Raw genomic sequence first — 72089 nt, 5'->3', positions numbered from 1 at the left:
CCTTCCTGGGGTTTACTGCTCTTAGCAGCCTTCTCACTTCCTGCTCCTGTACATAGTGATGGTGCTGTGTGCTGGTGGGGGCTGGGATGGTGTGCACATATTTCTCAAACCTTGTGAAGAAGCAGTTCAGAGCCTCCTCCAACCAGGCGTCGGATTTCCCAGGTGTGATGTTACAGCCCCTGAAGTTTGTGATGTGCTGTATGCCTTGTCATACCTGTCGAGGAGTGTTATATATATATATATATATATATATATATATATATATATATATATATATATATATATATATATATATATATATATATATATATATATATATATATATATATATGCAAAACCCAAAACAAGTGAAGTTAGCAAGTTGTGTAAATGAAAACAGATTACAATGATTTGCAAATCCTTTTCAACTTATATTCAATTGAATAGACTGCAAAGACAAGATATTTAACGTTCGAACTGGTGAACTTTTGTTATCTTTTGCAAATATTAGCTCATTTGGAATTTGATGCCTACAGCATTTTTCAAAAAAGCTGGCACAAGTGGCAAAAAAGACTGAGAAAGTTGAGGAATGCTCATCAAACACTTATTTGGAACATCCCACAGGTGAACAGGCTAATTGGGAACAGGTGGGTGCCATGATTGGGTATAAAAGCAGCTTCCATGAAATGCTCAGTCATTCACAAACAAGGATGGGGCGAGGGTCACCACTTTGTGAACAAATGCGTGAGCAAATTGTCGAACAGTTTAAGAACAACATTTCTCAACCAGCTATTGCAAGGAATTTCGGGATTTCACCATCTGCGGTCCGTAATATCATCAAAAGATTCAGAGAATCTGGAGATATCACTGCACGTAAGCGGCAAAACCGAAAGCCAACATTGAATGCCTGTGACCTTCGATCCCTCAGGCGGTACTGCATCAAAAAGCGACATCAGTGTGTAAAAGATATCACCACGTGGGCTAAGGAACACTTCAGAAAACCACTGTCAGTAACTACAGTTGGTCGCTACATCTGTAAGTGCAAGTTAAAACTCTACTATGCAAAGCGAAAGACATTCATCAACAACACCCAGAAACGCAGCCGGCCTCGCTGGGCCCGAGCTCATCTAAGATGGACTGATGCAAAGTGGAAAAGTGTTCTGTGGTCCACATTTCAAGTACCCATGGCGTAGTGGGTAGAGCGGCCGTGCCAGAAACCGGAGGGTTGCAGGTTCGCTCCCAGCCTCTTGACGTCCGAATCGCTGCCGTTGTGTCCTTGGGCAGGACACTTCACCCTTGCCCCTGGTGCCGCTCACACTGGTGAATGAATGATGAATGAATGATAGGAGGTGGTTGGAGGGGCCGTAGGCGCAAACTGGCAGCCTCGCTTCTGTCAGTCTACCCCAGGGCAGCTGTGGCTACAAATGTAGCTTACCACCACCAGGTGTGAATGAATTATGGGTTCCCACTTCTCTGTGAGCGCTTTGCGTATCTAATAATACAAAAGTGCGATATAAAATCTAATCCATTGTTATTATTATGTGCAGCTGGAATAGGCTCCGGCACCCCTGCGACCCCATAAGGAACAAGCGGTAGAAAATGGATGGATGAATGGGTCCACATTTAAAATTGTTTTTGGAAACTGTGGACGTCGTGTCCTTTGGACCACAGAGGAAAAGAACCATCCGGACTGTTCTAGGTGCAAAGTTCATAAGCCAGCATATGTGATGGTATGAGGGTGTATTAGTGCCCAAGGCATTGGTAACTTAAACATTAATGCTGAAAGGTACATGCAGGTTTTGGAGCAACATATGTTGCCATCAAAGCAACGTTATCATGGTCGCCCCTGCTTATTTCAGCAAGACAATGCAAATGTAACGGTCCGGGCGCGTGTCAGTGCTCATTCATCTGTGCGCTGCACCGAGCGCGCAATGCGCGTCCTAGACTGGTGGCAGCGAACAGCTGCAATCAATCGCCGGCAATCAGCACACCTGGGACTGATGAGGGCGAGCTGAATAGAGACCAGTGGACCCAAGGATCCTTGCCAGAACGTGAATCTTCTGTCGTGTACAGTAAACCGACTACTCAGCTTTATGCTCTCTCTCTCTCTCTCTCTCTCTCTCTCTCTCTCTCTCTCTCTCTCTCTCTCTCTCTCTCTCTCTCTCTCTCTCTGTTTCCCCTCCGTGTTTCATTGTTCTTCCTTGTCTTCCTCCCCAGCAGTCTGCCTTCGTCCGCGCGTCGACGAGCTGTGCGTCTCGTCAGTCATAGTTTTCTCTGCTTACACTGAATTTTTTTTTCCCTCAGACCCGTCAGCAATACTGTTTTGTCTTCCTGTAATGTTTTTCTGCTGTTGAATGGGATTGTGCTGGAAATCTTAATTTCCCCTCGGGGATTATTAAATTATTTCTGATTCTGATTCTGATTAATTTAGTATTCAGACCCTTTGCTCTGTACTTTGTTGATGCAATTACAGCCTCAAGTCTTTTTGATTACGATGCCACAAACTTGGCACACCTATCCTTGGGCAGTTTCGCCTTGTGAATGCTACCCTCTTAAAATGAATGTGTTGGAAATAACACAATTTGTGTTGTTTTTTTTACACATCTCTATGTCTAGAGGGGGACAACTCAATTTTTGTTAATTTTAACACATTAACTTTGTTACTTATATTAACACAGTAAATGTGTAGGTTTTAGTCACAAATGTTTGTGTTACTTACTCAAAATCAACACATTTAGTGTATATTGGCAGCACGTGTTTGTGTGTGTGCATGCTATGCTATATAAAAAAACAACATAATTGAAATTTTATTGGCATTTAATTCAATAATTCCTTCTATTCATTACATTTACTTACATTCACTTTTACTACAAGTCACAACATTTAGGAAATAAGTCTGTATCTTGTCAGTAAGTGCAATTCAGAATATCTCAGCTCATATACATCAAGTGGCAAAGCATCAGTTGCATCTTTCAGATTAATCACTTGAAATTAATTTGTCTTTTTAATCACATAAGTGGGAAGGTGGTCATCAAAATACTTAACAGTGAGAACTCTCAACAAAATGAACACCTCATCACGGTCAAAAAAGGGAACAATATACACTGTCTCTCCAAAGATATGTTCGTTGTCCAAATCACATTTTAAGGAAACCACACAACCAGGTCTGTAGCAATAACCAAATATACACACACAACTGGCCATACTTATCATACTCAAAATGTTTAAATCATGTCCACAGGCTGCCATTTTTTCAATCAACAACTTATACTTTACCAAACAGGCAAGGTTACAAACCCAATACAACTTGAAGAGTTTGTCCATACTGCAGGTGAGGCCCTCTTCCTGGAGTGGAATGACTACGTAGTCATTGGCAGCCACGATGACATATTGTGGTGATGTTGTGCTGGGATGTCCAATGCTCACCAGACGAGGTTGCATCCCTGGAGCAGGGTCAGTGGTTTGTAGGAGATCATGGAAGCTTGTTCCTGGCTAAAACACACAGTGTATGCAACACATTTTATTACATCATGCACACAGATGATCTTTACAAGTTATGAATAATTTACTTATTATGATATCTCACTTGTTTTATATTCTTATTACAAATTAAGATATTCTTACTTGTGTAATGTCCAACATGTAGGACAGCGCTGATTTGATGCTGCATTTTGTCCATCGCTTAGATCTTCCTGACACAGTAGGGGGCTGATAATGTGTGAGCATCTTCGGTGGAAGTAGGTTGTCCATACCCATCTTGATCGAAGAAAGGTTCTCAGGACCAGGCTTCATCCTTTTGATTACAGTTATCCATTCTTAGACAGACTCATCACTTTCTGTAACTTTTTCAAGTCGAACAGTGACTTCAGATGAGCCCCCCCTTCTGCAATAACGGCGCTGATCATCCCTTAGTTTTCGGCGGATATTCCTCAGCTTATCTTCCAGAAAGCCAGTGTGGCATGTTGGATCATAGAAGTGTTCCTTTACAACACAGAGTACAAGTACAACGCAAATAAAACAGTGATCTAATTCAGTGGTTCTCAACCTTTTTTCAGTGATGTACCCCCTGTGAACATTTTTTTAATTCAAGTACCCCCTACTCCAGGGTTAGGGAACCTATGGCTCTCGAGCCAGATGTGGCTCTTTTGATGACTGCGTCCGGCTCTCAGATAAATCTTAGCTGACATTGCTTAACACGATAAGTAATGAATAATTCCGCTGGTAAACACAGTGTTAAAAATAACGTTCAAAATATAAAACATTTTCATGCATTTTTAATCCATCCATATGTTTTTTTTACCGCACCTGTTCAAGAAGTCGCATTAATGATAAGAAGTATTTTAATTATTATTGGTTAGCTTCAGAATAAAAATGTTATTAAAAAGATTAAGAGACTTATTATACTCAAAAAATGTTGGTCTTACTTAAAAATGCACGCATTTAGTTGTATTCAGACTTAAAAAATATTATATGGCTCTCGCGGATATGCATTTTAAAATATTTGGCTTTCATGGCTCTCTCAGCCAAAAAGGTTCCCGACCCCTGCCCTAATCAGAGCAAAGCATTTTTGGTTGAAAAAAAGAGATAAAGAAGTAAAATACAGCACTATGTCATCAGTTTCTGATTTATTAAATTGTATAACAGTGCAAAATATTGCTCATTTGTAGTGGTCTTTCTTGAACTATTTGGAAAAAGAAGATATACAAATAACTAAAAACGTGTTGAAAAATAAACAAGTGATTCAATTATAAATAAAGATTTCTACACATGGAAGTAATCTTCAACTTAAAGTGCCCTCTTTGGGGATTGTAATAGAGATCCATCTGGATTCATGAACTTAATTCTAAACATTTCTTCACAAAAAAATAAATCTTTAACATCAATATTTATGGAACACGTCCACAAAAAATCTAGCTGTCAACACTGAACATTGCATTGTTGCATTTCTTTTCACTGTTCTTTTTGACAGACATTTTAGTGAGGGTCAAACCATCATGGGATGGGGGAAACTCTGGGTTTATGGTAATGAATGGAATAGCCTACTTGATTTGATGTTCAGTTTATGAACTTACATTCATATTTTGTTGAAGTATTATTCAATAAATATATTTAAATTGTTGCTATTTTTAGAATATTTAAAAAAAATCTCACGTACCCCTTGGCATACCTTCAAGTACCCCCAGGGGTACGCGTACCCCCATTTGAGAACCACTGATCTAATTAGCTACTATCAGAATCAATCGACGTAATGTGTGTTTCACACTCTTAACAACATTCCCTTACATATCCTTCATTTTCGTCCTCCATCTTGTTGTTAAGTGATGGGTAAAGTGTCACAATGGTTCTGGTGAGGAGTTTTTTGTCCGCACTTACTGGATAACTGAGGAAAAACATAATGAACAAGAAAAAGGACACATTAACATTGGGCATAACATTAGACTTCCTGTAGTTCAAAATAAGAGTGACAAATGTCTACTTACAATCCCATTTTTTCAACAAGGAAACTGACGGCAGTTGTTCCCAGTACCCTTCTCCATTTTTAAGGGTCCCATTCTCCTCGTAGAATGCAAAAATCCTGGGATCTTTTTGTTGGAGGTGAGTCTTCACACTCTCAGGATCAAGATCACTGGCTGCTGTTGAAATCTGAAGGAACAGTCCATATATACAGTATTTTATTTTAACCAGTATACTGCTGTAGAGAGATTACCACTTAATCTAAGCACTGGGATAATAATACTACACATAAAAGGCACACAGGCTCACTAAACAGAATATTATGTGTAGTGACCTTCCTTAAATTAACAGACATGAACAAATGAACAAACATACCTGCTGTACTTCCATTTCCTGTGTGGTGACAGCAGTGGCACTGACATCACAAACATCTGATTGAATGGACTTGAATAGAATTTGGAATGTATACATGTTTTCAACAATGCAGTTCACATTAGTGTCAATGTATTTATTAAAATCTGAGCAGAACTTCAGAATTCTGGTCATTTCTGCTTTGCACGACAGTGCAGATGTACACGCCTCTGTAATGTCCTTGACATTACCAAGAGTGTAAGTCTTCTTGAAAATTTCTCTGCCATCCAGGAGGACTGTTGTGAGAGATCTGGGAGAAGCCATTCTTCTACATGTGTATAAACAAAAATGTACAAAGAATTAACACAAATTCAACAAATTCAATACAAGTGGCTGTGCCAGCAATCGGAGGGTTGCTGGTTACTGGGGTTCAATCCCCACCTTCTACCATCCTAGTCACGTCCGTTGTGTCCTTGGGCAAGACACTTCACCCTTTGCCTCTGATGGCTGCTGGTTAGCGCCTTGCATGGCAGCTCCCGCCATCAGTGTGTGAATGTGTGTGTGAATGGGTGAATGTGGAAATACTGTCAAAGGGCTTTGAGTACCTTGAAGGTAGAAAAGCGCTATACAAGTATAACCCATTTGTCATTATAATACCAAGTTGACAACAAAAGGACTTAGTGTAAAAATAGTAAACATGTAATTATAGCCTAACAGAAATTATAATACACATAGTTAGAACAAGCTAAATTTTAAGACATTTTGAACCACTGTGAACCATTATTAGTCCAGTGCAAATATGTTTACATGTCATGAGATGAACTGATCATAGGTGACTTGATTTCTGAGACAACATTGATTATGACTGGAAATGGCCTTTAATACCTATGCAACATATGGACAGATTAAAAACTTCAAAAAGGGAATTTAAAATTGAGATGATAACATACCCAAAAGAAACCATGAATAGTTTTAAAGTCAACCAGTGCAGTTTTGCCAAACAGTTTAATTGATACTGAGGATACCTTCTTACTATCAAGCCTTACTTTAGTAATGTTAGCTAACTTGTGGAAGCAAACCTGCAAAATAAAAAGCCAAAATGAATTTAGTCATTAACCAACATTATGTACACACAGCATAACCAGGCTACTATTTGAAAAAGCCCTAAAAAATAATAATAATCGAGGTTTAGTATAGTTAGCAATATGGCTAGCTGTTCGTCAGCAGTTCATTTGCACATGCAAAACTTTACATCTTGTCAGAAGGTTACAGTCACAAATTCCCAGCAAAACTACCACTATTACACCCTTTAAGATACAAAAATGTGCAAGTAGACTGGAATATGTTTACCTTCATTAAAAAATGTGGACGGATACAGTCGCAGAGGTCCGGTAATGGCCACGTAGATCAACGAAAAGGCGGGACGTTTTTGTTTTTGTTTTTTTCAAACTCTATGGCAACCCAGCTGATTGGTCAAAGCTCATGTCACAATGTTGTGTAGAATGTCTGTGTAACTTTCCCCTCAGGAAAATCCTGTGACTTAAAGGCCTACTGAAATGAGGTTTTCTTATTGAAACAGGGATAGCAGATCCATTCTATGTGTCATACTTGATCATTTCGCGATATTGCCATATTTTTGCTGAAAGGATTTAGTAGAGAACATCGACGATAAAGTTCGCAACTTTTGGTCGCTGATAAAAAAGCCTTGCCTGTACCGGAAGTAGCGTGACGTCACAGGTTGTGGAGCTCCTCACATCTGCACATTGTTTACAATCATGGCCACCAGCAGCGAGAGCGATTCGGACCAAGGAAGCGACGATTTCCCCATTAATTTGAGTGAGGATGAAAGATTTGTGGATGAGGAAAGTGAGAGTGAAGGACTAGAGGGCAGTGGAAGCGATTCAGATAGGGAAGATGCTGTGAGAGGCGGGTGGGACCTGATATTCAGCTGGGAATGACTAAAACAGTAAATAAACACAAGACATATATATACTCTATTAGCCACAACACAACCAGGCTTATATTTAATATGCCACAAATTAATCCCGCATAACAAACACCTCCCCCCTCCCGTCCATATAACCCACCAATACAACTCAAACACCCGCACAACACACTCAATCCCACAGCCCAAAGTACCGTTCACCTCCCCAAAGTTCATACAGCACATACAGTATATTTCCCCAAAGTTACGTACGTGACATGCACATAGCGGCACGCACGTACGGGCAAGCGATCAAATGTTTGGAAGCCGCAGCTGCGTACTCACGGTACCGCGTATCCAACTCAAAGTCCTCCTGGTAAGAGTCTCTTTTGTCCCATCTCCACAAGCATGTGTATCCAACTCAAAGTCCTCCTGGTAAGAGTCTATGTTGTCCCAGTTCTCCACAGGCCAATGGTAAAGCTTGACTGTCATCGTTCGGGAATGTAAACAATGAAACACCGGCTACGACGTAGCCGCTACGTGTTTGTGTTGCTGCAGCCGGCCGCTAATACACCGCTTCCCATCTACAGCTTTCTTCTTTGCTATCTCCATTGTTCATTAAACAAATTGCAAAAAATTCACCAACACAGATGTCCAGAATACTGTGGAATTTTGCGATGAATACAGACGACTTAATAGCTGGTCACAATGGTGTCCCAAAATGTCCGCTACAATCTGTGACGTCACGCGCAAACGTCATCATACCGAGACGTTTTCAGCAGGATATTTCGCGGGAAATTCAAAATTGCACTTTACTAATCTAACCCGGCCGTATTGGCATGTGTCGCAATGTTAAGATTTCATCATTGATATATAAACTATCAGATTGCGTGGTCGGTAGTGGTGGGTTTCAGTAGGCCTTTAACACAACATTTGTTGAAATCATCATTACACAAAACGTGTTGATTTCCAACACATTCGTTTTAAGAGTGTACTGAGCAGATTGGGAAAAAATTCTTACATGAACTCAAATTAGTGCCCAGTCAAACATATCTGAGAGAAATGATGACAGAAAGAGTTAGATTTAATTCTACATTAGTGAAAAAAGAAAAAGTAAGCTCTTTTCTCATGCAGGGCAAAGGGCACCACTATCTGTGTGGGTGCTTGCTACCATGCATTCGCTCCACCTGATTTTTGAACTGGTGCATTGGCTGCATCTCGTGGTAGGCCTACGCTAAAGAATCACTTAATTAAATATTCAAACACGGTGTTACTATTCAAACTGTGTGTAATGTTAGAGTGGAACATTTTTTTTTTAATATATTTGTTTTAAAAAAATCTGTGCCTTGTTTTTAATGAATATTTAGGCCTATGACGCTACTATATTTTCAAGTCTGTCATTACGCTGGTACTTGGAGAGCCAAGTGTTTTCTGAGGTGAAACAAGTTTGAGAAGCACTGCTCTCGGCATCAATGTGTTGTTTCAACTGTTTGTTGGAGCTTTTTAAGAGTTTATTTTTTATTTTTTATCTACATTGTTGTCCCCTTTGTTTGCTGTCGTCCTCTTTGCACAATTAATCATAGCATCTTGATTAACTAATTAGAAAGATATGGAATCAGAGGGTTGGTCTTGAACTGGGTTAGAAGCTACTTAACCAACAGGAAGCAATATGTGAAGATAGGCGAACACATTTCTACAGAGCTGAAAATATGTTGTGGCGTACCTCAGGCATCAATACTTGGACCAAAATTGTTCAATCTCTACATAAACCACATTTGTAAAGTTACAAAGGACTTAAAGTTAGTATTATTTGCAGATGATACAACTGTGTTTCATTCAGGAGAGAACATACAAAAGCAAATAATAACAGAAGAAATGAACAAATTAAAAAGATGGTTTGACAAAAACAGACTATCTTTGAATCTCAGTGTGGAGGGGGGCGTGGTCTGCGAGCCTGCCGCGGAGCGGGGTGTGTAAGCGGCAGGTGAGTAGATTGCCCCAGCTGGGTCTGATTATCTAATCACCTGTCGCCTTTATTAGCAGCAGCCGGTCCGAGACACGAGTGTTGGAGTTGGAACGAGAGAAAGACACACGCTAGAGAGCAGAACAGAGCAGCAAGACAGAGCAGCAAGAGAGACTGGGGCTGAAAAGTCGAGTGCGTTTGCTGAAGAGTGGACTCAATAAAACATTGTTGAATACTGAATACCAGGCTCTCGTGCCAGTGTGTGGTGGTCAGGAGAACCCACTAGAGGGCAACCTCTACACTCAGTAAAACTAAAATAATGCTATTTGGTAACAGTAAAAGAGAAAGTCAAACACAAATACAAATAGACGGAGAAAATATTGAAAGGGTAAAAGAAAACACATTTTTGGGTGTAATAATTGATGATAAAATGAACTGGAAATCTCATGTAAAAAATATACAACAATAAGTAGCAAGACACACGTCAATAATGAATAAAGCAAAACATGTTCTAGACCAAAAATCACTTCATATTCTTTACTGCTCACTAGTGTTACCATATCTGAGTTATTGTGCAGAAATATGGGGAAACAACTACAAATGCCCGCTTCATTCACTAACGGTGTTACAAAAAAGGTCAATTAGAATAATACATAATGTTGGATATAAAGAACATACAAACCCTTTATTTATTGAATCAAAAATATTGAAATTCAACGATTTGGTGCATTTGCAAACAGCTAAAATGATGTACAAAGCAAACTATAACCTGCTACCCAAGAATGTACAACAATTCTTCTCAACAAAAGAGGAGAAATATAACCTTAGAGGAAAATCTCATTTAAAACATGTGTATGCTCGTACAACACTTAAAACCTTTAGCATATCAGTATGTGGAATTAAATTATGGAATGGATTAACCAAATAAATCAAACAAAGCACCAATATGATTCAATTTAAGAGACTGTTCAAACTACTAGTGTTCACAAAGTACACAGAACTTTTTTTTTTTTTTTAGATGAAGATTATTTATGTATTTATTATGTGAGTTTATTTACTATGGTATGTTATTTATTTATTCACTATTCTGTTACAGAGAACACGGACATGGGATAAAATTGCTATGGTATGAAAAGGGGTAGGATTAAATAAGGTCAGCTTCTTCCTACTCCGTTTCGGACGTGCTGTAATGAAACAACTAGAAATATGTGATGCATTACATTGTATCGTATGCATGTTCCAAATAAACTGAAACTGAACTGAACTGAACTTTAATGTCACGTGACCATACAAATGTATGTTGTTTAGAATGTTTAGGACGCAGAAGTGCAAAGGAGAACAGAGAATTATTAAATGTTATGTTCCCTTCCTCTTTAGGTTGGCTTGTGTGTATTTCTTTAAATTGTAATTTGTATCCATCTTGCTTTTGTTCAAACATTCCCACATGCAGTTTTTTTTTAACCGCTAGTCGGCAATGTTTTCTTCTTCATGATGAAACTTGTTGCAACTCAATGTCACGTGACACTAATGCGTCATCGTGTGTATTCTATGTCCATGTGCAAACTGATGAGTGTTCACTGTGGAAGAAGCAGAATGATTGTATTTTGTTTCCCCTTCAGAAAATAAATCCATAAAAAGTCCATTGTCTGATGGTCAGTGTATGTTTTGGTCATTACATTTTTTTTTCAGGTTGTTTTGTTGGGATTTTAAATTGAAATACAAAGAATAAAATTAACAAACAAAGTGCTCTTCCTTTTCAGAGTCTAAGACCACAGCACAACACCTCCCAGTTGTTTCTGAGAAAACATCTGTTTGAGGTCAGTTGCTCTGTTTCAGCTGACTGATTATACATTTTTTTATCATCAAAATATTGATTCAAAATAAACTCTGAAAAATAAGAGCACTTTGTTTTTCAATCTTATGTTTTTGTATTTCAAAATAAAATTCAATGTAAAGCAATGATTCAAGCAACAATTCATGCAATCATCCATCCATCCATCCATCTTCTTCCGCTTATCCGAGGTCGGGTCGCGGGGGCAGCAGCCTAAGTAGGAAAGCCCAGACTTCCCTCTCCCCAGCCATTTCGTCCAGCTCCTCCCGGGGCATCCAGAGGCGTTCCCAGGCCAGCCAGGAGACATAGTCTTCCCAACGTGTCCTGGGTCTTCCCCGTGGTCTCCTACCGGTCAGACGTGCCCGAAACACCTCCCTAGGGAGGCGTTTAGGTGGCATCCTGACCAGATGCCCGAACCACCTCATCTGGCTCCTCTCGATGTGGAGGAGCAGCGGCTTTAGTTTGAGCTCCTCCCGGATGACAGAGCTTCTCACCCTATCACTAAGAGAGAGCCCCGCCACCCGGCGGAGAAAGCTCATTTCGGCCTCTTGTACCCGTGATCTTGACCTTTCGGTCATAACTCAAAGCTCATGACCATAGGTGAGGATGGGAACATAGATCGACCGCTAAATTGAGAGCTTTGCCTTCCGCTCAGCTCCTTCTTCACCACACCGGATCGATATAGCGTCTGCATTACTGAAGACGCCGTACTGATCCGCCTGTCAACTTCACGATCCACTCTTCCCTCACTCATGAACAAGACTCCGAGGTACTTGAACTCCTCCACTTGGGGCAATATCTCCTCCCCAACCCGTAGATGGCACTCCACCCTTTTCCGGGCGAGAACCATGGACTCGGACTTGAAGGTGCTGATTCCCATTCCAGTCGCTTCACACTCGGCTGTGAACCGATCCAGTGAGAGCTGAAGATCTTGGCCAGATGAAGCCATCAGGACCACATCATCTGCAAAAAACAGAGACCTAATCCTGCAGCCACCAAACCAGATACCCTCAACGCCCTGACTGCGCCTAGAAATTCTGTCCATAAAAGTTATGAACAGAATCGGTGACAAAGGGCAGCCTTGGCTGAGTCCAACCCTCACTGGAAACGGGTCCGACTTACTGCCGGCATTGTGGACCAAGCTCTGACACTGATCATACAGGGAGCGGACCGCCACAATCAGACAGTCCGATACCCCATACTCTCTGAGCACTCCCCACAGGACTTCCCAATCAATGCAAATCAATCAAAGTTCATTCACATAGCCCTTAATCACAGGTGCCTCAAAAGGCTGCACAAACCGCAACTTCTTCTTCTGTCGTGTGTCTTTAGATTTTCAGCTCTGTTGAGGCTAGCCAGGTCAACGTGTCATCGTCCAGGTCAATCAGACCTTGTTCGCCATTCGGTGGCCGGTGTTTGGGGCAACTAGTTACTATATGCTCTACTGTCTGGACTGGGTCCCCACACTCGCAGGAGGCATATTCCGCAAGTCCCCACCTCTTCATTGCTGCTCCGTAGCGTCCGACGCCGGTCCTCAAGCGCTTCAGGGTTGTCCACTGCTTCCGGGGCAGTTCCTGGCCGGAGACGTCTGTAGGGTCGTCGATGTAGTGGTGCAGCCTAGATGGTTCTGCTAACTTACACTGTTCTCCCGATATCGTCTTGACCCAGGTGGCCTTGGAAGTATCAGCTGATGTTGTGCTGAGCAGCTCGTGGGCTTGCATGGCAAAGGGGCGCCTTGACTTTAGGCGCACGCGTCGTGGTGTTTCTGTGACGATCTTACGGAGGAGGTGGGATTCGCTGGTCTGTGCCTTTCGGGAGAGGGCCAGTGTGGCTGCTTCTCGTCTGATGTTTGCCGGGACGATGCCAGCGAGGATGGGCAGTTGGTTTACTGGGGTCCCTCGCAGGCACCCGGAGACGGTCCGCAGGGCGCTGTTGAGGGCGACATAAAACTTATTTACATGGGTGCTACGGCACCAAACCGGGGCACAGTACTCGGCGGCTGAGTACACCAGGGCCAGCGTGGACATGTGCAGTGTCTTCGTCGTGGCTCACGACAAAGACACAAACCGCAACGACATCCCCTGATCTGAACCCACATCCGTGCAAGGGAAAAAACCCAAAAGCCCAAAATAGAAAAAAGAAGAAACCTTGGGAAGGGCCCCCGACCTTTATTGTGTGGCTATGATCTTCCTTACTTCGGCGTACATTTCGCTTTGAACATTCTCTCTTCTCCGACTCTCTCATCGTCATTTGCAATGTCTGTTGCCATTAACCTTCTTGGTTCCATGACCCGCCTTATCTTGCCTCTGATTGGCCTGTCCCTAATATTTTGCCGTACTCTTAACCAATAGTGACTCATCATTTTAAACCAACCAACCAATCATGGATTTTCTTATACGTAAACCTACCAATCATTGATCTCTCCCCCATATATGTTGTTCCCTGCCCGTGGAGTTGCACTAGTCCACTTCTCTCTTTCTCTTCTCCCTCTCTCTTCGTTAGTAGCATGTAGCTTAGCTAACCGCTACATGGGTCTAAAATAGCTAAGCTACGGAAATTACTGAAAATGTAATTAAGCTACGTAGCTTCGATTTTTAAGTTAATTAATTTTAATTTGGTCAGCACGGTGGTACAGGGGTTAGTGCATGTGCCTCACAATACGAAGGTCCTGAGTTAAATCCCGGGCTCGGGATCTTTCTGTGTGGAGTTTGCATGTTCTCCCTGTGACTGCGTGGGTTCCCTCCGGGTACTCCGGCTTAATCCCACTTCCAAAGACATGCACCTGGGGATAGGTTGATTGGCAACACTAAATGGGCCTTAGTGTGTGAATGTGAGTGTGAATGTTGTCTGTCTATCTGTGTTGGCCCTGTGATAAGGTGGCGACTTGTCCAGGCCTACCGCCCGAATGCAGCTGAGATAGGCTCCAGCACCCCCCGGGACCCCGAAAGAGACAAGCGGTACAACATGGATAGATGGATTTTTAATTTGAAAACCTTCCGTTTATCTCGAAAATCCTCGAAAAAATTGTCACACAGCAGCTAAATGAACACTTAGCGTCTAACAATCTGTGAACCTTTTCAATCCGGTTTCAGGGCAAATCACTCTACGGAGACAGCCCTCGCAAAAATGACTAATGATCTATTGTTAACGATGGATTCTGATGCGTCATCTATGTTGCTGTTTCTTGATCTTAGCGCCGCTTTCGATACCGTTGATCATAATACTTTATTAGAGCGTATCAAAACACGTATTGGTATGTCAGACTTAGCCTTGTCTTGGTTTAACTCTTATCTTACTGACAGGATGCAGTGTGTCTCCCATAACAATGTGACCTCGGACTATGTTAAGGTAACGTGCGGAGTTCCCCAGGGTTCGGTTCTTGGCCCTGCACTCTTTAGTATTTACATGCTGCCGCTAGGTGACATCATACGCAAATACGGTGTTAGCTTTCACTGTTATGCTGATGACACCTAACTCTACATGCCCCTAAAGCTGACCAACACGCCGGATTGTAGTCAGCTGGAGGCGTGTCTTAATAAAATTAAACAATGGATGTCCGCTAACTTTTTGCAACTCAAGGCTAAGAAAACAGAAATGCTGATTATCGGTCCTGCTCAACACCGACATCTATTTAATAATACCACCTTAACATTTGACAACCAAACAATTAAACAAGGCGACTCGGTGAAGAATCTGGGTATTGTCTTCGACCCAACTCTCTCGTTTGAGTCACACATTAAGAGTGTTACTAAAACGGCCTTCTTTCATCTCCGTAATATCGCTAAAATTCGTTCCATTTTGTCCACAAGCGATGCTGAGATCATTATCCATGCGTTCGTTACATCTCGTCTCGATTACTGTAACGTTTTATTTTCGGGCCTCCCTATGTCTAGCATTAAAAGATTACAGATGGTACAAAATGCGGCTGCTAGACTTTTGACAAAAACAAGAAAGTTTGATCATATTACGCCTATACTGGCTCACTTGCACTGGCTTCCTGTGCACCTAAGATGCGACTTTAAAGTTTTACTACTTACGTATAAAATACTACACGGTCTAGCTCCTGCCTATCTTGCCGATTGTATTGTACCATATGTCCCGGCAAGAAATCTGCGTTCAAAGAACTCCGGCTTATTAGTGATTCCCAGAGCCCAAAATAAGTCTGCGGGCTATAGAGCGTTTTCTATTCGGGCTCCAGTACTATGGAATGCCCTCCCGGTAAAAGTTAGAGGTGCTACCTCAGTAGAAGCATTTAAGTCCCATCTTAAAACTCATTTGTATACTCTAGCCTTTAAATAGACTCCCTTTTTAGACCAGTTGATCTGCCGTTTCTTTTCTTTTCTCCTCTGCTCCCCTCTCCCTTATGGAGGGGGAGTTGCACAGGTCCGGTGGCCACGGATGAAGTGCTGGTTGTCCAGATTCGGGACCCGGGGTGGACCGCTAGCCTGTGCATTGGTTGGAGACATCTCTACGCTGCTGACCCGTCTCCGCTCGGGATGGTTTCCTGCTGGCCCCACTATGGACTGGACTTTCTGTCATGATCCATGGTCCGGATCATGTTTTGTTTAGTTATGCTGTTAGTTTTGGACTTCCTTAGTTCCTGGTTTCACTTCCTGGTTTTGTTTTGTTCCCATGGTTACTCATTAGTTTCACCTGTTCCACGTTTGGACTCACACACACCTGTCTCACGTTTTCACATTTTGAGTCACGCACCTGCTGTCACTATTATTTAAGCTCCCAGTTGCCAGGCTGTCTTCCTGGCAACATCACCTTCTCCACACAAATTGATGCTCTGCACCTGTTTACCATATAGTTCTTGTTTCATCTCATGCCAAGTAAGTTTTGATTTAATGTTTATAGTTTTTATGCCCAAGTGCATGTCTTTTGTTTTTCATAGTCAAGTTTTTACCTCCGCTGGGAGCGCCTTTTGTTTATACCTTTTTTGAGTTTTGTTAGTGTAGAATAAAATCATGTTTTTACCTCCACGCCATGTTTGCTTCAGTTCGTTTGCATCTCGGGAAAGCAACCCACGCAGGAAACTGCATCACAGTCCATGCCCTGACACTTTCGCTGATGTGTTGGATCCGCTGTGGACTGGACTTTCACAATATTATGTCAGACCCACTCAACATCCATTGCTTTCGGTCTCCCCTAGAGGGAGGTTACCCACATATGCGGTCCTCTCCAAGGTTTCTCATAGTCATTAACATTGACGTCCCACTGGGGTGAGTTTTTCCTTGCCCGTATGTGGGCTCTGTACCGAGGATGTCGTTGTGGCTTGTGCAGCCCTTTGAGACACTTGTGATTTAGGGCTATATAAATAAACATTGATTGATTGATTGATTGATATCCCCTTTAGCTGCATTGTTAGTTGCCTCTGACTAAAAGTTTTTCACAATTTAAAATGCAGAGAAAAGGGAGACATGTGTGTTCATGTCTCAAACAAGGATTGTGAATGACGGGCAAAATTCCCCCCAAAAACGTGCAGTTCTCTTTCAGGGTTCATGAAAATGTATCAAAATAATACGGTTTACATTTGGCTGTGGTAAAAATCTGTCATGAAAATGCTTTGTTTTGTCTTTGAAGGTGATGGGTCACCTTCTAATGTGCATTGTTTACTGAAAATACTTTTTTTTTTTTAATCAAAATGTGCGTGTTTTATGTAAAATAAAGTGCATTATTTTATGAAAAGCTCTTTTATAATGACCTTCAGTGTGATGTGTCTCCTGAGAGTCTGCATGTTGGAAAGTGAAGCGTTACGGCTTTTTGCTCTTTGTCAAAGAAGAAGGTGTTTACAGCTGAAGGAGAAGCCAAAAAAATGATCCAGAGGAAACTTGAAGCTCGCCGCTGGCATTGCTGCACCAATTCCTCCAACAAAGGGGCCCCTCTTTTTCTCTTTTATTGCCAAAAAATGGACGTGTGTGTCACATGCAGTCCATACAGTCATTCTTTATGTATAGTTAAGTGAAATTATGTGAAGTTATCCATCAGAAATGTGCTGAATGGACAAAATGTGCCGAATGACATAGTGTAACGTATACCACTCGAATTTTACAGCGTTAACTTTCTCACTACATTCATCATATCGATATTAGATATTGTCAGGACAATGTTCATTTATTTTCCATGTTATAAAATCCAAAAAATGCCCGATTGTTAATGTTGTGTTTCATTGCCCTGTGACACAACTACACAGGAACCAAATAGTCAAAGTATCGTGAATGCTGTGTGACATGCCTATTCAATTAATTGCAAACTACTACCAACATTTAGTATCTAATTTTTTAAATTATTATTTGTCACAGAAAAATTCGGATTAAAAAAAGCAACATTATTATTATTATACAAAACCCAAAACCAGTGAAGTTGGTACGTTGTGTATATCGTAAATAAAAACAAAATACAATGATTTTAAAATCTTTTTCAACCTATATTAAATTGAATAGACTGCAAAAACAAGATATTTAATGTTCAAACTGGAAAAGCTCATTTGGAATTTGATGCCTGCAACATGTTTAAAAAAAGCTGGCACAAGGGGCATATGTTGCCATCCAAGCAACGTTATCATGGACGCCCCTGCTTATTTTAGCAAGACAATGCCAAGCCACGCGTTACAACAGTGTGGCTTCATAGTAAAAGAGTGCGGGTACTAAACTGGCCTGCCTGTAGTCCAGACCTGTCCAGACATGTACATCAAGCAAGAATGGGAAATAGTTCCACCTGAAAATCTTCAAAAATTGGTCTCCTCAGTTCCCAAACGTTTACTGTGTTGTTAAAAGGAAAGGCCATGTAACACAGTGGTAAAAATGCCCCTGTGCCAACTTTTTTGCAATGTGTTGCTGCCATTGAATTCTAAGTTAATGATTACGGTATTTGCAAAAAAAAAAAAAAAAAAAAGTTTCTCAGTTCGAACATTAAATATCTTGTCTTGTCTTTTGTTTTTTGAATATAAGTTGAAAAGGATTTGCAAATTATTGTATTCTGTTTTTATTTACGAATTACACAATGTGCCAACTTCACTGGTTTTGGGTTTTGTATATGTATATTTGTATATATTTTGTATGTAGATTATTTATTATTTATTTATTACTAATTTTTAGTTTTTCATTACGTTTTACTTCAAAATCAGCACTGCAACCACATAATTTCCCAATTGTTGGGATATCCTATCTTATCCTATCTGGAATCATTTGACTCATTAGGGCTGCTTGATTGGCTCAAAACCAGGAAGTGAATGAATTGAACAGGAAGTGGGGAAGGAAGGAGATAAAGTAGGCACACTTGGATGCTGTCAATAAATTTTCTAATTGGCTTAATGGTTTATCAATCAAATCTTGGAGAATGATTAAGAGTCCACACGTCCTTAAATTGATATATTTGTTAGAAACATTTAAAGTGATTTAGGTAGCCCTTTTTGTCTGTTTTTGTTGTTGTCATATTTTGTATTATTATTTATTATGTTTAATACTCTTTCTGTATTTGCTTTTGTTTTCTTTCCTTGATTTTGAAAGTGCCTTGACTTTTGTGTGAATTATAAATGTATATTTGTTGTTCAATAATAAAATTAATAATAATAAAAAAACTAAAAAAAACTTGGATGCTGTCAAATTTGTATGTCTATTAGGGAAATTCCATATTCACAAATTCAGAGTAATGTCATGCAAAGCAAATATGTTTTTGTTTTATTCTGAAGTAAAAAATATATATGTTTATATAATTCAACAATGATGACAAAGAAAAACAAATACGTCACGAAAACGTCCCACATTTTAAAATACATTATACAACAATTATCGTCAAATAAAAATAAACATGTAATGTGTAGTATGGCGTTTTTATCTGCTTTTTGTTTATTCTTCAAGTGTTATCCCTCACACATTTCCTGTTTCTTTTTTTTCTTCTGTACGGTCATTATGTTTAAAAATCGTGATTCATGTTTGAAAATTCTAGAGGAAATAATTAATATGTACACATTTTGTTTATTTCTGTATCATATTGGTATTGAAATAAGATCTGGAAAAAATGGAGGCACACAAATGACCCGGATGTATTCGTAAAAAAGCTGCATGGAGGACAGTTAAAAAGAAAAAAAAGACGCAGAACAAGAGAAAATAGAGCACAAAGATATGGATATGCTGGATATTTAAGCGTTTATAAATAATTTTGGAACTTTTTGACGCATTTTCATGGACTGTGAACCTGCAAGGGTGGAACTCCTTCCACAAAAAGTAAGTCTTATTTTCGTATATTCGTACCCTTTCTTCTTTTTAACCCTAATTGGTGACCATTTTGATTCCCGCACGCTAACCATTTTTATTTACTTTTCTCCTCCGAATCGTCTTTCTCATACACGTCTATTATTGTACTAAAAGACACACAGTCAGCTGTAATCTAACGCCGCGGACCTCCCATTCATTTGTTTATCACCGAGGTCATTGTGGTTGATATGTTTACATATTTGCTCACCCCTTCGCCGCTCCTTTCCAGTAATACTATAGTCGACTTGTGTGTGTGTGTGTGTGTGTGTGTGTGTTCTTCTATTTCTACCTTTCTTGAGACATCAACAAGGAAAAAGTACCTTCCAAATGAAGACCGGTGAACAAGTTAGGACCGAAACCATGGTCCCAATACGGAAAACCATTGCATCTAATAGAGAATGTCTCATTTGTGGAAATCTATCAAAATGAGGGTGGTCCCACAAAGGAGGGATTTTTCAAATTGACAGTGTGCCGGTTTTAAAAGTGCGCCCCCTCTGGTCAACATATGAAATAACAAGTGTGTGTAAAAATTGGAAGTGCTCCCCCTCTGGTCAACATATGAAATAACAAGTGTGTGTAAGAAATTTAAATGTGCCCCCTTCGGCCAAAATTTCTTAAAAAAATAAAATAAATATCAAGGAATTCATCATAAGTACATTAACTTTCTCAAGGACATCTACACAAACTGCACTACCACAGTTACGATGCACAAACCAAGCGAGAAAATCCACATAAAGAAGGGTGTCCGACAAGGCGATACAATTTCGCCTAAACTGTTTACAGCTTGTTTGGAAGGCATCTTTCGCTCTCTGGAGTGGGAAGATAAAGGAGTTGATATCAACGGAGACAAATTTAATCATCTGAGATTTGCAGATGACATTGTGGTCTTGGGAGAGCAAATAGGTGAAGTGGAAGATATGCTTAAAGACCTTGCAAATGCCAGCAAATGTTGTGGATTGAAAATGAATATGAAGAAAACAAAAGTTATGGCAAATTCCATGGTACCTCATGGACCTGTGACTGTTAATGGAAATGAAATTGATGAAGTTAATGAATATATCTATCTGGGGCAGAGATTTAGCCTGAAAGAAAAGAGTCAAGAACAGGAAATAGGGAGGAGAATCAGATTGGGCTGGTGCCAATATGGAAAACTGAGCAACATCATGAGAGGAGAAATACCGTTAAGCCTAAAAAGAAAGGTCTTTAATCAATGCGTGTTACCAACCATGACATATGGAGCTGAAACCTGGGCATTGTCAAATAAAATGGAAAAGAAAATAGCAGCAGCACAACACAACATGGAAAGAAATATGCTCGGAATCACATATAAAGACAGAAAAACAAATGAATGGGTGAGAAAACAAACGCAAGTCCAAGACATTATGAGAACTATCAAATTCAGTAAGTGGAAGTGGGCTGGACATATCAGCAGAACAGATAATAGATGGACTTCCCTAATGACATCATGGAGACCCATGGATGGGAGCAGAAATAGAGGAAGACAAAGAGTGAGATGGCGAGATGAAATAGACAAATATTGGGGAACAGTACAGTGGCAGGGAGCAGCTAGAGATCGTTCACTATGGCAGAAACATGCTGAGGCTTTCGTCCAGCAGTGGACTGACAACGGCTGATGATGATGACGATGATGATGATAGAGACATACTGTAATAACTTGAAGTAAATAATGAATATTAAAATCCAATTACAAAAAAATTAATACAAAAATATTTTTCTCACAATATGTGGACTTTTTTCTTATAAAATTGGGAACAATTTCTCATTTTCTTTCTGTTTGTGTAATATTGCAATACTTTCTTGTAAAATTATTTTTTAATGTCAAATTATTTTTTAATGTCAAATGATTACTTCTTAATGCAAAATGGCGACATTTGTCATGTGAAATTTTGGCTTTTATCACAATATTGCCAATTATTTTGTTGTTCTTGTAAAATAGTGACATTTTTCGAGTAAAATTGTGACTTTTGTCATAATTTTGGAGAGTAAAATTCCGATTATTATTATAATAATCCCCAAATTTTTAAGTTTTCGTATAAATTTGTGACTTTTGTCGAGTAAAATTCCGACTGTTTTCATAAAATTGCCAAAACGTTAAGCTTTTCTTGTAAAATTGTGACTGTTATTGAGTAAAATTCCAACTAGTATCATAATATTGCACAAATGTTTAGTTTTTCTTGTAAAATTTTGGCTTGCGTTGAATGATTCCCGGGCGCGGCCACCGCTGCTGCTCACGCTCCCCTCACCTCCCAGGGGGTGATCGAAGGTGATGGGTCAAACGTGGAGAATAATTTCGCCACACCTCGTGTGTGTGTGACAATCATTGGTACTTTAACTTTAACTTTTTAAAATGCTGCCAAAATTAAAAGTTTTTTTGTGAAATTGTAACTTTTTTCTTGTGAAATTCCAACACATTTTTCACAACAACAAGCTTTTTTATATTTGCATAGTTTGTATATATTATTAATGTTGCAAATTCAAATCTTTATATATCTAGAAAGGGTGGTCCTAAAGAGGCAGGCATAATTTGGAGGTCTCAAGAAGGTAACACATATAAGAATGTGTGTGTGTGTGTGTGTGTGTGTGTGTGTGTGTGTTTGTGTGTGTGTGTGTGCGTGTGTGCGTGTGGTGTAGTATAGTATTATACAAGTATTTCCACCACAGAGCCTGAGAAAGTCTCTGAAGTGACCTGATGATTTCATTGCATTAAAAGTTCCCCCTTTTTAGCTCTTTCTCACACACACGGACTTACACACACCACCATCTGTTAATGTGCTCAGGGAATACCGGCACGCTTTGTGTATTAATGTGTCCAGCAATTCATCACCGGTCTCCCATTCTGTACACCCCCGACCCCACCCTGAAACAGACTTGAGATCAAACCGACCCCCAAACGCAAAATTACCTAGATCATTAGTTTTACTAGAATAAATAAATACACCGATAAAAAAAAACATTTTCACGGGAAAATTCGTTCATTTTCCTCTAATTTTCCCTAAATAGGGAAATTATCCTATTTTCGAAAGCAAATGTTGACAGGTATGCTTTGTTGTAATGTTAAAGGCCTACTGAAACCCACTACTACCGACCACAATTGAGTAGACTGTAAAGACAAGATATTTAATGTTCGACCTGAGAAACGCAAGTTCATATATCAATGATGAAATCTTAACATTGAAACACATGCCAATACGGCCGGGTTAACTTATAAAGTGCAATTTTAAAATTCCTGCCACACTTCCGGTTGAAAAACTCCTTTGGATATGATTTATGCGCGTGACGTCACAAAATCCACGGAAGTGGTTGGACCCCATCGGACCCGATACAAAAACCTCTTGTTTTCTTCGACAAAATTCCACAGTATTCTGGACATCTGTGTTGGTGAATCTTTTGCAATACGTTTAATGAACAATGGAGGCTGCAAAGAAGAACGTTGTAGGTGGGATCGATCGGTGGATTAGCGGCTAAGTACAATACTTACAGCAACACAACAAGGACTACTTACTTAGCAGACGCCTAGCCGATGCTTGCCGCCAAACCCACGGATGAAGTCCTTTGTCGCGCCGTCGATCGCTGGAACGCAGGTGAGCACGGCTGTTGATGGGAAGATGAGGGCTGGCTGGCGTAGGTGGAGCGCTAATGTTTTTATCATAGTTCTGTGAGGTCCGGTTGCTAAGTTGCTAAATTAGCCTTAGCGTCGTTAGCAACAGCATTGTTAAGCCTTACCAGGCTGAGAATTTTTAACCGTGTAGTTACATGTACATGGTTTAATAGTATTGTTGATCTTCTGTCTATCCTTCCAGCCAGGGATTTATTTCTTTTGTTTCTATCTTCATTTGAGAACGATGCTATCACGTTAGGTCAGTAGCTAAGTGTGTCACCGATGTATTGTCGTGGAGATAAAAGTCACTTTAAATGTCCATTTCGAGTGCTCGACTCTCATTTTCAAGAGGATATAGTATCCGAGGTGGTTTAAAATACAAATCCGTAATCCACAATAGAAAAAGGAGAGAGTGTGGAATCCAATGAGCCAGCTTGCACCTAAGTTACGGTCAGAGCGAAAAAAGATATGTCCATCACTGCCTCTCTAGTCCTTCACTGTAAAGTTCCTCATCTACGAATCTTTCATCCTCGCTCAAATTAATGGGGTAATCGTCGCTTTGTCGCTCCGAATCTCTCTCGCTCCATTGTAAACAATGGGGAATTGTGAGGAATACTAGCTCCTGTGACGTCACGCTACTTCCGGTACAGGCAAGGCTTTTTTTATCAGCGAGCAAAAGTTGCGAACTTTATCGTCGATTTTCTCTACTAAATCCTTTCAGCAAAAATATGGCAATATTGCGAAATGATCAAGTATGACACATAGAATGGATCTGCTATCCCCGTTTAAATAAAAAAAATTCATTTCAGTAGGCCTTTAATGTTTTTCAAAACCCAAAACCAGTGAAGTTGGCACGTTGTGTAATTCGTAAATAAAAACAGAATACAATGATTTGCAAATACTTTTCAACTTATATTCAATTGAGTAGACTGTAAAGACAAGATATTTAATGTTCGACCTGAGAAACTTTTTTTTTTGCAAATAATCATTAACTTAGAATTTAATGGCAACAACACATTGCAAAAAAGTTGGCACAGGGGCATTTTTACCACTGTGTTACATGGCCTTTCCTTTTAACAACACTCAGTAAACGTTTGGGAACTGAGGAGACCAATTTTTGAAGTTTTTCAGGTGGAATTCTTTCCCATTCTTGCTTGATGTACAGCTTAAGTTGTTCAACAGTCCGGTGTCTCTGTTGTGGTATTTTAGGCTTCATAATGCGCCACACATTTTCAATGGGAGACAGGTCTGAACTACAAGCAGGCCAGTCTAGTACCCGCACTCTTTTACTATGAAGCCACGCTGTTGTAACACGTGCAGAATGTGGCTTGGCATTGTCTTGAAATAAGCAAGGGCGTCCATGAAAAAGACGTTGCTTGGATGCTCCAAAACCTGTATGTACCTTTCAGCATTAATGGTGCCTTCACAGATGTGTAAGTTACCCATGCCTTGGGTACTAATACACCCCCATACCATCACAGATCACTTTGTGCCTCTAACAACACAACGTCCACAGTTTCCAAAAACAATTTGAAAAGTGGACTCGTCAGACCACAGAACACTTTTCCACTTTGCATCAGTCTATCTTAGATGAGCTTGGGCCCAGGGAAGCTGGCTGTGTTTCTGGGTGTTGTTGATAAATGGCTTTCTCTTTGCATAGTAGATATTTAACTTGCACTTACAGATGTAGTGACAATGGTTTTCTGAAGTGTTCCTGAGCCCATGTGGTGATATCCTTTACACACTGATGTCGGTTTTTGATGCAGTACCGCCTGAGGGATCCAAGGTCACGGGCATTTAATGTTACGTGCAGTGATTTCTCCAGATTCTCTGAACCTTTTGATGATATTACAGACCTTAGATGGTGAAATCCTTAAATTTCTTGCAATAGCTGGTTAAGAAATGTTGTTCTTAAACTGTTGGACAATTTGCGCACGCATTTGTTCACAAATTGGTGACCTTTGCCCCATCTTTGTTTGTGAATGACTGAGCATTTCATGGAAGCTGCTTTTATACCAAATCATGGCTCCCACCTGTTCCCAATTAGCCTGATCACCTGTGGGATGTTCCAAATAAGTGTTAGATTAGCATTGTTCAACATTTTCAGTCTTTTTTGCCACTTGTGCCAGCTTTTTTTCAAACATGTTGCAGGCATCAAATTCCAAATGAGCTAATATTTGTAAAAAACAACAACGTTTACCAGTTCGAACGTTAAGTATCTTGTCTTTGCAGTCTATTCAATTGATTATAGGTGGAAAAGGATTTGCAAATCATTGTATTCTGTTTTTATTTACGATTTACATAATGTGCCAACTTCACTGGTTTTGGGTTTTGTATATTTAAATATTACCTAACCTGATATTTTCACCTCAAGTCCTCTGATTTGGAATTTATTTGATTTTTTTAAATTCAATTTTAACAACAACAACAACAACAATTTCAAAGAAAAACACTTTTTACATAGTCATTATGGGGTTTTATTTGTAGAATTTTGAGGACGAAAAAGGATTTATTCCAGTTTGGAATAAGGCTGTATTCCAACAAAGTGTGGGAAAAGTGAAGCGTACTTTCCAGATACACTGTTAAAAAAATGCTGACATGACATTTTACTGTAAACACACTAAACATCTGTAAAAATGTCATGAGAAAAGTATTTCAAATGTATAATGTCACGTTTGACAACTCTTTGCCTTGAAATTTCACTTCAAATACTTTGACTTGAGTTTTCAGTTCTCGGACTTGGAATTTCACTTTAAAACATAAACACAAAGCCTGACTTGAAATTTCACACAAAAAACATCTCTAATGTGCGATTTCATTTTTGACAATTCTCTCATGTGAAATGCTTTGTTAAAAAATTACTGGACTTTAAAATTCTCATCCCCTAAAAACCCTTTGACTTGAAATTTCACAAAAAATATGCACATTACACCCTAATATTTTATCGAACTAGAAATTTTGTATGCAGAAAAATTCTACATTTCATGTCATGAATTCTCTGAAATTTGTCCTCCCCCCCAAAAAAAATCTGATTTGAAAGTTCATATTACAAAATTTTGGGCATTCCAAAATAGCATAATATCCGCATTCAGGTGAGGCATTTTCAGAACAATACATACTTATTCAAATGTTTATTATTTTAAACCCACTAAGATTTTAAAGGCAACATTGTACACATTTTTATGTATTTCCTAGAACAGGGGTGTCAAACATACGGCCCAAGGGACGGATCTGGCCCGCGGACAGGTTTTATCCAGCCCGCGGGATGAGTTTGCTAAGTATAAAAATGAACCTGAAATTTTTGAATGATAGAAACAGCTGTTCTAAATGTGTCCACTGGATGTCACAATAGCAATTATTTGTATCTTTGTAGATGATATGTATGATAGATGATCCGTACAAAATAAACCAGTCGAGGAAAATGATCAAACTACATAACATATTGTAATTTGATTTGGATACAGTTTTGTTATCTTGACAGATTGAAAATCAACACCAATGAGTTGAGTGATGAACATTATTACAATAATTTATACGGAAAATATAAATAACGACAAATAAAGATATAATACTATTAACTGCAACATATAAGTGTAAAAAAAAATAACATGATTTTTACAATTTCAGAATGTGCTTGTTGTATTTTCAAACAAAGAAAATAATGTGAAGTTGTCTTTGTAATGTCCTGTCTTGTAAATGTTCAGTATTATTATGTATTTTACAATGTACTGCTTTTATATTTCCTGTATTTTATATCATTACTTTGAACTGTTAAATATTTAAATTTTTTATCCTGTAAAGCATCTTTGAGTACTCTGAAAAGCGCTATACCAAATACAAACCCTGTTTCCATATGAGTTGGGAAATTGTGTTAGATGTAAATATAAACGGAATACAATGATTTGCAAATCCTTTTCAACCCATATTCAATTGAATGCACTACAAAGACAAGATATTTGATGTTCAAACTCATAAACTTTATTTTTTTTTGCAAATAATAATTAACTTAGAATTTCATGGCTGCAACACGTGCCAAAGTAGTTGGGAAAGGGCATGTTGACCACTGTGTTACATGGCCTTTCCTTTTAACAACACTCAGTAAACGTTTGGGAACTGAGGAGACACATTTTTTAAGCTTCTCAGGTGGAATTCTTTCCCATTCTTGCTTGATGTACAGCTTAAGTTGTTCAACAGTCCGGGGTCTCCGTTGTGGTATTTTAGGCTTCATAATGCGCCACACATTTTCAATGGGAGACAGGTCTGGACTACAGGCAGGCCAGTCTAGTACCCGCACTCTTTTACTATGAAGCCACGTTGATGTAACACGTGGCTTGGCATTGTCTTGCTGAAATAAGCAGGGGCGTCCATGGTAACCTTGCTTGGATGGCAACATATGTTGCTCCAAAACCTGTATGTACCTTTCAACATTAATGGCGCCTTCACAGATGTGTAAGTTACCCATGTCTTGGGCACTAATACACCCCCATACCATCACAGATGCTGGCTTTTCAACTTTGCGCCTATAACAATCCGGATGGTTCTTTTCCTCTTTGGTCCGGAGGACACGACATCCACAGTTTCCAAAAACAATTTGAAATGTGGACTCGTCAGACCACAGAACACTTTTCCACTTTGTATCTTAGATGAGCTCAGGCCCGGCAAAGCTGACGGCGTTTCTGGGTGTTGTTAATAAACGGTTTTCGCCTTTCATAGGAGAGTTTTAACTTGCACTTACAGATGTAGCGACCAACTGTAGTTACTGACAGTGGGTTTCTGAAGTGTTCTTGAGCCCATGTGGTGATATCCTTTACACACTGATGTTGCTTGTTGATGCAGTACAGCTTGAGGGATCGAAGGTCACGGGGCTTAGCTGCTTACGTGCAGTGATTTCTCCAGATTCTCTGAACCCTTTGATGATATTGCGGACCGTAGATGGTGAAATCCCTAAATTCCTTGCAATAGCTGGGTGGGAAAGGTTTTTCTTAAACTGTTCAACAATTTGCTCACGCATTTGTTGACAAAGTGGTGACCCTCGCCCCATCCTTGTTTGTGAATGACTGAGCATTTCATGGAATCTACTTTTATACCCAATCATGGCACCCAGCTGTTCCCAATTTGCCTGTTCACCTGTGAGATGTTCCAAATACGTGTTTGATGAGCATTCCTCATTTTTATCAGTATTTATTGCCACCTTTCCCAACTTCTTTGTCACGTGTTGCTGGCATCAAATTCTAATGTTAATGATTATTTGCAAAAAAAAAAAAAAGTTTATCAGTTTGAACATCAAATATGTTGTCTTTGTAGCATATTCAACTGAATATGGGTTGAAAATGATTTGAAATCCTTGCATTCCGTTTATATTTACATCTAACACAATTTCCCAACTCATATGGAAACGGAGTTTGTAAAATGTATTATTATTATTATTATTTTTAAGTTATCGTGCCGTGATTTTACCAGTCCGGCCCACTTAGGAGTACATTTTGCTTCTTGTGGCCCCTGATCTAAAATTATTTTGACACCCCTGTCCTAGAAAATCAGTATAAAATAGTACATAATAAAATGATTTATACATAATGAAGGAGGAGAGTTTGGTGCGTCATGACTATTATTGTCATATATATTATATAGTGATCAGTTTGGTGTCAAAACCCAATATTTATATGTTTAAAACATCTTGTTCTTGTGTATGTGACTTTAAAAAGCAACCCAAACTGCAGTGTCAGCACTACTGTGGGTGTGTGTGGGTCACAGTGGCCTGGTGTGGGAACAGAAATAAACACCGTCACAACCACTCGTTTTTACACACACCCCAACACCGCTGACCTGCCAACATGTTCTCATCCCGCCAACACGGCTACTAAATTTGAAACTCAAAGATGTCAGGGCAGACTTTGGATCAAGCAGGGCTAATTCAACAGTCGGAGTCTGCTTGTGGCCTCTGTGTTTTCAGAGCTGCTTGCTGTCTTTGGTCTTTGTGTTGGCGTCAAAGTTCATCTGTCATTGCCGCTGACAGGGAACACTAACGGGCCCACCAAACAACGAGGAATTGTCTTGGTGCCCTTGTCTGAACTCATTTACTATAAGCCCTCATCTGTGAGGATGTCAATGGACAGTTTTTTTTTCCAGCTCATAATAGACCTAACTTCATGTGTATGCTTCAGAACATTTTAATCGCATGATTTGTTTGATCGTGTTGTTACAACACTGCAATAACTAAACACAGAGGCTACACCAAATATATCATAGTTGTGTTTTGTTTTTTACTCGGGGAAAAACCTGACAAATAACCACAATGGGGAAAAACTCCAGAAATGTCAGGAAGTTAAAGGCCTACTGAAACCCACTACTACCGGCCACGCAGTCTGATAGTTTATATATCAATGATGAAATCTTAACATTGCAACACATGCCAATACAGCCGGGTTAACTTATAAGGTGCAATTTTAAATTTCCCGCCACACTTCCGGTTGAAATCGTCTAGATATGATGACGTATGCGCGTAACGTAAACGGTTGATACGGAAGTATTGGTACCCCATTGAATACAATACAAAAAAGCTCTGTTTTCATTTCAAAATTCCACAGTATTCTGGATATCTGTGTTGGTGAATCTTTTGCAATTTGTTTAATGAACAATGGAGACTGCAAAGAAGAAAGTTGTAGGTGGGATCGGCAACACAGCCAGGAGGACATAGATGGATAGCAGACGCGCTAGCCGGCGAACTCACCTTAACTTCCTCCGTCTCGCCGACCGCATCTGTGATCGGGTGAAGTCCTTCGTCGCACCGTCGATCGCTGGAACGCAGGTGAGCACGGGTGTTGATGAGCAGATGAGGGCTGGCTGGCGTAGGTGGATAGCTAATGTTTTTAGCATAGCTCTGTGAGGTCCGGTTGCTAAGTTAGCTTCAATGGCGTCGTTAGCAACAGCATTGTTAACCTTCGCCAGGCTGGAAATCATTAACCGTGTATTTACATGTCCCTGGTTTAATAGTATTGTTGATCTTCTGTCTATCCTTCCAGTCAGGGATTTATTTATTTTATTTCTATATGCAGTTAAGCCCGATGCTATTACGTTAGCTCCGTAGCTAAAGTGTTTCGTCGATGTATTGTCGTGGAGATAAAAGTCACTGTGAATGTCCATTTCGCGTTCTCGACTCTCATTTTCAAGAGGATATAGTATCCGAGGTGGTTTAAAATACAAATCCGTGATCCACAATAGAAAAAGGAGAGAGTGTGGAATCCAATGAGCCAGCTTGTACCTAGGGATGATACTCGAAACCGGTTTTCCCGGTTGTTTGATAAGAAAGGAACCGAGTCCTCGGACTCGAATCCCTTTTTGAGAACCGGTACCCGTTATCGAGACCACTATAGTAAAGGAAAAGAGTTGATTCTTTATTCGAATCCCGTCCCGACCAGAAATGCTCCGTGGGACATCACAAGAATTGACGTCATGTAGCTCAGTCATTAGGCGCAGATAGCGAAAGCAGGAAAACAATGGACGGGAAAAAGCGCTCCAAGGTGTAATAAAGTTCAAAACAAAAGCTATCGTCCATTGAATAAATTCACTGAGAGATTTTAGCAGGGTAAAACACATGTCGGACACTTTTACGACCAACCGGAAACATAGCAACCAGGCTAGCAACGCACCTCCTTTACGGCAGCTGTCGCAACGTTCTTAAAACAACCGCAGCACATACATATATATACAACACATCTCCCTTTTTTAACTTATGTTTTTCTTTCCTTGTAAACAAAACAAAATCACACTGTAGATGTGTTGTCTGTCTAATTATAAATAATGCAGACGAGGCGTGTTGGCTGAGTTCTTGACGTTTACTTTCACAGCGTGGCAACATGCAACACTTTTCGGGGCTACCGCGCATGCTCGTAACTCCCGTTGCATGCTGGGTAGTGTAGTTGTTATATTCTCTCGCTCATAACATTTTTCCTCCTATAAAGAAATAATGTTAACTCAATAAAGTGTATTTCTTTTTTTAGCTTTAACTTTTCATTTTTTTAGCGTTGTAACCACATTTGCTAAGAACTTTTCTCTTCATAGAATTTTCTTTCAATAAAGAAATAAAGTGCAAAAATGTCAAAGCATCATAACAAACAGTTATGTCAAATAGCAGCAGAAGTGCACTTTTTGGAGAGCTGTATTATTTTCAGTTTTGTGCCCAAGGGACTGATTTTATTTAACATTACATTATTATTTATACACCTGTAGTGATCACAGAGACAGGTTGTTTTTGTGTTACTGTATATATTTGTTTCTCTGAAAAATCCCACTTAATATACTTTGGGTAACAACAGTCAATATTTATTTATTTATTTATTTTTTTAGGTGGGTAACAGTCAATATATATTTATTTATTAGATTTTATTTTTTTATTATATAATAAAAGTGAGCTTTTGTTAAACCAAATATTGTGTTTTTTTCCCCATATACAACAACCTATCTGGACTCGATAAGAGAATCGATAAGGAATCGGTTCGATAAGAGGATTCGATAATAGGCTCGAACTCGATAATTCCTTATCAGACACCATCCCTACTTGTACCTAAGTTACGGTCAGAGTGAAAAAAGATATGTCTTGCACTGCATCTAGTCCTTCACTCTAACGTTCCTCATCCACAAATCTTTCATCCTCGCTCAAAGTAATGGGGTAATCGTAGCTTTCTCGGTCCGAATCTCTCTCGCTGCTGGTGTAAACAATAGGAAAATATGAGCAGTCCTTCCCCTGGTGTCGTCACGCTACTTCCGGTAGGGGCAAGGCTTTTTTTTATCAGATACCAAAAGTTGCGATCTTTATCGTCGTTGTTCTCTACTAAATCCTTTCAGCAAAAATATGGCAATATCGCAAAATGATCAAGTATGACACATAGAATGGATCTGCTATCCCCGTTTAAATAAAAACAATTTCAGTAGGCCTTTAAAGAATGTTTCATATAAACCTGCAGAGCAAAACTCCTGAGATGAGGTAATCAAAACAAAACAAAACAATTTTTTTTACTGAATTTAAGTTCTAAACAATGTGTGGAAAATTAACAATTGAATTGATTATTTTAAGATATTCAACCATAATTGTTCTGTTCATGTTGGTCCCTGTATTGCAGTGGTGTGCCGTCAGGGCCAGCAAGGCCTTCTCTGCTGGCCTAACATAACCAGAAATCATGATCATAATTAAAGATAAAAGTTTTTTTTTTTTTACTTTCCCTAACTATCTAAAAGTATTCATATTCTCTTCATGTCATATTATGCTCCTTCCAGCGCTGTTGTTTTTAGTTTTAGTTTGTATCCAATCAGAATTCAGCTAGCTTATGTTGCCATGCTGTACTAAATCTGCCCGGGGCCTTCAGAATCAACAATGTGGGCATCCGTGCACAAGTGAACGGGCACATACAGTTGATAGACAATTGCGATAGCCAATCAGATCACGAGTGGTTGTCAGTAAGGCCTTCTAGATGACCTCACGTTGAACATGACATTTACGCATCCTGTGATTGGATACTTACCAGGACCGTTAGCGAATACATTTGAGAACACATACAGTTGATAGACAGTTGTGATAGCCAATCAGATCACAAGTTGTTGACAGTAGCCTATCTAGGTAGCCTGATGTTAACGAGACTGTGATTAGATACTCACTTGTCATTCCAAAGTGAGTATCCATTCACAAGTTGCAATTTAAATCACCACCTAATCAAACTTTGATTAGGTGGCAGATATATATTTGCAAGGCCATTTCCAAGAAGGATATTTAAAGAGAAACTACGTCTTGTGAGATGATGTTGGCCAACCCCGAAAGCTAGCTCAGCTGTCCCGGCGATGAAATGGGGAAATGTCAGCCACTTCCACTCGAATCAACCGACTACGAGCGGTACCACTGGCTTATACGGCGTCGAATGGGTGCTACAAATTGTGAGTTAAAATATTTTATATCTTTATTTTGTCACATTTAATATGTTTTTTGCCATTTTAATTTTGACAGTACCACATAAGATATGTTTTTAATTGCTGATGCGGGTTTATTGATTTTTAAATGTGCCAGAATATAACCAGTTTTGTACACTGTTGAGGTGGTTCAATACTCAGTAGGGTGTAATTGTGTTCCTGTATAGTGTTTCTCCAGCAATGGTCATGCGGTGACATAAATGATGGTATTTTGAGAGGTAATCATTGAAGTTGGACATCACTGAAGGCCTAGGTGGGAAACACACTGATTCCTGGGCAAGATATATTTAGAGCTGTTGACGTGTGTTCGCCTTGCTTCACAAATTACTTCATTTGGAATAAATAGCTTCTTACCCATATCAAGACTAAACCTCTGATACAGTTATAATTTGTTGATTAGAATTGTGTGATTAATTGTGTTAAATGTTTTTGTTAAGTCCATAAACACTATAGGTGGGAATCTTTGAGCATTTCGCGATTCGATTACGATTACGATTCAGGAGCTACGATTCTATCAAAAATCGATTATTGATGCATCTTTAATTTATGTATACTGATGCAGTTTGAAATGTATTTTTGTTTCACTAAATAAGCATTTATGACTTGCAACATTTAAAAACAGTGCATTTGTAATAAGAAAAAGTACATTAATTCCCATCGCATTTATTATGTTGTATTAAATGTGTGCAAAACTGGAACATAAGTGTTCTATAGTAAATCTTAGTGAGGTGGCTCACTGCAGTCAGCCACATTTAAAAAAAAAAAGGTCTGCATTACATTATTTACAATACATAGATTGATTATCAATTACAGATGTTTACAAATCGATTTTATAATCATATTAATTGTGATTAATCTAAACATAAATTATTTCCCCCACCTCTAAAAAACACTGCAGCTGCAGTTTTACATCTATTGCAATGGTGATTTCCTTTATTTACGATTAATGCCACTATTGTTGAAATGTTAGCTTTGTATCTGTATTGTTTGTTTGTGAGCATTCCACTTTTTTTTTAATGAATCTGTTGTTAAATACTTTTTCAAGGATTTTAGAAAAAATCAAGTGGAAACAGCGGTCTATTATTTCTAAACTGGTGTTTGTCTCCAGTCTTCTTAATTAGTACAATGTTTGCTTTTTTAAATTTGTATGAAATGATAGGCTGCTGATGTACGTTAATGGTTCTGAGATCTCCTTTAATCGACTTTTTATCATTTCCGTATCAGTTTTGTTACAATCAATTGATGTCTCGGATTTACATTTATTAAATATTGTAGGGAAAATATGGCATTTTTATGGAATAAGGTTCTACGTTTTATGTTATTTTTTAATAGAATTTATCATCAACAAGTTGAACATAACTTTTTTTTTTAAAACAACAATAACGACTGTTGAACGACACCAAGTGGGAAGAACATTAGGAATGTAATAGGGTTGTACGGTATACCGGTATTAGTATAGTACCGCAATACTAATGAATCATATTTGGTACTATACCGCCTCTGAAAAAGACCCGGTACACAACCCCCCCCCCCCCCCCCCCCCCCCCGCACCCCTGTCGTCGTCACGTCGTGTCATTGCTGGTTTATGAGCAGACGAGCATGTTCAGCAGCGCACAATCACGGAGTACCTACAAGCAGACACAGTGTGTAGACAGAAAAGGGAGAACGGACGCATTTTGGCTTAAAAACTAAAGATAAAGGTGAAGTTATAACACTGAAAACCCTACCGGAAGAGGTGCTTTAAGACATGGCTAGCTAGCTAGAGGCGAACGTCCATCCGCAGTCGGCAGTGTTTTAGCTACTTTTAAATCACTAATCCTCGCCTCCATGGCGACTAATAAAGTAAGTTTCTTACAAGTATCATCCCTGCAGGATGAGGAATAGCTAAACATGCTTCATTACACACAGTCGCTCACCGGCGTCACAATGTAAACAAACGCCATTGGTGGATCTACGCCTGACATCCACTGCAATGATACCAAGTACAGGAATGTATCTAGTCGATACTATAATGATTATGTCGATATTTTTTGGCATCACAACATCTTCTTTCGTTTTTTTTAAGTTTACATTATGTTTTATAAACTCAGGAAATATGTCTCTGGACACATGAGGACTTTGAATATGACCAATGTATGATCCTGTAACTACTTATTATGGGATTGATACCCTAATTTGTGGTATCATCCAAAACTGATGTAAAGTATCAAACAACAGAAGAATAAGTGATTATTACATTTTAACAGAAGTGTAAATAGAACATGTTAAAAGAGAAAGTAAGCAAATATTAACAGTAAATGAACAAGTAGATTAATATTTCATTTTCTACCACTTGTCCTTTATAATTTTGACTAAATAATAGAATGGAAAATGACACAATATGTTACTGCATATGTCAGCAGACAAAATTAGGAGCCTTTGTTCGCTTACTTTCTACTAAAAGACAAGTTGTCTTGTATGGTCACTATTTTGTTTAAGGACAAACTTGCAATAAGAAACATATGTTTAATGTACCCTATGATGTTTTGTTAAAATAAAGCCAAAAATGCAATTTTTTGTGGTCCCCTTTTATTTAAAAAGTACCGAAAAGTATCGAAATAATGTTGGTGTCGGGACAACACTAGAATGTAATAATATCCTCAGAAGCAGCTTCCTCTGTCGTGTTGGTTTTTTTTGCACAACATGACTACTTTTTTCAAAAAACAAATGTCTGCTGCTTCTGAGGATAGAAAAGAGATCCAGGCAGTACTGCAATAATGGTGTGTGTGTGTGTGTGTGTGTGTGTGTGTGTGTGTGTGTGTGTGTGTGTGTGTGTGTGTGTGTGTGTGTGTGTGTGTGTGTGTGTGTGTGTGTGTGTGTGTGTGTGTGTGTGTGTGTGAGAGAGAGAGAGAGAATAACAGGAAGTGTGTAACAGTAGATGAGCTAAGATGCAGTCAAACACTTCCTAGAAGTTGCATAACAGCTGCTGTCAATGTAAAAGAAATGCCATAAAATGTTGCGTAACACTATGATGTCGCCCAAAACCTGTTAGAGATCAAAACGTGCAGGTCCTCTGTTCATCATCTTCATCATCATCATCACTCCTCTTCTAAAAAGGCTGCCGCTGGCTCAATGTCCCAAAAGGCTTGGCTCGGCTTCCCATTTACCGACTTTCCATTCCTTTGCGATCCCAAAAGGCATTCTCCCAGTGACCGCACTTTGGGATTTTTGGCTTACAACGGCCACTCAGTCGTTACTCCTTTTTGTGTTTGAAGATATCGCCCACTGGGAACGGAATCTAATAAAGAACGCTGAAGAGGAAGAATCCGAAATACTAATCCTATGGGATGCAATGCAGCAGGAATGCCCAAAGTGAGGCCCGCGGGCCAAATTTGATGTCATGTTGTTTCATTAGGGTGGTGACCAAATGTAGCACATAGTCATACTGATGTCTTTCAAGCTGCACAATCATTGATAGCCTGTCCGCAAGACTACACTGTCAAAAAAAGTCAGTAGATTTGACAGCTCGGTCGCCATAAATGTATACTAAAATCATCAGGGGACCATTTCTCTATTTACAGTAATGCACTGTCAAAAAAATGGCCATAGATTTTACAGTAAAAACAATGGCGGCTCAGTCACCATAATTTTAACATAAAACAACAAAGGTACAGTTTTTCAAATTGCATGTAAAAACCGCCGCCAATTTTATGGTAAAATGATGGTGACTGAGCTGCCAGTTTGTAGAATTCTATGGATTTTTTTATATTTTTTTTAACAGACTTAACTAGTTGCATTTGAATTTAAGATCGGAAAAATTGTGACTTTTTGGCACTCTATGGAAAAGGATAATCTAGGTCGCCATGCTTCGCTCACGTCCTGTAGTGAAAACCTAAATGCTTCAGAATTTTGCATCCTCCATACGTCTAATCTGTCTGGGTGCCACCTGCTCAGTGGCCTTGTGGTTAGAGTGTCCACCCTGAGATCGGTAGGTCGTGAGTTCAAACCCCGGCTGAGTCATACCAAAGACTATAAAAATGGGACCCATTACCTCCCTGCTTGGCACTCAGCATCAAGGGTCAGAATTGGGGGTTAAATCACCAAATGATTACCGAGCGCGGCCACCGCTGCTGCTCACTGCTCCCCTCGCCTCCCAGGGGGTGAACATGGGGATGGGTCAAATGCAGAGGGTAATTTCACCACACCTAGTGTGTGTGACTATCGTTGGGACTTTAAATTTAAAGTTTGAAAGCAATCAGTTGAACTATCTAGTAGGAACTGGTTACAGAACAACATCTAGAAAGGGCGAACATCTGCAGAAAATGACCTAATTTGAATGTTTTGAGGTTAAAAATGCACATAAAAGATGCACAGTTGCATGTTAATTGAATTAGGCACAATCTCTACTACCTTATATTTATGTATGGCGGTATAAGGCTAAATTCTTCACTCGTGGTGCTGTTGCATGAGAAAAATCGTTATTTGGCCCGCGGACCAACTGCATCTCTGTCTGGACGCAGTGCCTCAGACTGGAAGTCTCTGCAGAGATCATAATAATACCCCCAAAAAACAGATTAACTCGCTGGACTATAAAGACAATATAACATACGTTAATGCATATGCAAAAGTGCAATATATTTATCTGTACAGTAATCTATTTATATCTTCACCTTCTTTTGTAAATGCGAACACTCTGCACCTTATTGGGGCGGTATAGCTCGGTTGGTAGAGTGGCCGTGCCAGCAACTTGAGGGTTCCAGGTTCGATCCCCGCTTCTGCCATCATAGTCACTGCCGTTGTGTCCTTGGGCAGGACACTTTATCCACCTGCTCCCAGTGCCACCCACACTGGTTTAAAAATGTAACTTAGATATAGGGTTTCACAATGTAAAGCGCTTTGAGTCACTAGAGAAAAGCGCTGTATAAATATAACCCCTCTCCCCCCACTGCTCTTTTATCCTGCACTACAACGAGCTAATGCAACAAAATTTCGTTCTTATCTGTACTGTAAAGTTCAAATTTGAATGACAATAACAGGTAGTCTAAGTCTAAGTCTAAGGACCATCTAAGTCTAAGGACCATTGGCACATTTTCACATGTGTTTTGGCACCCCTGCAATGCAGCATAATAAGACTCACTAGCCACTATTTTTACAATCAAAACTGCAGCTAAAAATAAAATCCGGCATTTATCTTCAGGTGCCTTTTTCACAGAACCCAGCGCTTGTGCATTGTCGAATACGCCGCCTCTGTGACAGCTATGGAATTACCTCTGAAGCAGAAAAAGTGAACATGTTACTCTGCCATGTATGCAGAAGAGGTGGGAAAATGCCGTGTTTTACAGGCAAAGTAAACGGGGCTCCTGACAGGTAGTACAGTTACATGTTCACATTGACACCAGCCTCTTTTTATACAGAACAAAATGGCCGATCAAGTATTTAGTGTGTTTGCAGGCACCTTTTACACAGAACTCATTGTCGGCGTATGGCGTTACGTATTAAAGGGCAGGAGAAGTGAGTGTCAAGTTCTCTTTCGCACACCCTCTTTTTTTATAGGGTTCTGCAGAACTGTATTGTATCTGATTGGATGGTTCATGTATACCTAACGAGGGCAGAGGATATTGCATCGTTCTTTCTATGATGAAAGACAAGCATGTTGATATCAATAGAGTCAGAAAAAGTATACAAAAACAAACAAGGCTTTCATCAATAAAGTACGGGTTTTGTATCAGTGCTAAGCCGATCCGTCGTCTTCCTGTCAGCGTCCTCAGCTACATTTGCAAGACTTGACGACCATGTTGGACAGCTGCTCCACTTTGGGGGTCCGTCCAGAGTAGTAGAGGATGGTAAGGGGTTCCAGTTCTTGGGGCACGCAGCAAGGCGAGGCCGAGGCTTCCGGGTTGAGGGTGTTGTAGAGGCTCAGCACCTAAGAGGAGAAATATTAAATCTCAAAATCAGAGGAACTATTTTTTGGTCACAGATACAGTTGCCACCCAGATCCTGAACATAACATATCCTCCTGAAAATCAGCGTCCTCTGCAGTAGACATTTGTGTTTTGCATAACAAGGCTATTAGTTCCTGGAAGTCTGACAGAAGAATTAGAGCAAAAACAAGGAGGATAAGCCGGTAGACTTTGGATTTGGTAAGTGTAAGTCTAAGTCTTCAGAACTAGGACGAGGGAGCTCGGTGGTTCGACAGAATCGCCGATGTGCTTTGCTGTGTTACATACATACAGTCGTGGTCAAAAGTTTACATACACTTGTAAAGAACATAATGTCATGGCTGTCTTGAGTTTCCAGTAATTTCTACAACTCTTATTTTTTTGTGATAGATTTATTGGAGCACTTACTTGTTGGTCACAAAAAACATTCATGAAGTTTGGTTCTTTTATGAATGTATCATGGGTCTACTGAAAATGTGACCAAATCTGCTGGGTCAAAAGTATACATACAGCAATGTTAATATTTGGTTACATGTCCCTTGGCAAGTTTCACTGCAATAAGGTGCTTTTGGTAGCCATCCACAAGCTTCTGGCAAGCTTCTGCTTGAATTTTTGACCACTCCTCCTGACAAAATTGGTGCAGTTCAGCTAAACTTGTTTCTTCAGCATTGTCCACACGTTTAAGTCAGGACTTTGGGAAGGCCATTCTAAAACCTTAATTCTGATGAATTGATGAAACAAAAATTGAGCTGTTTGGCCACAATACCTAGCAATATGTTTGGAGGAGAAAAGGTGAGGCCTTTAATCCCAGAAACACCATCCCTTCCGTCAATCATTATGCTCTAGGCCTGTTTTGCTGCCAATGGAACTGTTGCTTTACAGAGAGTAAATGGGACAATGAAAAATGAGGATTACCTAAAATCATCAGCTTGGAGGTTGGGTCTTGGGCGCAGTTGGGTGTTCCAAAAGGATAATGACCCCAAACACACGTCAAAAGTGGTACGGAACGGCTAAATCAGGCTAGAATTAAGGTTTTACAAACCCCGTTTCCATATGAGTTGGGAAATTGTGTTAGATGTAAATATAAACGGAATACAATGATTTGCAAATCCTTTTCAACCCATATTCAATTGAATGCACTACAAAAACAAGATATTTTGATGTTCAAACACATAAACTTTTTTTTTTTTTTTGCAAATAATAATTAACTTAGAATTTCATGGCTGCAACACGTGCCAAAGTAGTTGGGAAAGGGCATGTTGACCACTGTGTTACATGGCCTTTCCTTTTAACAACACTCAGTAAACGTTTGGGAACTGAGGAGACACATTTTTTAAGCTTCTCAGGTGGAATTCTTTCCCATTCTTGCTTGATGTACAGCTTAAGTTGTTCAACAGTCCGGGGTCTCCGTTGTGGTATTTTAGGCTTCATAATGCGCCACACATTTTCAATGGGAGACAGGTCTGGACTACAGGCAGGCCAGTCTAGTACCCGCACTCTTTTAATATGAAGCCACGTTGATGTAACACGTGGCTTGGCATTGTCTTGCTGAAATAAGCAGGGGCGTCCATGGAAACGTTGCTTGGATGGCAACATATGTTGCTCCAAAACCTGTATGTACCTTTCAGCATTAATGGCGCCTTCACAGATGTGTAAATTACCCATGTCTTGGGCACTAATACACCCCCATACCATCACAGATGCTGGCTTTTCAACTTTGGTCCGGAGGACACGACGTCCACAGTTTCCATAAACAATTTGAAATGTGGACTCGTCAGACCACAGAACACTTTTCCACTTTGTATCAGTCCATCTTAGATGAGCTCAGGCCCAGCGAAGCCGACGGCGTTTCTGGATGTTGTTGATAAACGGTTTTCGCCTTGCATAGGAGAGCTTTAACTTGCACTTACAGATGTAGCGACCAACTGTAGTTACTGACAGTGGGTTTCCGAAGTGTTCCTGAGCCCATGTGTTGATATCCTTTACACACTGATGTCGCTTGTTGATGCAGTACAGCCTGAGGGATTGAAGGTCACGGGCTTAGCTGCTTACATTCAGTGATTTCTCCAGATTCTCGGAACCCTTTGATGATATTACGGACCGTGGATGGTGAAATCCCTAAATTCCTTGCAATAGCTGGTTGAGAAAGGTTTTTCTTAAACTGTTCAACAATTTGCTCAGGCATTTGTTGACAAAGTGGTGACCATCGCCCCATCCTTGTTTGTGAATGACTGAGCATTTCATGGAATCTACTTTTATACCCAATCATGGCACCCACCTGTTCCCAATTTGCCTGCTCACCTGTGGGATGTTCCAAATAAGTGTTTGATGAGCATTCCTCAACTTTATCAGTATTTATTGCCACCTTTACCAACTTCTTTGTCACGTGTTGCTGGCATCAAATTCTAGTTAATGATTATTTGCAAAAAAAAAAAAAATGTATCAGTTTCAAATATGTTGTCTTTGTAGCATATTCAACTGAATATGGGTTGAAAATGATTTGCAAATCATTGTATTCCGTTTATATTTACATCTAACACAATTTCCCAACTCATATGGAAACGGGGTTTGTAGAATGGCCTTCCCAAAGTCCTGACTTAAACGTGTGGACAATCCTGAAGAAACAAGTCCATGTCAGAAAACCAACAAATTTAGCTGAACTGCACCAATTTTGTCAAGAGGAGTGGTCAAACATTCAAGCAGAAGCTTGCCAGAAGCTTGTGGATGGCTACCAAAAGCGCCTTATTGCAGTGAAACTTGCCAAGGGACATGTAACCAAATATTAATATTGCTGTCTGTATACTTTTGACTCAGCAGATTTGGTCACATTTTCAGTAGACCCATAATACATTCATAAAACAACCAGACTTCATGAATGTTTTTTGTGACCAACAAGTATGTGCTCCAATCACTCTATCACAAAAAAATAAGAGTTGTAGAAATTATTGGAAACTCAATACAGCCATGACATTATGTTCTTTACAAGTGTATGTAAACTTTTGACCACGACTGTAAATATCCAAACTGCTCAATGGCTGATTGTTTATCTTTATGTGTGGGGTCTGTAACAGATAACACATATCTTAAGATTTATTTTTGTGTACCTTTAGCCTGTTCTGCGCTGTCAAATACTGAATAAGTCCTTTTTCAAGTAACATTTTTAGCATAGATATTAAATAAGTATTGATGTGGACAAAAGTAGCCAAATGGTTTAATTCGTCACAGTTTGAATCAGGTAAAGACAGTCCAATGTGCTTTTAAAGTTCAAATTGTTTTTGTCCACTTTTAATTTCCTTTCTATTTAATTCATTTAATTGTACATGGACAGTTTTCAGTCGACCAATCAATAGACAGAACTGTGTCTAGCTGCACCCTCCTCATCCTCAAGTATGCAGAAGCACACCACAGCCAATAGAACCACAAGAAAAATGCCAAAAATTTAATAGAAGGCTTTCTCCAAAACGGAAATTAAACGCGTACCAAAACGAACAGAACAGAACAGAACCGTTTGGTGGAAAAAAGGTTCAATAATATGCATTTTCTTAGTTTTTGTCAGTATTCTAGTTGAAGTTTCTTTAAAATGATAGGTCTTATACAGGTTAGTGACTGCATTTCTTACCGAGCTGTGCGGCGTGTCTGAGCTCCTCAGGTAAGGGCATGGCCCTGAGCAGTAGTTGGCGTCGTAGCCACTGGGTTCATGGATCCACTTCCAGTTCAAGTCACGCCGGAAATTGATGTGGAGGCGGCGAACGCAGCAGCTCTCCTCTGTGTTTCTGTGCAAATGGTAAATGGTCTGTGTTTATATAACACTTTATTATACATGGAATGATCTCAGCAGGCACAAGACATTGATACAACGTTGATTATACATGTATGTTTTTTAAAACTGACTTCTAAACAATGTAGGGTTGTACAGTATACCGGTATTAGTATAGTACCGCGATACTAATTAATCATATTCGGTACTATACGCCTCTGAAAAGTACCGGTACACCACCCCCCGTCATCGTCATGTCGTGTCATTGCTGGTTTACGAGCAGACGAGCATGTTCGGCAGCGCACAATCATGGAGTACTTACAAGCAGACACAGTGTGTAGACAGAAAAGAGAGAAAGGACGAATTTTGGCTTGAAAACTAACGATGAGGTGAAGTTATAACACTGAAATGCTCTTAGGAAGAGGTGCTTTAAGACATGGCTAGCTAGCTAGCGGCGAAAGTCCATTCGCAATCTGCAGTGTTTTAGCTACTTCTAAATCACTAATCCTCGCCCCCATGGCGACTAAAAAAGTCATTTTCTTACAAGTATCATCCCTGCAGGACGAGGAATAACTAAACATGTTTCACTACACACCGTAGCTCACTGGCGTCAAAATGTTAACAAACGCCATTGGTGGATCTACACCTAACATCCACCGTAATGAGCGTATGTAGTTGATACTACTATGATTACGTCGATATTTTTTGCCATCACAACATCTTCTTTCATTTTTTAAAATATATATTATATTTATAAACTCAGGAAATATGTCCCTGGACACATGAGGACTTTGAATATGACCAATGTATGATCCTGTAACGAATTGGTATCGGATTGATACCCACATTTGTGGTATCATCCAAAATTAATGTAAAGTATCAAACAACAGAAGAATAAGTGATTATTACATTTTAACAGAAGTGTAAATAGAACATGTTAAAAGAGAAAGCAAGCAGATATTAACAGTACATGAACAAGTAGATTAATAATTCATTTTCTACCACTTGTCTTCAATAATGTTGACAAAATAATAGAATGGAAAATGACACAATATGTTACTGCATATGTCAGCAGCTAAATTAGGAGCCTTTGTTTGCTTACTTACTAATAAAAGACAAGTTGTCTCGGATGTTCATTATTTTATTTAAGGACAAACTTGCAATAAGAAACATATGTTTAATGTACCGTAAGATTTTTTGTTATAATAAAGCCAATAATGCAATTTATTGTGGTCCCCTTTATTTAGAAAAGTACAGAAAAGTACCACAAAGTATCAAAATACATTTTGGTACCGGTATCAAAATATTGTTATCGGGACAACACTAAAACAATGTTGCAAAATAGTTGTATTTGTAAATTGAGACAACGTTGATGTCTAACGTTGGATCTACATTGGTGGTTGGGAAATGACCTAAATTCAATGGTCAAATCAACATCAGAACCCAACAATGATTAAACATTGTCAAAAACCATGTTAGGTTTAGGTTTGAGTTGCTCCACGTCAGGACCTAATTCAACAAGTTCTCAATGTTGTTTTAATGTCCTGTGCCTGCCGGGATACTCAAAGTGCTTTACATTATACAGCACATTCACACACACATTCACACACAGAAGCTGCCATGCAAGGTGCTAACCACGACCCATGAGGAGCATGGGACGCTGGAATTGCATCTAGAAACCTCAAGTTGCTGGCATGGCCGCTCTACCATCAGTACGATCAGTAGTCGCTCATCTTAAATCCGTCCTTACGAGAAGCAGTAGTCCGTGTCCAGCGCTCTCTTGCGTCTGTGTGTGGACTGCTTCGCCAGGCGGTGAGGCGGGATCATCATGAGGATCAAATGAGGCAGGTTCTGCTCCTTGAGCCTCTTCAAGCGACCATGCTCCTCCTCCCCGTCCACCCCTGAAGCCAGAACAACTTGGTGTTTTCCATAGTCGCACAAGACTTAAATTTTAATAAAGCCTACCTTTGAACTTGACCTCCAGAACCTCATTCTCGTTGTCAATGATGTCGCCGTTTGGACTGAAGGTATGGCAGGGACAGTGCACACTAATTTCCAGACCAAGGTTGCTTCCTGGTGAAGAACAGAGCACAGCCGAACCACAATGTCATGCACGAGAGGATCTAGTGCTGTGCAATTATGGACAAAAATATAAATTCCGATATAGGTATTTTTTTATGATATACAGTACAGGCCAAAAGTTTGGATACACCTTCTCATTCAATGCGTTTTCTTTATTTTCATGACTATTTACATTGTAGATTGTCACTGAATGCATCAAAACTATGAATGAACACATGTGGAGTTATCTACTTGACAAAAAAAGGTGAAATAACTGAAAACATGTTTGATATTCTAGTTTCTTCAAAATAGCCACCCTTTGCTCTGATTACTGCTTTGCACACTCTTGGCGTTCTGTCAATGAGCTTCAAGCACACCTGTGAAGTGAAAACCATTTTAGGTAACTACCTCTTGAAGCTCATTGAGAGAATGCGAAAAAGTAATCAGAGCAAAGGGTGGCTAATTTGAAGAAACTACAATATAAAACATGTTTTCAGTTATTTCACTTAAGTACATAACCTCACATGTGTTCATTCATAGTTTTCATGCCTTCAGTGACAATCTACAATGTAAATAGTCATGAAAATAAAGAAAATGCATTGAATGAGGAGAAGGTGTGTCCAAACATTTGGCTTGTACTGTATATATCACAAAATTGTATTTTTTCTTAAAATTATACATATACACACATTAAATGAAAGCCAATTCCACCTACTTTACATGTAAAAAGGACAAGACAATTAAAAAAACAGTAAAACATTTTTTTTTTTATTGCTAGCCTTTCTTCACGACAGTGTATACTCGGGTCATGTCAACATATTAATTTAGGTGGTAGGGAACTAAATCTTCCTAAATCTGTGATGGGGCAGCCCGTCATAGATGGTGCCCTTGGACAACAAATCTAGTTTGGTGTGTTCTTTTTTTCATCCCTTCATGGTTTTGAGATAACGTTCGTACTTTGTAGCATTATGAATGAATGAATGAATGAATGAATGAATGAATGGACTTTATTGTCATTATATTTGCATACAACGAGATTAAAGACTTCATAACAACTGTCCCCGTACTGTTTTTTGTGCCGTATCATCACGTGATAGAAAATAATATACATATTGTAGCTGAGATAGGCTCCAGCGCCCCCCGCGACCCCGAAGGGAATAAGCGGTAGAAAATGGATGGATGGAAGTCGCCAGCAGTGACTTGTTGGAGGCATGTTTTGCAGATTACCGTTGTTTGTTTGGTGTCTGACTCTTAATCTACACCAAAGCCAAACAAAGGGGTTCCTTTTCCCTTTTGTTGGCACCAATTCCTCTTCTGGTTTTGTTGGTTTAGCTTCCATTGAACTGTCTGTCTGTGCTAAGTGTGTAACGAGTGCTACGTTGTTGAAATCCATACTCGTTAGAAGTTTTTTTTAGTACTAGTATATTAGCCTATACATTAGTCTATAAACATTAGAGAATTTTATTGTACCACATACATTTTTTATGTCGTACTACAATATTTATCGTTATATGGCACCGCACTAAGAGGACCATACAGTGTGCCGTGGTTGTTACCTCTGTTCAGCAGCCATTCTCGTACTGTTTCAGTCACATCGAAGGAGACCCATCCAGGAGTTCCTTTGGTCAGCACGTTCTTAGCGCTGACGTAGCGTTGCTTCCTGATGTGTTCGTTGGGCCTCACAATCTGCAAAGCGGTACAAAATGTTTATTTAGGACGATGACTTTTAAATTGTACAATTGCTTTTGTCGAAGTGGAGACAGAATGGTGCTGTCTGTTGGTTGGTTTCATGTTCTTTGAACTCACTATAAAGTTACATGAAGATCTGCCGCTATGATGTCACATTATTATTATTATTATTATTATTACAGTATTATTTATGGTTGAAACAAACCTTAGTAGGCAAATCACAAATGACTACTGCAAACCACACTGGTTTTCAAAGGGTACCGTATACCACAACAGCAGCAATTGAGGCAATTTTGTAATAGGGGTTATTAGCAAACTGCTCCACCCGCAGATATACCGCTGACAAAAGTGTAACACAACTGTGATGCCACTTTTGAAAGCGCATGCAGAGTTAGCCAAAGGTGCTGCATTCTTACCAATGCAATTGTTAACAGCTGCTATTAAGAAACTACATCAGACGATTGCTTACAGCTACAACCGGTGCAAGGGTGATTTGGTTGACGTAATAATAAGAAACAAAGCGATCCCAAGAGGGTCTTGCATCAAATCTTTCTTGTTCATCAATCTATTGGAGACAAATATGTTTGATGCTCAAGACGTTTGGAGTACACCAAACAAGGCTGCCGTATGCAGTTTCCCATACAAACTGCATATGAAAGCCTTTGTCCATTTATTGGCCATCCGTGAAATGTCCTGAAAGCTGTTAACTATCACTGCACATTGGATTTGGCGTGGGGTTGTACTACTCCTGGAGTGCCCGTTTGGGAAATAAAACGCATGTGCCGTGAAGAAGTCATTACATTTTCACCGACCCAATCTGTTTGATATTAACAATCCTAATTGTCTTTGTATTGGTCCCTCATGCTGAAGACATTAAAAGAAAATAACAGGAGAGAGTTAATGACATTTCCTGAGACAAGCGTGTTACATAATTCCACTTGGCGTTCAGCAGAATCCCTTTCAAGGTTTGAGATTAGCTTCTCAAATATCAAAGAGCTGAGCAAAAAGCGGGACACATGAGAAGTACAATAAACCAGTCCAGCTTCTGCATGTTAGGATGAGCTCGGACCTGGTTCATTCGTGTAATGACAGTTTTATCTCACAGCTACAAAAGCAGGAAAAGATCCAGGGATTGTCTTTTCTGGATTTTATCTGCTGCCGCAAAGCATACACATGGCAAATGTGCAAGATTTCTAAGATTTATAGACAAGATAAGGTCCTCAGTCAACAGCTATGTTAGGAATATTTGGGAATTTCCATTACGGTCGGAATCAGAGAGGAGGTCATCTGGTTCGATACAGGCTAGCAATACCTTTTACGCACCTGGTAGAGCTCGATCCGTTGCTCGTTTCGCCTGGCACTTGGGTTCGGAACCCGCAGCACTCGAAACTCGGCCCTGAATAGGTTGGTCGAGTTCCTCTCCATGGCGGACACGTTGAAGCGGAACACCTTGGAGGTCATCCCCTTTGGGCAGTAGGACAGATCATCTGGAACAGACATTTGTCAAAGGGTTCGGATGTTACTAAGAACATAGGGGATGGAACTAGTTTTTTAAACATCTTTTATACTGGAACTGTCCCCTCCACCCCAAATAGTACAATCCATTTTGTCTATGCAAAAATAAATTAGTACATATCAATGAATCTAGCTGCCGAACAAATTACTGGCACCATGTTTTTTTACCTCAGCCTTGCTGTTTATTCACTACCATAGATGGCCTTGTTTTAATCAGCTGCTGATTACGGGAACACACCATTCAGAAACGTAAACACAAATGTCCTATTTGTTAATGATCCAAACTTAGCGGTCGTGTGCGTTCTAGTGAGTTCTATTTTATGCTGGGAAAATAGTGGTGTCACGGAGTTAATCATCTTTTAAATTTTCATGTAATAAGATGCTGTGAGAGTGCCCGTGTTGGAAGTTGTCAACTTGTGGGAGGTAGTGATGAGTCATGTGTGAAAGTCTTGGTAGACATCTCTGCACAGAAGAAGAGGATTTAGAGTATGGAGGAGGAATGCCCACGTGCAAGCTAACAGGGAGGTCCTTTCATCATTTGACTCTTCCTGTCCACTGTTGTTCACTTTACCCATTGCCTGCCCGCCCCCCGAAGGCATCATCATCATCATTGTGTCCAACCACAGAGGAAATTGGGAAAATCTGGAAGAAGCCTGTAATCGGAGACTCACCGGCCAAATAATTAGGTACACTTGCATTAAAAAAATGAGAACCGTATTAGAAATGCAGCCTTGAGATACCATAGAGAACTCCCATCTGAAAAGGTCTAACTATACAAAGTTGACATTATTCTGTTTAAGTAACCTTTGGTTGGGAAAAAAAAGTATTAGAAACACATCTCAGTATTATTTGGCGCTGTTCTGTACCACTCTAAACAATATTAAAACAAGAAGATCCTGAGTTAGATTCCCGGGCTTGGGGTATATCTGTGTGAAGTTTCTGCGTGGGTTCTCTTCAGGTACTCTGGCTTCCTCCCACCTCCAAAGACATGCACCTGGAGATAGGTCGATTGGCAACAGTAAATTGTCCCTTGTGTGTGAATGTGAGTGTGAATGTTGTCTGTCTATCGGTGTTGGCCCGGCGATGAGGTGGGGACTTGTACCTTGCCTTCAGTCACCCCCCAAGCAGTAGAACATGGATGGATGGGCGGGCTACTTATTTGACAGTGTCAATTAAAACTCAGCATCACTGATACAGATCTTGAATGGGATTTCATAGATGATGCAGGTATAGCTCGGTTGGTAGAGTGGCCGTGCCAGCAACTTGAGGGTTCTAGGTTTGATCCCTGCTTCCGCCATCCTAGTCACTGCCGTTGTGTCCTTGGGCAAGACACTTTACCCACCTGCTCCCAGTGCCACCCACACTGATTTAAATGTAACTTAGATATTGGGTTTCACTATGTAAAGCGCTTTGAGTCACTAGAGAAAAAGCGCTTTATAAATATAATTCACTTCACTTCACTTTAGCTGAAGTGTCACAAAGTACTGTACACTGAGATGTATCTCGAATATTTTAGTTACCTCGTTTAGCTACGTAAGAGAGTGCACCCTAACCGTGTGCACAACTTCAGGCCAGTTTATTGAGATGTCATTAACAAAGTTCTGACTTCCAAAGATAATAATATTCTCGTATTTTGTTTGCTACGTGAGTATTCAAAATATTGGAAATTAGTGTTGTCCCCGGTACCAAAATTATTTCTATACTTTTCTGTACTTTTGTAAATAAAGGGGACCACAAAAAAGTTGCATTATTGGCTTTATTTTAACAGTACATTAAACATATGTTTCTTTGTAGACCTTTGCGGACCGGAAGTTTTCTGAGGCGGTATAGTACCGAATATGATTCATTAGTATCCTGGTACTATACTAATACCGGTATACCGTACAACCCTATTGGAAATACATCTCAGTATCATTCGGCGCCCTTCTGCACCACTTTAAACAAAACCAGCACTTTTGTTACAACTTTTGTTGTAACATTATTAATTTTATAAAGGCAGGCCTTTTGATACAGCTCTTGTATTACATTTAATTCTGTGTTTCAATAAAGCAAAGGATGCGTGCATACAGCGGATGATTGATCGACATGAAATGACATTGACTGCAAACAGCAGCAGAAGGTATTGTTTGTGTTTTTTCATGTTTGTACTCACTGCTCTCAGTGGGTCCATAGACCATGTTGAACTTGTAGATCTCTTTGGCTAAGTACTCCGTCTCCGTGTTTTCCGGACCACAAGTCTTGTGCCGGTGCCGGCCCAGCTCTTCCAGGAGCTCCCTGGTGCTGTTGTAGAGCGCCTGGACCTGGTAGGGGACATTAGCAGGTCCCTGGGGGTGAGGGGGGCTTGACAACCTGAGCTTGCTGAGAATCTGCCCCCTTATGGCTTCCACTCGCTTCCTCTTGATGTGGTCCATGTCCACAGCGGCGCAGGTGGACAGAGGCGAGCTTGGGGTGGCGCAGTGGAGGAGGAGGAGGACGCACAGCAAAGCTTTGCCTGCATGCATCTTGTCTCTCTCTGACCGTGCAGTGTGTTTAAAAACAAAGACGTCGCCTCCACTGAAGTCCGCTTGTGTGTCGGCCCATTAGACGACACTCCAAAACCTCTATTGTTATAAAAAAAAATACTCTGTGTTCACATTTTGTGAATTGTTCTCCCGGGTTTGTGTCTCTGTTCTGTCAAGTCAAGGCTGGAAATGAAATTTGGGGGACCCACATGTGTTTTTATAGCTGACAGAGCCACGCTTGTGTGACGATTGGAGGAGGAGCAGGCCCCCATACAGGAGCCCCCACCATAAACCACCGCAGTTCATTGTGGTGCAGCCACACTGTCACACAAAAACGTGAGAGAAGCTTTTGGTTTTGTATTTGGAACTTCTTAGTCATTTTGTAGCTAATACAAGTGTTTGCACTCTTGTCATTATTTTCCCTGCACAGTGGAAATATATGGTTTTCTCCCTCTTCTGCCCTCCAGTGGTCTTTGAGGGAATTGCAGCAGTATTTTAAGTCCAGAAGTGTTTGGATGTGCTTTCAAGTATCCATCCATCCATTTCCTACTGCTTGTCCCTCTCAGGGGCACGGGGGTGCTGGAGCATATCCCAGCTGCACTCGGGCAGAAGGCGGGGTACACCCTGGACAAGTCGCCACCTCATCGCAGGGCCAACACCGATAAGCAGACCACATTCACACTCACATTCACACACTCGGGCCAATTTAGTTACACAAGAGCAGTGTTTGTCAACCACTGTGCCGCGGCACACTAGTATACCATGAGATATTGTCTGGTGTGCCATGGGTGATTAATATTTTTTGCAAACCAGTAATTATAATGCGCAAATAATGTGCCGTTGTTGAGTGTCTGTGCTGTCTAGAGTGCGGCAGAGTAACCGTGTAATACTCTTCCATACCAGTAGGTGGCAACAGGTAGTTAATTGCTTTGTAGATGTCGGGAACATGGTTTGCAGTGATCACAATATGCAGACGACAGCGGGAGGCAGCGTGCAGGTAAAAAGGTATCTAATGCTTAAACCAAAAATAAACAAAAGGCGAGTGCCGCTAAGAAAAGGCATTGAAGCTTAGGGATGGCTATGCAAAACGAAACTAAAACTGAACTGGCTGCAAAGTAAACAAAAACAGAATGCTGGACGACAGCAAAGACTTACAGCATGTGGAGCAGCAGATGGCGTCCACAAAGTACATCTGTACATGACATTAAATTCAACACCAAAATAGGAGTGCAAGACAAGAACTAAAACACTACACACAGGAAAACGCCAAAAAACTCAAAATAAGTCACAGCATGATGTGACAGGTCGTGACAGTACCCCTACTTTGAGACAAGAGCTATAGTGATGCATGGTTGGTTATGGTTTGAATTAATATCCAACAATTGCGAGAACGCCTTTTTACTGTCAATATCGGCTGCTGAGTTTCATTTTTTTAATGTTTTCTGCTAGTGGTGTGCCACGGGATTTTTTTCAATGAAACATATGCCTTGGCTCAAAAAAGGTTGAAAAACACTGCACTAGAGTGAATTTGAAATAACACAACAAAGATTGAAGAGCAGACTTTAAAGCATGAGTGTCAAACGTACGATCCGGCCCGCGAGTAGGTTTTATCTGGCCCGCGGGATGAGTTTGCTAAGTATAAAAATGAGCAGAAATTTTTGAATAAAAGAAACTGCTATTATAAATGTGTCCACTGGATGTCGCAATAGCAATTCTTTGTATTTTTGTAGATGATGCTTCATATGTAAAACAAAAAATAAACCACATAATGTTAGTGCACCAGTCGAGGAAAATGAGCAAACTACATAAATAGCATCCTGTGATTTGATTTTGATATTATTTTTTTATCTTGATAGATTAAAAATTAACACCAATGAGTTGACTGATGAACATTATCACAAAATGTATTCAGAAAGTATAAATAACGACAAATAAAGATAGAATACTATTTACCGCAACATGTTAATGTAAAAAAAAACAACATTATAATTTGTAAATTTTTAGAATGTGCTTGTTCTATTTTTAAACAAAGAAAATAATCTCAAGATGTCTTTATTTTTAACTTATAGTGCCATGATTTTACCAGTCCGGCCCACTTGGGAGTAGATTTTTCTCCATGTGGCCCCCGATCTAAAATGAGTTTGACACTCCTGCTTTAAAGTCTAGAGAATGAAAACGATGCGTTTTTTTAGTGACAGACTAATACATGAAAACAAAAATATGCAAAAAACTGAAAGTAAATATTTAGTTTTTTTTAAATAATCTTAATTAAATTAATTGTGGATTTGAAAATATTTACTGAAAGAGTTATTGAATGATTATTTAATTATTATTATACATAATTGTGTTACATGTATTAAACATACATACAAATAATATATTTAATTACAAAAATAGAATTTAATGTTCAATTTATTGGCATTTCTATATAAAATAATGTATTTATTTTTGAAAAATAAGATGCATATATTTTTGATTTTTCTCCCCCTATTCTTCTTCACTAAGTTTTTCTTATGTTTAGTTTTTTGACAGATTTTTGTTTATTTTTATTTAGACATGTGCTTTTACTTGTACTTCAGCAAAGTTTCATCAAATTATTTGTACTTTTAATGAAGTTACCAATTCAGTTAAGTTTCAGTTTGTTTCAAAAGAGTAAAATATTTGAGTAGTCTTTAGGACTCTTTTCTCCTGAAGTTTGGAATAAATATGTCTATATCTGTATTTTTGCAATTTAGCAAAAGTTAGACGTTATATTTAGAGCAAAATAGACATTATACATTATAGTAGTGTAAATGCAATATGGTTGTTGTAGTTATTTAATAACAAGCTTGACAAAAGGGACAAGATGTAGAAAATGGATGGATAGACATAGTTAAAGTGATGACATCTAATGTGCAAGTTTAATGTTAGATCTGATTGTTTTACTGATATACTGCAGTTTATGGTATACATTTTGATACTTTTCGATACCTTTTAAGATAAAGGGGACCACAATACAATGGCTGTCATTATTGCCTTTATTTTAACAGAAAATTGTGTGATACATTAAAAGTGTGTTTCTTATTGCAATAAAAGACCAATTTTGGCGTTGAATAAGATAGTGACTATACTAGATAACTTATTTTAGTAGTAAGCAAACGGGTGACAAAGGCTCCTGATTTGCCTGTTGATGTATATTGTGTCATTTCTCATTGTATTATTTTGTCAAAGTTATGAGAGACAAGCGGTAGAAAATGGATTATTAATCTACTTGTTCATTTACTGTTAAAATCGGCTTGCTTTCTGTTTTAACAGGTGTTATCTATTATTCTGTTTCAATGTAATAAGCACTTATTCTTCTGTTGTTTAGATACTATACATGAGTTTTAGGGATACCATATGTTTTTGTATCAATCCAATACAAGTTACAGGTCATACTTAAAGTCCTCTTGTCTCCAGGGATGTATTTCCTGGCTTTGTAAACAATAACAAAATGACAAAAAATGTTGTGATAATAAAAATATCGATGTTATCGCTGTAGTATTGTAGTCATGTCCATAAAAAGAAAATAGAGGGCGTATAGTTCCATTTTAATTTATTAGTACCGCTTTACCGCACAACGCTACTGCAGTGATTCTTAAACCGTGGTACTCCATCTAGTGGTACGCCAAAGAATCACTTAATTATATGGTCAAACAGAGTGTTACTGTTCAAACTACAGTACAGGCCAAACGTTTGGACACACATTATCCTCGTTCAATGGGTTTGCTTTATTTTCATGACTATTTCAATCAATCAATCAATCAATGTTTATTTATATAGCCCTAAATCACAAGTGTCTCAAAGGGCTGTACAAGCCACAATGACATCCTCGGTACAGAGCCCACACACGGGCAAGGAAAACTCACCCCAGTGGGACGTCAATGTGAATGACTATGAGAAACCTTGGAGAGGACCGCATATGTGGGTAACCCCCTCCCCTCTCTAGGGGAGACCGAAAGCAATGGATGTCGAGTGGGTCTGACATAATATTGTGAAAGTCCAACACATCAGCGAAAGTCCAGTCCATAGTGGGGCCAGCAGGAACCATCCCGAGCGGAGACGGGTCAGCAGCGTAGAGATGTCCCCATCCGATGGACAGGCTAGCGGTCCACCCCGAGTTGGGAGCAGAGTAGAAAAGAAAAGAAAAGAAACGGCAGATCAACTGGTCTAAAAAGGGAGTCTATTTAAAGGCTAGAGTATACAAATGAGTTTTAAGATGAGACTTAAATGCTTCTACTGAGGTAGCATCTCTAACTTTTACCGGGAGGGCATTCCATAGTATTGGAGCCCGAATAGAAAACGCTCTATAGCCCGCAGACTTTTTTTGGGCTCTGGGAATCACTAATAAGCCGGAGTTCTTTGAACGCAGATTTCTTGCCAGGACATATGGTACAATACAATCGGCAAGATAGGCAGGAGCTTGACCGTGTAGTATTTTATACGTAAGTAGTAAAACCTTAAAGTCGCATCTTAGGTGCACAGGAAGCCAGTGCAAGTGAGCCAGTATAGGCGTAATATGATCAAACTTTCTTGTTTTTGTCAAAAGTCTAGCATTTCCGTTTTCTTAGCGTTGAGTTGCAAAAAGTTAGCGGACATCCATTGTTTAATTTCATTAAGACACGCCTCCAGCTGACTACAATCCGGCATGTTGGTCAGCTTTAGGGGCATGTAGAGTTGGGTGTCATCAGCATAACAGTGAAAGCTAACACCGCATTTGCGTATGATGTCACCTAGCGACAGCATGTAAATACTAAAGAGTGCAGGGCCAAGAACCGAACCCTGGGGAACTCCGCACGTTACCTTAACATAGTCCGAGGTCACATTGTTATGGGAGACACACTGCATCCTGTCAGTAAGATAAGAGTTAAACCAAGACAAGGCTAAGACTGACATCCCAATACGCGTTTTGATACGCTCTAATAAAATATTATGATCAACAGTATCGAAAGCGGCACTAAGATCAAGAAGCAGCAACATAGATGACGCATCAGAATCCATCGTTGGCAATAGATCATTAGTCATTTTTGCGAGGACTGTCTCCGTAGAGTGATTTGCCCTGAAACCGGATTGAAAAGGTTCACAGAGATTGTTAGACGCTAAGTGTTCATTTAGCTGCTGTGCGACAATTTTTTAGAGGATTTTCGAGATAAACGGAAGGTGGGACACCGGCCGGTAGTTTACCATGAGGTCAGGATCGAGGTTAGGTCTTTTGAGTAGAGGATGAATAACCGCTTTTTTTAATGCTAGGGGAACAGTGCCAGAGGAAAGTGATAAGTTTATAATATTTAACACTGATGGACCTAATAATACAAAAAGCTTCTTGATAAGTTTCCCAGGAATTGGGTCAAGTAAACATGTTGTTTGATTTGTCCCATTTACACATTTTAACAATTCCTCCAATGTTATTTCATCAAAGAGAGAGAAACTATTTTGGAGGGCAGTGTCCGTCGTATATATACAGTCGTATCTGTGTTAATAGAACCCAGTTGTAGCTGAGATGCATTGTCTTTAATCTCCTTTCTAATGACTTCAATTTTCTTATTAAAGAAATTCATAAAGTCATCTGCTGAGTGGGTGGAGCTACTGGGAGGAATCCCTTGTTGGGTTAGCGATGCTACTGTACTAAACAAAAATTTAGGATCATTTTTGTTGAGGTAGATGAGATTTGAGTAATATTTAGCTTTAGCTGAGGTAAGCATGCGTTTATAAGTTATTAAACTATCACTCCATGCTTGATGGAAAACCTCAAGTTTAGTCGCACGCCATTTGCGTTCCAGCTTTCTACATGATAATTTCTGGGCTTTAGTTTCTTCTGTAAACCATGGGGTACGCCTTTTAGGGGCCCTTTTTAGCTTTAGCGGTGCTACACTATCAATGGTGTCGCGCAGGGCGTCGTTAAAGTTGTTAGTGAGGTTATCAATAGAGCCCATATAATTTGGGAATGGTGCCATTACCGAAGGCAGTAGGTCAGTAAGAGTCGTCGTTGTGGCAGCATTAATGTTGCGGCTGCTATAGTAGTTATTATTATTATTATTATTAGTTTGTTGACAATGAGTCAGAACTTCGAATTTTATAAGGTAATGATCGGACATTACTTTAGTGTACAGGAGTATCGTAACTTTAGAGGTGGTGACACCCCTGACAAGCACTAGATCTATCGTATTACCGTTGCGATGCGTGGGTTCATTTATTATTTGTGTAAGACCACAGCTATCAATTATAGTCTGGAGCGCCACGCCTGGAGGGTCCGATGGGGTATTCATATAGATATTAAAGTCCCCCATTATGATTATATTGTCGGCGTGCGTCACTAGATCAGCAACAAACTCTGAGAATTCACTGATGAAGTCCGAATAGGGCCCAGGGGGGCGGTAGATAACAGCCAGGTGGAGAGGCAGCGGTGTGACAAACTTCATAGTGAGCACCTCAAACGAGTTATATTTATTATTTAGGTTAGGTGTAAAATTATAGTTTTCATTGTATATTAGTGCGACACCCCCTCCCCTCTTAAGAGGACGGGCAACATGCGCATTGGTATAGTTAGGAGGAGATGCCTCATTTAGCGCAAAAAAATCGTCTGGTTTGAGCCAGGTCTCGGCGAGGCCAACGACGTCAAGTTTGTTGTCTCTAATGACCTCATTAACTAATAACGTTTTGGAAGATAATGATCTTATGTTTAAAAAGCCCATATTATAGGTAGTGGGCTGTTTTGAGGACTGTTTGTTGAAATTATCCGAAGTAGCAATATTAATAATGTTGCGTTTATTATGCGTAGTGCACTTTAAATAGTTTCGACCATATCTAGGAATTGATACGACGGGAATATTCAGATTGTTTGCTTGATGTTGCGATAAACTGAACGCATCATAGTTAGCCACCTCAGTACAATGTATGTCTGCCTCTGACATCGTCACAAAAGAAAAAACATTATGTGAGTTGTGTTTTATTCTAAGAGAATTGCTATGTGTGCAGGGATTATCCAGCCTGGCGCCGGCTAGTTCTAGTTTAAAAGACTTCTTACCCGGACACTCCACGCTTCTTTGGTTAGCTTTTCCCTTTGTTGTTAGCCCCGCTCGGCATCCCCGCTTCTGCTTCCGCTCACACCGCTTACGTCGCCTCCATTGGCGGTCTCCGCTAATACTTGACTCCGCTGCTACAAAGGCCGCTCGATGTAGCCCGCGAAGTATTCCCATGCAGGCGAGGAGGTCCACCGTACATGCATCTTTCAGTCTATAACGACCCGATCCATCCACATCCAGAATTGTCTGTCGGTCGTATGTGATCACAGAGTGTTCACGCTTTGAGCCAGCCATGAAATTGACAGAAATGACGGGTGTTTTTTGCCAAATCGCTCTACACTCCCAAGAGCGTTAGCAAGCCGCTGCCTTTAGGGCGCCGCCATCTTGCCATTTACATTGTAGATTGTCACTGAAGGCATCAAAACTATAAATGAACGCATGTGGAGTTATGTACTTAACAAAAAAAGGTGAAATAACTGAAAACATGTTCCCAGGGGGTGATCAAGGGGATGGGTCAAATGCAGAGAACAAATTTCACCACACTAGTGTGTGTGTGACAATCATTGGTACTTTAACTTTAACTTTAACTTAACTTTATATTCTAGTTTCTTCAAAATAGCCACCCTTTGCTCTGATTACTGCTTTGCACACTCTTGGCGTTCTCTCGATGAGCTTCAAGCACACCTGTGAAGTGAACACCATTTCAGGTGACTACCTCTTGAAGCTCATCAAGAGAATGCCAAGAGTGTGTAAATAAAGTAATATAAAACATGTTTTCAGTCATTTTACCTTTTTTTTGTCATAACTCCACATGTCTTCATTCATAGTTTTGATGCCTTCAGTGACAATTTACAATGTAAATAGTCATGAAAATAAAGTAAACGCATTGAATGAGAAAGTGTGTCCAAAGTTTTGGCCTGTACTCTATGTGTAATGTTACAGTAGCCAAAAATGTCTGATATACTTCTTAAATAAAACCTCCGCCTTGTTTTTAATGAATAGTTAGACCTACTACGCTGCAGTTTTTTTTTTTTTAAATGTTGGTCATTATGGTGGGACCTGTAGAGCCAAGTTTTCTTAGATTGTACTTGGTGGAAACAGTTAAAGAACCACTGATAAACTGCATTACATTTAGTACAAGGACAGGTCAGATAAACGTTTGCGTGATATGTAAAATAAGGAGAAAAAAGTGCTAACGGCAGCATTACTTAGGTGTTGACTCTGTATTTCCACGTCTAATCAAGTGTGTGGACACTTCCCCTTCCACTGGAGTGTTCCAAGTGCCTGGGATCATGTCTAGGATCCCCTCCTCCTTCCCCCCCAGACAGTCAGTCAAAGTTCAGTTTTACTCAAAGGGTACTTCCTCCGCGATGACCTCACTCCCGGCCGGCTGAGTGACTCTGTAGGCATCGGAAAAGGAATGCAACTACTGTACGCAGATACAAAAAAAAATACAAAAAAACACATGCAATTTTCCCCGTAGGCGTCAATGTGGCCTATGTTTTTGCAGAATTTGCTGTTTTCGTAGGCAGACTGAGACAACCCACTTCACGTTTGGAGATGGTGGGGTTAACCAGGCTATGAGTCACACTTGAGGAATGCCAACAGGAGAGCTGCGAAAGCCAATGGAGTGGAGATAATGGTGCATACACTCCTGCACTGACTCATGTGATTGGTCTGCCATGCGTGAGTCACCAGTCGTCTTCTACATGGTTGTAGGAAAGCTGTATACGACACCGGCTAGACTGGGAGTGACATCATGTGCAGGCTATTGTCACACTATCATCATTAGTAGTATTTGTTTGAACGGGCTGGAACTGTGCAGCTGTAATGCTGTACCAGTCGAAGGTTTAGGGTCACCTCTTCTTTCACTGACGTGAAAAGTGTCTTCAAACTTTTAACTGATATTGTGCATGTCTGTAAATACATGCACACTTAGCTAGAAGAGACACACTTCTCTGCGGAGAACATTCATGTTTTTTAAGAGTTCAGTTCAGTTCAGTTTCAGTTTATTTGGAACATGCATACGATACAATGTAATGCATCGCACAATTCCAGTTGTTTCATTACAGCACGTTTGAAAAGGAGTGGGAAGAAGCAGAGCTTATTTAATCCTACCCCTTTTCATACTATAGCAGTTGTATCCAATTTCCTTGTTCTCTGTAACAGAACAGTGAACAAATAAATGATAAATAAATAATATGCCTTAGTAAATAAACAAATATTAAATACATAAATAATATACCATAGTAAGTAAGCAAATATTAAATACATAAATAATCTTTACCAAAAATAAATAAATAAATAAAGGGTTCAATATGTTGATCATAATTATCTTTCTGTGTACTTTGTGAACACTTGTAGTTTGAAGAGTCTCTTAACCTGAATCATATTGGTGCTTTGTTTGATTTCTTTGGTTAATCCATTCCATAATTTAATTCCATACAGATATACTAAAGGTTTTAAGTGTTGTACGAGCATACAGATGTTTTAAATGGGCTTAAGACACACCTTTTTGATTCGGCTTTTACCTGATATTAATTATTTTATTGAAGTTATTTTTATTTTACTTTTTATCCTATTAGTTATGCAAGATTGTATTTAGTTCTATTTATGTATTTACTGTGTATTCATTTTATTTTTATTTTTGTATTTTTTTTTTCTATTAAACTTCATATGTCTTACTTGTATTTTATTCTATATCTCTACTCATGATTCTTACTATTTTACAAGTTTTATTATTTTTATTTTCCAACGTTCCTCAGAGGGAGCCATCTGCCTCAGGGGTTATTGGCCGTGCTGATGACCCCCTGGTGCAGATGGTTCCTGTGATAGTGTTTACTCACATGTCTCCTCTGTACTCAGCCATGCCATTATTTGTCCATATAGTTGCCAATGTGTGTATGTTGTGTGTGTGTGTTTGTGTTTGATATCTAATGGGGGATATGGGTCACCGGAGTATTGTTTTTAACTTTGTAAAGCACTTTGCTTTGCATTTCTTTTATGTATGAAAAGCGCTTTATAAATAAAGTTTGATTGATTGACTTCTGATCATTTTTATTTCTGTCTTCAAAGGGAGCAGAATAAAACCACACACTTCTTTGTTAAAATGGCGTTCATTGTAGTTATTCTCCAGTGTGGACGCCTCAAAGGTGGCGTTTTATCTCAAATTCTCAGTGCCATGCCATGTTTTGTTTTTGCTTCGTTATGGTCAATAGTGCTGTATGCGTGTGTGTTTTCTTCTCTTCTTCTATTATTGTTTTTTTGTTTGTTTGTTTTGTTTTGTTTTGCACAGCACTTTGTGTCTACAACTTGCCTGTGTATGAGAAGTGCTATATAAAAAAGTTGGATGGTTTCCTGACACCTGTACATGCTGTCCTATCTCATTTTCCAATTATTGACTTTTTTCCTCGAGGACAGAAAAGCAATGATGTCATGTTATGACTTTTCCGGAAGATCATAGCACTTGCACGATGATCCAATCAGATTGCACCGATGGCATGGCAATGTTGCTCACGGCCACCAGAGGGCATACTTGTATGGTATTTCTCAAAGCCGTAGTATCCCACCCAGATGACAATGATTTGTTCCCCACAATTTTTTACTTTTGGGGTTTTGTTTTAGCTGTTCAACATCTCCCACCTGTCACATACAATGTATTTTTTGAATATATAATTTAATTAATTTACTTGCTTTTTTACTTATATTTTTATTTGATTTGTTTTAGCATTTTCAATTTTGTTCCAAGTATTATACTATAAGTGAGTAATATAATACAACTGATAAAACCATGTATATGCTGAGCAGCACGGGGCATCTTAAGAGCCACTTCAACCTCGCCCTTAAATGTATTTAAATACTGATTGTAGGTTTAAAGGAGGCATGGGCCATAATGAGATTTTGACGATATGATGACTTTAGGCAAATATATACATTTGCATGTGGCTCTGAGTGTAAGTTTGTGGATCATGCACGGTGGAATATTACTGCCTAAAATCTTGACTTCAAGAAAATATTTGTTTATAGTTGTGAATTGTTTTTTTACTTGCGGAAAATTGTTTTCATACTTGCAAATAATTTTTTCAATTGAAAACATAGTTTTTATACTTTTGTATAATTTTTTACTTGCAGACAAATGTTGTTATACTTTCAAATCGTTTTTTTAATTGAAGAAAATCGTTGTTGTTCTCAATGCAATATATTGTTGCTAAACCTGCAACTCAAGTAACATTTTGATATGTTCATTGTACAAAACCTGCCAACAAAAACTGCAATCATTAACTGGATGAAGATTATGATTATTTTTCCATCTATACCGGAAGATATCAACAGCCCATTAGTCGGCATCCCAGTGAGAGCAGAAATTGTACAGTAAGTGATTGTTTTATTTTGTTCGTAGTTTGTATTTCCTGTTTAGCACTTAGCAAAACTGCTACTTGCTGGATCTGCTTATCACCCAGCTTCTAAAACTTATAACTCTTCCTCCTTATACTGAAACTCAAAAATCTAAGGTTCTGAATCATCATTTGTCCCAAAGTAGTAGGGATGTAAATATTTTTGTAATGGACGATTCGATTCACATATCGATACATGGAGTAAAAGAGAAGTATTTGATGCAGTGTTTCCCATAAACTGCCAAGATACCTGTGGCGGTGGGGGCGTGGCTATGGGCGTGGCTATGGGCGTGGTCACATGACATCATCGAATAATTTGCATAATTTACTACAATGATATGATTTTCTCTAAAAAGGCTCAAAAAATGTATACTTACTAATTAATAATAACAGTTTTAAACGTCCATCCATCCATCCATTTTACAATATAATTACAACACTTTATGTACATATTTATATACAGATTTGAACAATAAGTTATTCACTGAAATATATTTATTAATTGTGGTTCTTACAAAAAATATATCTTATAAAAATATAAAAGCTAAAATGTCTCTTAAAGCTCTGCCCCTTTAATCAGTGCATACTAAATAATTTAACTTTAGCCTACTACTACAACCATATTATTTACCAGCAACATAAAGTGAAACAGAGGCAGAGGTGTCCTGCCACAATCAGTAACAAATAAACAGAAAACAGTAGTGGTGGTAGATAGACACAAAGCTTCATCAAACATCTGATAAACTGAACAAAGAGCTCCAAAAATCTTGATCCTACACTTCTCTTTTGTAAAGTAAATCTGAACAGCCGATATGGGCATCTACATCAGCTATATGATTTGCCTGAGAAGCTGGACAGGACAAAAAAATTTTTTAAAAATTAAAAACATTTTTTGTGGGGGCCTTAATTATTTCGTGGCGGGCCGCCACAGATAAATGAATGTGTGGGAAACACTGTTGATGCAATTCGATTTATTGTATGAATTATTTGAAATGATTCAATTTAGTGTATGAACGGTTCAATACGATTCGATATAGTGTATGAACGATTCGATTCAATGGTTAACATTTTTTGATGGACATATTCTTTTTTGCAACCACAAAAGAACAAAGGCATTCCTTCCTGTGCATACGCTCCTCCTCATATTAGAGGATAACTAGTTAGGACCTTGGCACCAAGCGCTCAGCAAAGATCTGTCCAAGCTAAGTCTATGAGCATGAACTGAGGAAACTTACTCAGATGAGAGGCCTAACGTCTTCTCAAACGTGCCAGTTAACAGATCAGTTGAATGCTATGAGAATAAAAATAACCTTACGAATGGAAACACCCATCGGCACATTCAACTTCAAATACAAAAAGAAAAAAAAACATTCTATAAAAGTGAGATGCTTCCAGTGTTTTTTCAAGTTTGTAAAACACAACATACAGTATATCCCCAAAGCTGTCAAATAAAGTAAAACGGAAAACACATGTTACATGTCAAATATAATTATTTTCCATGAGTCAAGTCAAGTCACACACGCCTTCGGGTTCTAGCTAGGCCTGGGTGAAACTACCATTTACAATATTTCCAGATTTTTTCCCTACTTTTTAAAGAAACCAACATGACAGAGGTGATTCAAAACAAGTTTTATTTTATTTTATCAAAAAGTAGTCATTTTAAATTACACTGCATCTTACGCTTAGAAAATTCTAATTTGTACAATGTTTTTATGCACTAATTTTCAAATAACTGAATCAAGAGCTTCCTCTGGAAGGGTAATAATCTCCAACATTGAAATGAATAAAGTGTGAATTTAAAAATGTATGTCTTGAAAAAAATACTTCTGTAAATAAGAATGTAGCACTGGACATTTCATGCAAATAACTAATCTACAATAAATCAATAAAGATACCAATAATCATACCGATGCGCTCTATAAACCGGAAATACGGCATTTGGCGGTAAGCCCTGACTCTCGCTTGTTTTAAACTGTCAACTGATTGCTAGTACCGTGTGACACCCGGTTAATGTATCGATGTCCAGTTTCACAGCTGAATCTCATCGATTGAAGGGGCTGTAACCGATGTAGCCGAACCGGCCACTTTGTAAACCGGATATCCGGTTGCATCCGTTTATCGTAACAACCCTATGCCTTGTTGGCTCTAGTGAAGTCTGCCATGATTAGTAATAGTTGTTATCTGTTGAAGGAAATAGCGAACGTTGTGATTTTTTTGTGATATTAATGTGCCGCATTATGCTTAAAAAGACCAATATATGGAAATATTACATGAATCACGAATGTGCCTGTTAGATACATACTGACAGTTTGAGTTTGAGTTTGAGTTTATTCCGAACATGCATGCATACAACATGATACATCACAATTTCCAGTTTCTCTATTCAACATGTACGAAAAGGAGTCAGGAGAAGCAAAACTTATTTACTCCTACCCCTTTTCCTTTACGTAGCAGTTGCTAACACTTTTGTTCACTTCCTGTTCTCAATTTATTCACAATATACTCCATAAGTAATAACATAAAAAGTACATTAAAAAAATATAATTGGTGAAGTAAGTTATATTTCGTGTGGTGAAATAAATAAGATTATATAGAAAAGGAATGGATGGATGAAATAAATTCAGAATGTATATGGTTCTTCTTCTTCGTGCTTTGTAAACAGTTTCTTGAAGTGGATCATATTAGTACATTGTTTGATTTCTTTGTTTAATCCATTACATAATTTAATTCTACATACTGATATACTGAAGGTCTTAAGTGTTGTACGTGCGTACAAATGTTGTAAATTACATTTTTCTCTAAGATTATATTTCTCCTCTTTTGTTGAGAAGAATTGTTGTATATTCTGGGGTAGCAGGTTAAAGTTTGCTTTGTGCATAATTTTAGCTGTTAGCAAATTCACTATGTCGTGGAATTTCAATGTGTGTATAAAACCTTGTTTGAGGTTTTTGGATGTTTTTTTTAGAGCGCTTTATAAGCGGGATAAAGCGAATCCCTATTATGTCCATTTTAGCCACCTCATACTTGCCGGAAATTACACATTAGAAAGCATACAAAGTAGAAAGACACGTGTTCTTGTCTTACATAAGGATTGTAACTGATAGACACAATTCCAAAGAAGGTGAAGTTTTCCTTTAGACCAGGAGTGCCCACAACATTTTTTCCTCCGAGGGCCAAAGTGAAAATATGCCAATGGTCCACGGGCCAAACAACGATTTTTACCATGCAACAACATGAGTAAGGAATTTAGCCTCGTACCGGCAATGATTCATTATAAGGTAGTAGAGATTGTCACAGACTGTGTGCCTAAGTCACTTAGCGTACTACTGCTCCTTTTATGTACATTTTTAACCTCAAAACATTCAGCAAAGTCAATTTTCTGCAGATTTTCAACATTTCATGGCGTTCTTTAACCAGCTCCTCCTATATACAAAACCAAAACCAGTGAAGTTGGCACGTTGTGTAATTCGTGAATAAAAACAGAATACAATGATTTGCAAATCCTTTTCAACTTATTGAATAGACTGTAAAGACAAGATATTTAATGTTTGAACTGAGAAACTTAATTTTTTTTGCAAGTAATCATTAACTTGGAATTTAATGGCAGCAACACATTGCAAAAAAGTTGGCAGAGGGGCATTTTTACCACTGTGTTACATGGCCTTTCCTTTTAACAGAAGACCAATTTTTGAAGCTTTTCAGGTGGAATTCTTACCCATTCTTGCTTGATGTACAGCTTAAGTTGTTCAACAGTCCGGGGTCTCCGATGTGGTATTTTAGGCTTCATATTGTGCCACACATTTTCAATGGGAGACAGGTCTGGACTACAGGCAGGCCAGTCTAGTACCGGCACTCTTTTACTATGAAGCCACGCTGTTGTAACACGTGGCTTGGCATTGTCTTGCTGAAATAAGCAGGGGCGTCCATGATAACATTGCTTGGATGGCAACATATGTTGCTCCAAAACCTGCATGTACCTTTCAGCATTAATGGTGCCTTCACAGATGTGTAAGTTACCCATGCCTTGAGCACTAATACAGCCCCATACCATCACAGATGATGGCTTTTGAACTTTACGTCTATAACAGTCCGGATGGTTCTTTTCTTCTTTGTTCCAAAGGACACGGCGTCCACAGTTTCCAAAAACAATTTGACATGCGGACTCGTCAGACCACAGAACACTTTCCCACTTTGCATCAGTCCATCAATCTTAGATGAGCTCGGGCACAGCGAAGCCGGCGGTGTTTCTGGGTGTTGTTGATAAATGGTTTTCGCTTTGCATAGTACAGTTTTAACTTGCACTTACAGATGTAGCGACGAACTGTAGTTACTGACAGTGGTTTTCTGAAGTGTTTCTGAGCCCATGTGGTGATATCCTTTACACACTGATTTCGCTTTTTGATGCAGTACCGCCTGAGGGATCGAAGGTGGTGGGCTTAGCCACTTACGTGCAGTGATTTCTCCAGATTCTCTGAACCTTTTAATGATATCACGAACCGTAGATGGTGAAATCCCTATATTCCTTGCAATAGCTCGTTGAGAAATGTTGTTCTTAAATTGTTGGACAATTTGCTCACGCATGTGTTCACAAAGTGGTGACCCTCGCCCCATTCTTGTTTGTGAATGACTGAGCATTTACACAACGTGCCAACTTCACTGGTTTTGGGTTTTGTACATAAATTATATTGTTTTGCATTAATACAGTGGTTCTCAAACTTTTTTTGTCATCCCCCACTTTGGACAAGGGGGAGTTTTCAAGCCCCACCTGCCCCCATCGCCCCAACAGAACGCTAATGCCAAGCTTAACATTTTCAAATTTATCGAACATCAAGTAACATCAAGTTTTATACATTCAAACTCAATAACATAAAATAAAATCAAGTTCAATAATAAATAAAATAACTGTGCAGCTGTGGTATAACTTGCATCAAGTTCAATATCAAATAAAATAACTTGCATCAATTCAATAATAAATACAACAAAAGTGTTATAACTTGCATCAAGTTCAATAATAAATCAAAAAAAGTGTTACAACTTGCATCAAGTTCAATAATAAATAAAAAAAAGTGTTATAACTTGCATCAAGTTCAATAATAAATCAAATAAAAGTGTTATAACTTGCATCAAGTTCAATAATAAATCAAATAACTTGCATCAAGTTCAATAATAAATCAAACAAAAGTGTTATAACTTGCATCAAGTTCAATAATAAATAAAACAAAAGTGTTATAACTTGCATCAAGTTCAATAATAAATCAAAAAAAGTGTTATAACTTGCATCAAGTTCAATAATAAATCAAATAAAAGTGTTATAACTTGCATCAAGTTCAATAATAAATAAAACAAAAGTGTTATAACTTGCATCAAGTTCAATAATAAATCAAAAAAAGTGTTATAACTTGCATCAAGTTCAATAATAAATCAAATAAAAGTGTTATAACTTGCATCAAGTTCAATAATAAATCAAATAACTTGCATCAAGTTCAATAATAAATGAAAATAAAAGTGCCACTTTGCAATCTTTGCCAAAAAAAGGAGGACAGGGCAAGTGAGTATGAGTTTTACAGTACTCCAGCATTAGTGGCTGCAATGAGCCTGTTTTGCACTGCACAGCTTTTCAAATCGGGGTTGCAGGCTTGACACTGCCACTGTTAAAACTTCATTGAATTCGGGGCTGAGCTGCCTTGACGCGAGTGTTTCCCGGTGAATGACACATTGTGTCCGATGCGCATTTGGCGCAACCCTCTTTATTAGAGCCTGCAGCCCGCTTCTTGACTTTGCCATGCGCGCCATCAGAGCAAAAGCCCACACAGTTTTCCCATTTAAGGTCGTGTTCTTTGAGGAAACTGTCCATTATCTTGAACAGCTCATCAGCAGTGGCTCTATTTTTTATGTATTTGCAAAACAGCAAATCCTCGCACAGTGACTCGCCATTCACAAAGCTTCCGCTTAGCCCCGCCCCCATTAGTTACTGTTGCTGTCTGTCAAACTTTCGCTCCTACCTAGAAATGTAAAGCATACAGGAAAAATAAGTAATTTACATTTATCTATATAGCGGATTTCACAGACAGAATCACAAAGTGATTTCCAGTGTGTATAGAAAATGAAAGCATAGTAAAAAAAAAAATCAAAGAATATAATAAAAAAAAATAAAAAAAATCAAAGTGAAATTTCCTCCCGTTCCTCGCGCCCCACCTGTCATGTCTCTATTCCCCACCAGTGGGGCTCGCCCCACACTTTGAGAAACGCTGGATTAATACATGGTTGTAACTAGACATCAACAAGTGCTTCCTTACTTGACCTGTAAATGGCACGTGTCCTTAAAACAAGCAATATGAATGTGCTTTTTTTATATCACGCTTCAATTTGACTGCAGGTGATTAATGTCGTACAAAATTGTTTGCTTGCTTGAATCCAAACGTCCATGTTGGTGTCAGCAGTTAGTGAAACTTAAGGAAATATCTGCAAACTCCCCATCACCTTCTACTTTCCTGTTCCCCCTTTTGTCTGCTCTGCTCATCCTCTCGTAAGACGGTCCGTACAGCGGCGCTCTGATGTCACCGAGGTGAACGCTGCAAACGTTGCGTTGGAATGTGCTGAGTTCAGGCTTTGTTCTGGAAAGCAGAAGACGACGTGCTCTTGAGCCCCCCAGGGGAATGTGAAGTGGTGCCATGTTTGATGCACGACGCAGACAAATAGTGTCAAAGCTGCATGGCTCAACATGCTTAGCGCCTTTTGATTAGCGCTCAGCGGGAGTGACATGGATTAAAGTCGCCGCTCGCTAATGTTTGTCGTGATTGCTAATGGAGAGTTGTGCTAATGATTGATAGCATCAAGCTGACAGCATCGGGTAGCATGATTCACGTCACGTGTCTGCTGTCACATTAGAATGGATGAATGCTACTTTTATATATATATATATATATATATATATATATATATATATATATATATATATATATATATATATATATATATATATATATATATATATATATATATATATATATATATATATATGTGTATGTGTATGTGTGTATATGTGTATATATATATATGTGTATAAATGTGTTTATGTATATGAACATACAGTATATATGTATGTGTATATATATATATATATATTTTTATATATATATATATATATATATATATATATATATTTTTATATATATATATATATATATATATATATATATATATATATATATATATATATATATATATATATATATATATATATATATATATATATTAGGGCTGCAACTAACAACTAATTTGATAATCGATTAATCTGTCGATTATTACTTCGATTAATCGATTAATAATCGTATAAAAGAGACAAACTACATTTCTTTAACTTTTAACTTTAACTTTATCCTTTCCAGTATTTTATTGAAAAAAAACACAGCATACTGGCACCATACAGGTACCATACTTATTTTGATTATTGTTTCTCAGCTGTTTGTAAATGTTGCAGTTTATAAATAAAGGTTTATCAAAAAATAAAAAATAAAAACAAATAAAAAGTAGCCTCTGCGCATGTGCATAGCATGGATCCAACAAATCGATGACTAAATTAATCGCCAACTATTTTTAAACAATTTTGTGGAATAGCCTTCATTTCTAAGAACGAGAATAAACTGTCGAGTTTAAGATGAAAGTTCTCTTTTTCTGGCCATTTTGAGCGTTTAATTGACCCCACAAATGTGATGCTCCAGAAACTCAATCTGCTCAAAGGAAGGTCAGTTTTGTAGCTTCTGTAACGAGCTAAACTGTTTTCAGATGTGTGAACATGATTGCACAAGGGTTTTCTAATCATCAATTAGCCTTCTGAGCCAATGAGCAAACACATTGTACCATTAGAACACTGGAGTGATAGTTGCTGGAAATGGGCCTCTATACACCTATGTAGATATTGCACCAAAAACCAGACATTTGCAGCTAGAATAGTCATTTACCACATTAGCAATGTATAGAGTGTATTTCTTGAAAGTTAAGACTAGTTTAAAGTTATCTTCATTGAAAAGTACAGTGCTTTTCCTTAAAAAAGAAGGACATTTCAATGTGACCCCAAACTTTTGAACGGTAGTGTATAGGGATGATGTTTGATAAGGAATTATCGAGTTCGAGCCTATTATCGAATCCTCGTATCGAACCGATTCCTTATCGATTCTCTTATCGAGTCCAGATAGGTTGTTGTATATGGAAAAAAACACACAATATTTGGTTTAACGAAAGCTCACTTTTATTGTATAATAAAAAAATAAAATCTAATAAATAAATAAATATTGACTGTTACCCACCTAAAAAAATAAAATAAAATAAATAAATATTGACTGTTGTTACCCAAAGTATATTAAGTGGGATTTTTCAGAGAAACAAATATATACAGTAACACAAAAACAACCTGTCTCCGTGATCACTATAGGTGTATAAATAATAATATAGTGTTAAATAAAATCAGTCCCTTGGGCACAAAACTGAAAATAATACAGCTCTCCAAAAAGTGCACTTCTGCTGCTATTTGACATAACTGTTTGTTATGATGCTTTGACATTTTGGCACTTTATTTCTTTTTTGAAAGAATATTCTATGAGGAGAAAGGTTCTTTGCAAATGTGGTTACAATGCTAATAAATGAAAAGTTAAAGCTAAAAAAAGAAATACACTTTATTGAGTTAACATTATTTCTTTATGGGGGAAAAATGTTATGAGCTAGAGAATATAACAACTACACTACCCAGCATGCAACAGGAGTTACGAGCATGTGCGGTAGCCCCGAAAAGTGTTGCATGTTGCCACGCTGTGAAAGTAAACGTCAAGAACTCAGCCAACACGCCTCGTCTGCATTATTTACAATTAGACAGACAACACATCTACAGTGTGATTTTGTTTTGTTTACAAGGAAAGAAAAACAAAAGTTAAAAAAGGGAGATATGTTGTATATATATGTATGTACTGCGGTTGTTTTAAGAACGTTGCGACAGCTGCCGTAAAGGAGGTGCGTTGCTATGTTTCCGGTTGGTCGTAAAAGTGTTCGTCATGTGTTTTACCCTGCTAAAATCTCTCAGTAAAGTTATTCGATGGATTATAGCTTTTGTTTTGAACTTTATTACACCTTGGAGCGCTTTTTCCCGTCCATTGTTTTCCTGCTTTCGCTATCTGCGCCTAATGACTGAGCTACGTGACGTCATTTATTGTGATGTCCCACGGTGCATTTCTGGTCGGGACGGGATTCGAATAAAGAATCAACTCTTTTCCTTTTCTATAGTGGTCTCGATAACGGGAACCGGTTCTCAAAAAGGGATTCGAGTCAGAGGACTCGGTTCTTTTCTTATCACACAACCGGGAAAACCGGTTTCGAGTATCATCCTTAGTAGTGTATATATATATATATATATATATATATATATATATATATATATATATATATATATATATATATATATATATATATATATATGTATGTATGTATGTATGTATGTATGTATGTATGTATGTATGTATGTATGTATGTATGTATATATATATATATATATATATATATATATATATGTATGTATGTATGTATGTATGTATGTATGTATGTATGTATGTATGTATGTATGTATGTATGTATGTATGTATGTATGTATGTATATATATGTATATATATATATATATATATATATATATATATATATATATATATATATATATATATATATATATATATATATATATATATATATAGATAGATAGATAGATAGATAGATAGATAGATAGTACTTTATTGATTCCTTCAGGAGAGTACCCTCAGGAAAATTAAAATTCCAGCAGCAGTGTACAGAATTGAGATTGAATTTAAAAAAGTAAATAATGGGGGTATAAATGGAA

At 38.8% G+C, this 72089-nt stretch overlaps 1 protein-coding gene and 1 long non-coding RNA gene across 3 annotated transcripts; both read right to left on the bottom strand.

Annotated features, from left to right (window-relative positions):
* Positions 1-2883: 2883 nt before the first annotated feature.
* LOC133647788 (uncharacterized) lies at positions 2884-6067 on the bottom strand. 2 transcript variants are annotated; one of them, XR_009825775.1, is made up of 5 exons: positions 5809-6067; positions 5460-5622; positions 5263-5359; positions 3604-3772; positions 2884-3471 (listed from the first exon to the last, which is right to left on the bottom strand). It is a non-coding gene; the product is annotated as an uncharacterized LOC133647788 (long non-coding RNA). The 2 variants fall into 2 exon arrangements; XR_009825776.1 differs by having other exon boundaries at positions 5460-6067.
* Positions 6068-35923: 29856 nt separating this feature from the next.
* On the bottom strand, positions 35924-50948 carry LOC133648446 (transforming growth factor beta-3 proprotein-like). The gene is made up of 7 exons (XM_062044544.1): positions 50429-50948; positions 48085-48248; positions 46629-46758; positions 44977-45084; positions 44762-44912; positions 42874-43027; positions 35924-39238 (listed from the first exon to the last, which is right to left on the bottom strand). The coding sequence occupies exons 1-7, from the start codon at positions 50775-50777 to the stop codon at positions 39080-39082; spliced, it is 1215 nt and encodes a 404-aa protein (XP_061900528.1). The 5' UTR covers positions 50778-50948; the 3' UTR covers positions 35924-39079.
* Between the last annotated feature and the right edge of the window lie 21141 nt (positions 50949-72089).

The sequence above is a fragment of the Entelurus aequoreus genome, linkage group LG04 (assembly GCF_033978785.1).
Source record: "Entelurus aequoreus isolate RoL-2023_Sb linkage group LG04, RoL_Eaeq_v1.1, whole genome shotgun sequence".
NCBI lineage: Eukaryota > Metazoa > Chordata > Actinopteri > Syngnathiformes > Syngnathidae > Entelurus > Entelurus aequoreus.
The sequence above is the reverse complement of the archived record's forward strand: the minus strand, read 5'-3'. Positions and strand labels throughout refer to the sequence as shown.

Excerpts from the sequence above, each read along its gene's own strand:
- LOC133648446 (XM_062044544.1), bottom strand. The coding sequence starts at position 50,777 with ATGCATGCAGGCAAAGCTTTGCTGTGCGTCCTCCTCCTCCTCCACTGC. Across the intron at positions 45,085-46,628 it reads AGAATGGCTGCTGAACAGAG|GAAGCAACCTTGGTCTGGAA; the intron begins GTAACAACCACG and ends GTTCTTCACCAG. Across the intron at positions 39,239-42,873 it reads CAGACACGCCGCACAGCTCG|GTGCTGAGCCTCTACAACAC; the intron begins GTAAGAAATGCA and ends TTCTCCTCTTAG.